We start from the raw sequence: 60948 nt of genomic DNA, 5'->3' as shown, positions 1-60948 counted from the left end.
CTAGGGTCTGGGCACTCAAACAGCTTCGTAATTCAGCGTTACGCCTATGTAAATGCATGAAAAGAACGCTATGAAAAAGCTCAAGATGCTTGAGTCACAGTCCATTCATCTTCCAAGAGCCGACTGTGATGTGCGCACACTCGTTGATGGTGCTGCGTATCTGGACAGCACGGAAAGACACAGTAGCGGTGTCTGCTGTGTCCAGGAGCCGTCAGTGAGCGGCGGCCGCAGTCTAGCGGGCTGCGTAGCGGACACCGTACGGCCGTGGCGTGGTCTGCTTGGGCCACGGGTCGTCGAGATGAGGCTGCTGGCAGCACACGCCGTCTCCCCTGCTGCCGTCCTGCAGCCGGTAGCAGCGAAGCAGCGCCACGGTCGGCTGCAGGGACCGGGCGGCCGGCTCTAGCCGCAGACCGCCGTGCACAAAGCCCGTGTACGGGTTGCACTCGGCCGGCGGCACGCACACGAGCGAGGCGGCGCACGAGCCGACGACGCCGCCCAGCGGGCCGGAGACGCCGCCGCCCGGGTTGTGGTTCACCTCCCGCACATGGTCGGGGTGCGGAGCCGGCGGCGCGGGTCGGCCGTACGCGCCGGCCGACGGCTGACGGGGGAGCAGGGCACACCGAGCGCCGGTCACCAGCAGGGCGAGGAGCAGCAGCTGCATGTCGTCCGATCTCAGATGCGTCCGCTTCAGTGTGCAGACCCAGCGGGCGTGATGTCTTTTAAGCGGCGGGACACGTGGTGAGCGCCCCATCCCCCGCGGCGGCGTGCCGCTTCCTGAGTCACGGCACGTGTGTGCTCCTCCGGTCTGCGGTCCCCGTACTAAAATGAAGCCCCCTCCCCCTCCCGCTCTGTCTCGGAGCCGAGCGTCGCTTGTCACGCGTGCCGCCTCTGAAATTGGCAGGTGTGTGTAGTCGTGCCGATGTCAGTTGCCACTGCAGGGAAATCCCGAAATACTTTCTCTTAACTCTCTAAACTCTTTCTTTGATCATAGCCGCAGAGCGTTCTTGACAAGGTGGAGGAACGAGGTTCTTGGTGACGATGGAAAGAGGTCGTCACAGTATGACACACAAAATAAAGTGGGTATGAAAACGCGATAAAATGTCCGTTTTCATTCGAGGTTTTATTTGGCATATGATCCGAGAACTGTCCGGATCATTCAGCGCGGTCACGGGAGTACCGCTTCGGAGACACATTTTTTGGGGGGAAGGCACCGGTCGGTCTGTCGTTACTTGTTGATGTTACCGCACGATGTTCTTGGTCTTTTTCCGAGGAGTGCTTGTTGCATGCTCCAAGAAGAACAAGCCTTGGAAAAATTGGTGCTTGCATATTAACGTCGCCACAATACAGTAAGGCAAGTCCCGTGCACGTTTTTGTCCATGTGAATGTCTATAGCTCGCACACGTTTGTATGTGTGAATGCAGTAACTCGTGCTTTGGAAGTAGTCATTCGTGCTGGGGATGCAGTAACTCGTGCTGTGGATGTAGTAGCTCGTGCTGTGGATGTTGTGGCTTGTATCAAGAGGAATGTTCCAATTTAAATATGTTGAAGCAAGCATAAGATGTGATGGAACAGGCTCACTTATAACTATCGGTATGCTTTTAATTTGAAAAGACTGCCCAAGACAATACAATGTCTTTGTTTAGTAAATATGATCCTCAATGCGTCTTTGTTTGATTGCGTTATCACATGCCTCGCACAGCATTGATTGGGAACCAATTGCCGGCCGTTATATCGGGAAATCGTGCTCCAGAATGCCAGCTATGAACGACTCGACAATCGTATTTGTCTTGGACTTGGTCGCCGCATTGCCAATGGAATGGTATCATTTAAATGAAGATATTATGGCGTCATTGATGTCTGGGTGACCTCGAAATAGCCTCCCCGAAATAGGCTGCACATCTTTGCGGGAGTGTAGCTCAGAACCTAGAGCGGTATTGGTATTATGATGGGCATGGCTGTAAACTGCGCCGAATTGTCCTTAAGATGGCTATTTCAGTTCAAAACGGCATACAGATGTGAAGCACTTCCTTAAATTACCATCGAATTATTGCGGGCTTAGTGAAAGCTGCTTTCTTTTTCTCGCCAGGCAATCTTGCAACTTATTTGGAAATTAATTCGTCAATCTTCCTGACCGATGGATCCCTGGTGGCGCTATCTCCATGGAAGAGCTGCAACTGCGAAACGCATGACTCAACTTCACCTGACGTAATCTTCACGTTTTAATGGATTTTACACCACCACTAACAATCCCAGTCATCTCGGTTAATAGCATCACCTGTTCTAGAGCAAATTTGACGTCCTTTCCAATATGTATTTGGTCTGGCCTCTTTTGATGACAATGTGCGAAACCGCAAGCGTTGCTGGAGCCCATGACATAACCATCTTCGCAGCCCCAGATAGGGATTGAAGGTCTCGCGCACGCACAGCTAGTGATACCTGGCGGAGCGCCATTTTTTAAACATCTTCACCGCGCACAAATTTTGAGTACCTGCGAGGTTACATGTAAGTAATCTAACCTGGTAGAAACAGCTCACTCGGGTCAGGTGTAAAAGGACTAAATAGTCTGTCATATTAAGTTTTAATGCTGACGAACGTGTCACAAAGGTCCAGTTCTGTTTTATTTCCACTTCATTTGGCCAAACACAAATAAATCGGATTTGCCCAAACCTTACGGGGATCATGGCCCCATCGACCCCAGTGGCGGTGGCGCCCGAGCGTGCTTCTGGAACTAATGCCGAAAGGTGCCGATTTTCGAGGCTCACTGTTTTCGGTCACGTATCTTTCAGAAAGTGATCATCGTCACTGAGCCAAATGGTGTTGATTAAGTCGTCATCAACCGTGCATTCGGTACAAAACAAGGTCGTAAAACGAGTCTTTCAGCTGTCAGTGTTTGATAGACCGATGCTCTGCATAGTATCAGTCCGAGACCTTTTTGGAGTATTCCCACAGCGTGCTGTAACTTAAATCGTCTTCGGCTACGATTTTCATAATTCGCTCCATGGGGGTTTTGAGGACGGTGGCCGCATGCTTCTAATGTCTGCTGACTAGGTGTTTTACAGTTTTCGCCCACCGCGCTTTCAGCCGAGGTTTTCAGCTTTGTACTCAGCCAACAGCTGTCTTTTGCTTCCGACATTTAGCGCACGGTCCTTAGAGTAGTTTTTGGGCGCACGGCCTTTCGTCTCATGAGATCGTTATTTCATGATTCCCTCTTTGCAATATTTCTCAACGCGATCATTTGCTTTACGATCTTTTGCCCTGCAATCGACCCGGAATGCATGCAACGGATTCTGTTACACTAAAAGTTCATGCATGGCGGTGTTCCACCCGTCCCTCGGGGCATGCAAAACAGTCTAGACACTGACGACAATGCTTCAGACGGAGTGGACATCTGAATAGATAGGCTATCGATCGCGATGTTTACTCTTGTCTGTCACGGTGAACGGTCTGATGGTCTGATTATTTCCCTAGCTCCCGCCGCTCCCCCCCCCCCCCCCCGCATAGCGCCGGTGCGGCGGGCGTGCGCAGGCGGGGGGTCGACCCCCCCCCCCCGCCCATCCTACAGCACCGTCGGCGTGCGGTCACATGGCCGAGCGGAGCCGGCCGTCGCCGTGTCGCAGTGCCGCCGGGCCTCGCGGGCGAGCGGCGCCTGTCAAGGGCGCGCCGTGCCCAGTCGGTCAGGGGGGCGCCGCTGGAGGCACCGCCGCGCTATTTAGAGCCGCCGACCGCGCCTGCGCCGCCGCCGCCGCCGCCGCCGCCGCCGGACGCCATCGATTCGTCCTCCAGCCGTCGGACCGGCCGTCCGACCCCCGCAGCTGAGCGCAATGCTGGGCCTGTCTGCACGTCTCGCCGGCCTGTGAGTAGCGCACCTGACTGTGCAAGCCGTCCCAGCTGTGCCCAGCGCACAGATCCCAGCTGCGCCCAGCGCCTGTCCGCACTCGGCGCTCCGCAACATTGCCGCAAGCGGCGCTGGTTACCGGCGCGCGCGCTTGTGTGTGGCCGTTGGACCGACCCGCTGAGTCAGCCACAGCTGTGGCGGCGGTCTGCACCGACACTCATGCCTGACAGCTGCCGCGGCTACGTGGGTTTGGGCGTTTCATGTTAGATGAAGTTTTATTGCGTTCTATCCTGCACCATGCGCCATGCCGAAGGGTCATAGGGAGCGTGTCTATAAGGTGCTATAGGTGTGGCTGGGAGTTGTGAGGTTTGCAGTTTTGTAACTGGAGCCTCCAAATAGAATGTACTGAACCGTTTTCATGACTCATGGGATGCATGGAATCTTAAGTGGCCCTGTCTCTATGACCAGGTCAGCACGAGCCGCTGGTTTTGGCGGTCAGTCCAGTCTGGGGATGGAAGACAGTACTGAGGCAGAAATCCGAGTGGCATCCACCCTGCATGTCGTGATGTTGAGCCGTTTCGCAGCGAACAGACGGCAACATATCGTCTTATTTACCTTACGTCTGACGCCCCCTGGATCACCGTTGGTCGTCTGCAGAAGCAACGGTGGCCTGCAGCCCTTGGCCGTCTGACCTTCAATGACCTTCGATCCGTTCGTCAGAGGCTTCCCCCGGCGCCGTTGTCGCGGGCGGGCAGGTCACATTGACGTGTCCCGGAGGGGGCGGGGCCGGTCATGGGATCGGTGTTTTGGCAGCGGCCGGGGTGGCAGACAGCGCGTGGCCAGGTGCCAGGCACTGCGTCCGAACAGAATGGAGCGACTTGCCCGGCGTGCTCCCGATCCTCCGCAAATATCAACACGGCACCTCTGCCCGAGGGCGATGGGCTCGGCTTCGGGAGGAAGGGCTGTCCTCTGTTCCCTTGGCGTGCTCGTCCACGTTCCTCCCACAGTCACCGACACACGGTGCAGTGTGTATTACACTACTCCTAACGCTGGTCTCAGTCACAGCTCACTTCCATTCATGCTAGTGGGAGTATGTAAAACACACCTTACTGAAGTTTTCAGCTTTAGAGGCGTAAGTTTCAAGTACCGGTCTACTTCATGGAAACTAGCCGTTCATATCTATGCATACACATACAGGTTGCGTTGCCATATGTGGAGCATTAACCAAAATTCGTTCGGCTAATTAATTCGGTATGAAATGAGGTCAGCAGTACCTCGGCTTCCATCTGGGGCAGTCGGCTGGTGTCAGTGTGCCGAACAAAATGTATGTTGGTACAATATGTCGGTGAAAAGTTCCCTCATGTCGTTTGCTATCCATGGCCTAGCATTGGAGCAGAGTTGTAGTGAAGACACGCCATATGTGGAGGGCTGATTATACCGTGTCATCCGCGGCAAGCTCGCAGTGATGCGCGACCGTCACGCGTGCGCCGTTGTAGATATGCTCCCAGCAGCAAAGACGACAACAACCCGTGCTCCCAGCAACAAAGACGAAGTTGATTTGGCGCTGAAGAATAAACGTTTATAGTTCAGATGGCTTGACAAAAATGCATAAATTTATTAGTTTCGAAAAAGGTAGATTCACATGAAGTGTAGCAAAGAAATATCATTCACCCGTTTCAAAACTGGAAATACTTATTGCTGAAATAAACGGGAGGTTATATTCCGCGACATACATTCCGCCTATAAGATGAGACGCTCATACCACTAGTACCGTTAACTATATTTATCTTCAGCAATAGTATGCTCACAGCAGGTCAAGTAGTGAATGATGGGTCAAGTATGGATTAGTTCATTGTTGTGACAACGAGTAATGCAAAATATGGCCAACCCTTGGATTATACAGGTGGCAGACGATCTTTCACTGATTTTAGCGTAAGACGAAAAGATGTGTGACGTCTTTACCATGTCATACCCTCTTGTACCTGGCTGAGATCTGACAGACTTGAGATCAGGATGAACAAGATTGTGCTTAATGCTTAGAAAATCACAATGGAAAACTTTGCACTAATTTTGCAAACAGCTTTATAACTGACGATGCGTGCTGTTTATTTTTTAGCATTCTGATATGGTCTGTTAATCTGTGCGGGGCATGTTGTGTTATCTCATGTGACTATTTTACTTTGAGTCATATGACTCGCTGACAGGAATGATCGGTTCACGATTCAAGTCAAGAAATTTACGAAGAATGTGATTCAGCTCATGGCTTAAATCGTCATTTTTCCTTGCGAGCCGGCTCAGCTCGTGACTCACCTCAAAACGCTTTGACTCACGCTTGACTCATGAGCTGATTTACGATTCAGCTAGAGTCAAACACAATGCTGAATGAGAGACGATTTGAGACGGCAGGTTTTGTCATTTGGACATCCGTTTGACGGAGGAAGTTACACCAGCGGCCAGGCCGGCTGCAGCCGGGTACCGACCGACCACCCCGGAAGGCTGACTGAGCGGCCAAAGTCCGGAGGTGCAAGCCGACACCGCTCTCGTCACCGTTCCGCGGCCGCCGTTGCACGCGATCGAACAAGCTGCAAATAAGTACATCCATCCTGGAGAGTCTTGAACCCTAAAGTACACCTAACTTCGTTACGAGATCAGTGTCAGGGATCTGGCGCCGGCCGGCGCGCGGTCTAGAGCACGTTCCGGATGGATTTCATCAGAAACTGAGCCGACAGCGACCTTGACTGCCTTCACTTTAACACGACGGCTGCACTGACAGTGTGGTCTCGGAAGTGAGCTTCCTCTGACCCCAGCACCGAGCAGTCTGGCGGGTCTGTTTGTGTCAGCACGGTAGCAAAGCTGTGACTCGCCAAGAAGAACCATTCGAGAGCTTACTCCTTGTGCTGGGATCCGAAGAACGAATCCCAGATCCCTTTCTGAGAAATGTTGGATGACGAAACCATACCGGCTGTCGGAGCCTGGTACGCTTTCAGGTATTTGAAGGTATCCACCACTCCTCGTCCTAAAAGTTTGACCCGATGGTGTTTCCGCCTGCCGGAGAATTTGCTTCTGCTGCGTTTGCCATCACACGTGCGCGGAGGGGAAGGCAACACCGTTGCTTCTCTTTATCCCGTGATACCGTGATTGTAAAACGGGACCCTGGAGCATCCCGAAGAGGAACAAAATGATGTACACTATGTCTTTCAATGAGTTGATAGTAGTACCAATTACATACTGCTGGCGGATATGTCAATAATAGTTTGTAGGCATTATAGGAGTGTAGTTTACTCATGAACTGATTTTCATGGAATATTATCATCATGCCTCATGAAGACCAAAGCGTACAATTGGTTCGATAATCTGATGATTAGCAGTGGATCGTGCATGTATTCATTTGCATATTGTTTTCTTAGCTTAGCTTTAGCTTAGCATTGCCTTGCCTTCTTCCACTATTTACAGCAGTAGACGGTCGCCACGCGTGCTTACTTTACCATTCTAACGTCACCATTTACGTCGTCATTCTACTATATTATACTGAATTGAACAATCGATGAGACAAACTATCGAACAAATCTGATGACACGAACAATCGACAAGAGACTTCTGGGCGACTTATTCGTAATTTTTCATCGCTCGCCACTCCATATCATTACCTAAATTTATTTCAAAGGTAGTTTGTCCCAAGCACAAGTAAAGAGCTGAACGGGCTCTCCAAGCCTTTCACAAGTCATTCCCTCCCAAGACAGCCCTGTTCGCGCAGTTCGGGGTTGCTTTTTAGCACAATACTATCTCTTAACAGCAAAATCTGGTCAGAATTTTCTATATGCCATTTTCTTAGGTTACGTCTGTTTGTCTGTTTGCTCCCTTTTGAGCAGCGCCGTCCACGGTCCGAACGGCAGATCGCTGAGCGCTGAACTTCGGACACGACGCGCAGGCGCACCAGGCGGTTTTCCACGGTTAGATCTCGAACCGCCCAGTCCGAGGTTCGAGCGTGGCTCGTGACGCCACGTTTTAGGCCCACTGGTTTTGCACGGGCGGCCTGAGAATATGACCGACGATAAAGCTGGAACCCGACGATCAGCCGTTCTAAACTGCGGCCACATCTCGGCAACCAGGGGTCGGAGCAATGGGATATGGACACCTTTTGGGTAGATAATTGAACGGGATTCACATGGGCTCAGGCGCGATGTCGCCCGTGCCACGTGTTACGTGCACAAAGGCGGCCAAGATGGATTGTCGCGTAATGTTTTTTCTATATTGTATCTTGACAGTCAGAAAGCGTGGGGGCGCGAATTCCATTTCAAAATGTCGAGCGACGTACCTTCGTCACCTCATGTGGCCAACACGAGTTTATGTGAAGCACGGTTGCGCCTATCTTCGTTGAGCAAAAGGGGAATGTCGGCATTTCGAGAAACGATGCCGAATACAGCACGTCGTCATAGAAACGGTAGCCAGAATCCTAGTAACATCACCGCGTGCACCGGCGCATTGCCTGTATTAACCAGCCATTCATTCGTTATCATGCGCACTGCTCCGTCCATCAATCAACTTAACCTAAAGTGCTGCAGTTCCACATTTTCGCGTCGCCAATATACTCCGCTTAGCCACTCAGTCGCTGGCAGCGAGCATTTCAAGTGACATGACGAAACTCGCCCGCGCCGTATGCTGCCGGCGTCCGGCAACTGTCATTCATTCATTCATTCATTCGATGCGGCGAGAAAGGTGAGTCATAGCGACGATCGAACGCATCACCCGAGCTTCTTGCTTTGGTTAACGGCAGTGAAACCACACATATCGAGTGAATGATATATTGCAACGGGTGCGATAAGATGACCCAGGAAGTACAGTAATGTTTCGGTGAAGGTAACTGCCACGGCAAATGGTATTCCATTGGCTTCGCGGGAGTGTTTTTTGAAGTTACCTTTAAGTTTGGCAACACACCAATATTGCACCAGCGTTGACAAGTTGCAGTGGTGAACTTTGGGAGACTCAGCATCTGCAATCGTAGCAAGCGCCGCTTTCTTGAACTTTTGGAAAGCGAAAACGCTCGAATCGCAGTGGAGATCTGAGGAGAAGCACTTGAAAGCTGGAAAATCGCTGGTTTCTGTTCTAATAGGCACATCCTGGGCTCATTTTACAAAAAAAAATTATCGAATGATTTTACCGGACCATTTAATTTTAATGCTTTGATGTGCCTCATCAGCTTCGACGCATCACTACGTGACGCAAAATCGGGAAGCGCCATGTCAACGCTTGTCTTAGATTTGAATTCATGCTATCCTCATCGGTTTACGATTGTTTGTTGAAGCAGGTAAATGTTTTTGAAGGCATTTGGAACAACCACATCCCAGCGCACAAATGCGCATGAAGAGGGCGAGGGAGGGATGGACTGTTACCCACCGATTTCCATTAACGTTGCAAACGATTTATTCCATGGTGCTGCAGGAAAAAAAAAACTCACTGACAGATTAAGTTTGTTTCATATTACCCACCTAGCTCTCTGACAGTCAACACATCACACCCAGTTCCGGTCAGGCATCCCGAAGCCACAGTTCAGGTCGGCCAGGGAATCTCGTCAACAGTGTTGAATGCACCCCGAAAAATGTTAAAACAAGTCTATGGGAGCTCTGTCGTTTAGCGAAGCCAGCCCACAAACGCTTGTAGATATTATGCATCACATCCGCTTGCGCTTGGACATGACAAAATTGAATGATCATTTCTTTAGTGTTAACAGTCCCAGTGTGGAAACCCAAGCCTGCAAAATCCAACACAGCTAAGTGTATCACTGATCATCCTGTACATGGACAGCAGTGACTTGGGTGTCTAGTGCCTGTTACTGATTTAGTGCAGGATTCTTTCTTCTAAATTGCTTACAAATCCCAACTTACAGCATTTATCCCAGACCAAGACTTTGTGGACAGGGATGGGCCAGCTGTTGTATCCGCGGTTCAAAAGTTAAATACATTCAGCCGATGATTTAATTGCTTTGAAGGATTTTTTATTTGTCTTGTGCGTATCTGCATTCATGAGCATTGTGCTAGAGAAGGTGCAGGGATGAGTGTGTGTGTGTGTGGGGGGGGGGGGGATCAGGCTGACAGGTGCGTAACAGTGGCAGGAGAGGGGAGAGTGGTGCTACCGCTGAGTTGATTTAGTCGACGCTGTGTGCGCACCTGTATGGGTTGCTTCGTGGTTTTCATGTTTTCCTTTTCCTCGTATGATTTCCTTGGTTAGGGTTCATGTCATCAGCAGCCACTAGGCTGCTTCTGCCTCAACCAGACTTTGTCTCTCAATATTTTATTGTTTCATTTCAAAAATGCATCAATTGCTCGGTGGGCCTCAGGTTTCTAAAATCAAATACGCCCATTTTTAAGCACTACTGTTGATGGCATTCCGAGTCCCGCAGGCCGGCTTTGCTTATACGCTCGCAGCGATATTGTTGCACGCGTTAGATTTCAGTTCTTTTTGCATATCATGCCATGTCGGTAGAAGGGACATGGAAACGTCATATCCGCCATATCCAACCCACCCCATTTTTGTTGTTATGTTGCATGTATGTTTATGTTACGTTCTATATGTATAATATGATATATAAGGTATACTATTGCATATTATATATTGCACAGTGCATTATTAACACTTCATAAGGGCAGTTTGTGTTGGCTTAGGGCACGCAACTTCCCGGGCTCGAGGGTATCATCAGTGACGCAGCAACGAAAGAAGGCAACATCTTGCACGAGTTGATCATAAGTTCAGGAATCACCATTTTATACAAGTGCTGTTAAATTGTACAAGGGTAGCGTGATTTTAAAAGGCATGAGCCGTCTACCCAGCGGTCGCCTAAACCAGAGTAATGTTTTGTTGCTGTCGCATGTGCAGTGGATATTTGCGTTAGTCCAAATAACAATCTTGCCACTTTCGCATCTGATCATTCGCTACTCGAATTGCAATTGGTATACAACGTTTTTTTGCGCATTTTTTATGGTTGCTTTAACCTCACGGCGAGGAGGCATTCATTCTGTGGTAGAAGACATTAGCTGGTGCGTGCTGGAACCTGAGCGTAAGGAAGTGAACTGGCTTCCATTGCCAGTCTTGCACTGAACACAACTTGGCTTCAGGTGAAGAAGCTCACGGTGGTGACCATCATAAGATACTGTTATTGTGCGCTGTTTCTTTCTCTCCATGTTCCGACTGTCAATGATCTCATTGTGTGACCGCTTTGGAGACAGATGATATTGTTCATCTGGCGGGCACTGAAAATGACAACCTCATCAGGGACTTGAACCCCTAATCTTTGGAAGCTATGTTCAAATACTTAGCCAACTGCTGTACTGAAGGCTCAACATTTCAGTGTCGTGCTGCGTTAGGACATGGCGACGAATCGACTATCAAATTCCCGAGTCTAGACCCGAGCCTCCATGGATGCTGTTTTTATCTGCAGACAGTTTACTCGACTTTAATTACAACGAAAGTTCTTTCTTCCGCGTGATCTATGAACGCAAAATGTGGCTTTCCACCTTGGGATCTTAACATTCTCAGAATGGCATCTCTGCTTCGTTGCTTGCTCGTCGCATCAAAACACGAAGGGGGTTTGACCGCTCCAAGACAGGTTGGTTTTTCCAGGGAACAGGCAGAAAATTATGCTTCCATTGAATTACTTCTTAACGCCAACCACTCCCCAACGCTGGAGGTGCCAGTTGCTACTATCAATATTCACGCTGCTTTAAGCCGTGAAGTATGGGCTAAAACGCTGCCATCTTGGAAAACAACACTATCACATATTCAGTTTTTGTCACCTCCAGGACCTGTGTTCAGGTCAAGACTTAGTGGATTATGACGTCGAAAAGAGTGCATATTTGAGAAGAAAAGAAAACTTGAAAGTAAATCCTGCAACATTATAAATGTCAAAATAAAGAGCTTTTCGGCAGGTCCGATTTATGTTGACAGCCCTACCTCAATCACTGTCTTGGTCTGGTTCCATCAGATCCGATCCGATCCCGCTATGTTCGGCCCATTTCGGTCCTCTCCCTTCAGATCCGGTCCACTTTATTCCAGTTTGGTCCGGTCTAGTCTGATCTAGCTTGGTCACTTTTGTCCCCAAACCAACCATGTCTTGCTCTATATTTCCTGGTCCTATCTGGCTCTGTCTGCTCGACCAAATCTTGCACGGTACGTCTAGTCTGGTCCGGTGTGGTTCGGTCCGGTCTGGCCCGGCCCCCTGTGGTCCGGTCCACTTCGTTCCGTCCGGTTCATTCTGTATAGTTTCACTCAAAACCATTTCGCTCCGGACCACCCGCTTCGGTCTTGACGCCTCCCGTTTTGTCAGTTGTAGTCCATTCGTGTTCTGAACAAACCTGGCAAGGCCAGTCCAATCTAGTTCTGTCCAGCCCTGTCCAGTCCTGTCCAGTCATTCCACTGCACTTTGTCTCGCTCCGCCCCGCTCCGGTCCAGTCTGGTTCCGGTCGATGACCTCGCCGCCGTCGCCCTCGGCCATCGCTGACCCCACGCGCCGCCCTCAGGCCGGCCGTCGGTGGCCGTGTGCTGGCCGGCGGTCTCTCTTGTCACGTGACGGACCGGCCCGGCCGTCGGCCCTACCATGAGGTCACCGGCGAAAATGTCTGCCCCAACATGGTGCGAGGCATTGACAACGTGCGCGAGCCGCGCCTCAACAAGGTGAGCTGGCACGATGCCAAGGACGATGTGTGCCGTGTCACAGATGGGTCGCGGTTATCACCACTCGGAAGGGAGGAGGCTGACGGCGAATTCCGTTTTTGCAACGCGTTGGTCCCTGTTTTGCGTGCGGTACTTGGTCACGTTCGATCAATCGTCAGTACGTTTGTCAGGGCCAACCATGGCTCAGTATTCGCCCCACGTCAAGTCCTGTGACAACAAAGTCACGTGGTTTGTAACGTCACGCGTCGGCTGAAGCTGGTGCCAGGATTTTTGTCAGCCCGTCAGCATGGAGGAAAAGCGCTACCAGAATAGACAAAGTGAGCGTGCATATCGACACATGAAGTACCACATTTAAATATGTCATGTTAAATTAGTGCGTCAGGCTCAGGTCAAGTTAGGAGGGAAAGGGGAAAAAGAAGGAAGAGTTGAATACTCTCCCCTTAGCCCTCACATTGAGCGCTCAGTCCGCACAGATGACGTCACACATTTCAGCTGACAATCGTGCTGACGACAGATCGAACAGGGCTCTTGTATATGATACGGTAACAGCCAACATTGCAAGGGTGGAGGACCGAAGTGAAGCGACGAATGACTAATCTTGACACTTAACAATTGATACAAATGACTGAGGATATTTTACTCGCTTATTTGTGGCTTTTTGCTCAATATCCATTGCCAAGGTATGCCCATGTTTCATATGTCTTATAATCAGTACAGGCATGTCCTAATATGCATCACATAAATCATTTTCGTCGTTAGGGCATGGAACATGGATATTCCCTCTACATCCATGTGTATAACCACGGGGGATGCACCATGCAAATTTGCCCTCGTATCACTTTGAACCGTTTTCTACTCAAAACGCCAATTTTAGGTCAAGCTGCCCCTTACATATTTCAGTTTGACCCACAACCCTGTTTTCTCCATCCAATCTCAGGTACGGGGTAGCACGCATGGATACATCTACTGTCATAAGTCATAATGATTTCCAGAAAAGCTTTGCCTCGATGTATGAAGCCTCTTTGTGCCATGCGAAACCCCTTGGTGTTAAATGAAACCCTCTGACGTCAAGTGAAGCTCTTTGGTGTCAAGTGAAACATTCTGGTATCAAGGGAAACCCCCTGGTGTCCAGTGAAAACCCCATGTTTCGAGTGAAGCCTTTGTGGTCAAGTGAAGCCCCTAAGTGCCAAGTGAAGCCATTGCTGATTGACCGCCCTCGGCTGTACCTAACCCCGTCGCCGCCGGTCCTCTCCGTGCAGGGAATGGCGTTCACGCTGGAGGAGCGACAGCGGCTCGGCATCCACGGCCTGCTGCCTCCCCGCTTCAAGACCCAGGACGAGCAGGTGGACCTCTGCATCAAGAACGTCTCCCGCTACCAGGAGGACCTCAACAAGTTCATCTACCTGATGGGGCTGCAGGTGAGTGTGCCGCCCGGCCCTGGTGTCAGACACCGGACGGGGCGAAGTAGTGATGACGTGCTGACGTCAGGGGATTATGGTGTTCCCCGATCGAGCGAACGTAAACTTTCAGCAAGAGTGACATGGGACAGCTCAGAGATTCGTGGGATAACGATGCGGCGCAAATCTGGGACATTTGAAGAAGCTTGGATTGTTTCCTTTGTCAATATTATTACTGTTTCTGAGTGCTTCACTTTCACGATGAGCGCTGAACAGGTTCCGCAGTCTGAAATTTCTGTAAATTTCATGAAACAATAACGTGGGCGCCTGAAAGGAAGGTATACCTTTGAGCAGCCAGCGAGACATTTTCTCGTCTGGTTGGCACCTTGTGAGCCTCCCTCCTTATCGTCAGCGTGTTTCCCATGGTGTTAGCGCGGTTCCGCCGCCTCAGCTCATTTCGCATGATCTCAGCATTTCACAACGCGGGGAACACTACATCAGCCTGCCGTCCATCGTCCCCGCCTGTCGTTCACGCCGTCTCCACCTGCTCATGACTTAACCCGCCCGCGCCTGCCGCCCGAAGGACCGGAACGAGCGCCTGTTCTACCGCGTGCTGTCGGAGAACGTGGAGCAGATGATGCCGCTGGTGTACACCCCGACCGTGGGCCTGGCCTGCCAAAAGTTCGGTCTCATCTACCGGCGACCGAGGGGCCTCTTCATCACCATCCACGACAAGGGTCACATCTATGACGTGCTCAAGAACTGGTCAGTGCAGTGGTGACAGCGGCGGGGGATGTTCCTGTCCGTGCGTCTGACGCCGGCTGCGTAGTCTAGATGAGACGTCCGTATCCTATCTGATGCGCCCGCTGATTGATGTGGGCGTGTACCCGCGTGGGTTAGCTGGGGTGATGCCGTTGGATATGTCCGTTCCGTGATGTACGTTTGTGTTCCACGGACTGGTCCGGATAAAATGACGGGTGTGACGGATATGACGGATATGTTAGCTTCGTGACGTGCCCGCGTGCTACGTGGGCCGTTTGGTCCAGAACCGATAGCTGATGCGTCTGCTCCATAAGGGCGTCGGGTTATTTTAAACTTCGCGATCGATGAGCAGGTTCAGACCTATGTGATCAGGTCTGCTATATGATACCCCCGCTGACCTATATGGCCAGATTGGACGGAGCTTTTGACCTTTGTTGACCGAGCAAGACTGGAGCGTTGACCCCTACTGACCCAGCAGGCTGGAGCATTGAGCTCTGTTGGCCGGACAGGCCGACGTGTTGGCCTCTCTGACCCGGACGTCCGAAGCATTGACCCCTGTTGACTCGGCAGGCCGGAGCGTTGACCTCTGCCGACCGGGCAGGCCGGAGCGTTGACCTCTGTTGACCCGGCAGGCCAGAGCACGACGTGCGGGCGATCGTGGTGACGGACGGCGAGCGGATCCTGGGCCTGGGCGACCTTGGCGCCCAGGGCATGGGCATCCCGGTGGGCAAGCTGTCGCTCTATACGGCCCTGGCCGGCATCAAGCCGCACCAGTGCCTGCCTATCGTGCTGGACGTCGGCACCAACAACAAGGTAAATGTGGCCGTGCAGGGGAGGTTGACGTTGGCCGAAGTAGCTGGAAGAGTGGGGTGATCACCGAAGCTGCTGTGATGGCCGAAGTTGTTTTTGGATTGTGGTTTGACAATGATGAATGAAGGCGCTTATGCTACGGAGAAATAGCGGCGTTTCAAAGAATCATGGCTAACGTCAGGGTGAGGACTTCTGTCATACGAGACAGTGCATCGGACCTGAGATTCGCCGAAGTGTGCGCGTAATACATGCGAGAAGTTCATGTGCATGCTAGTTCATTTGCACCAGAGGGCTTTACGGCTTGGGTAGACCCATGGCTACTCATACGAAACGGGTAACGGGTCGCGTTGGGTATAGAGTTCGGTGAAAAAATCGGCGGGTGCGGGTATGGGTAAAACATTTAGTAGATCCCGGGCGACTATGTCAAGAAATGTCACACAATGCTACTGGTTGCGTTTATTTTAGTTACAACAAGCTCCATTCACTCCACTTCTGCAATCATCAACGCCAAAAGGAAAGTTTGGGTGTAAACATTCCGAAAACAGGATGGGTAACGGGTGGGTACAACTGATTACCAACCGGTAGCGGGTGGGTATGGGCACAGCCCCATGGGTAGTGGATGGACAGGGGATAGGTTATGGTACCCATGAAAGCCTCTAATCCGCGCCCCAACGCTCCTAAGTGTCAAAGCAACAGTGAGCAAGCCATTAGCTAGGATCGCACCCGAGTCCTGTAGCTATTACCGAGAGCGAGCCAAATGTCCCGCCGCTGCGGCTGCCGCGCCGCCGCCCTGACCGGGGTGGCGCCGCCCGCCGCAGGAGCTGCGGCAGGACGAGTTCTACATCGGCCTGAAGCAGGAGCGGGTCAGCGGCGCCGAGTACGACGAGTTCATCGACGAGTTCATGCAGGCGGTGGTGCGCCGCTACGGCCAGAACACGCTGATTCAGGTCAGCCCGCCCGCCCACCGCGGCCGTGCTCTCGCCGATCGGCACCGCTGACCTGGGTCAGGCTGAGAGGGGCTGGTACAGGCCGTAAGCAGTGTTCTGTTTTCCTCCCATCTAACCGTGGTGGCGTCGTCCGAATGTTTGGACTAAAATGCTCAGTCCCTTTCCCGAAAACCCGACGATATTAAATAATACGAGTTACGTCGTAATCATAAAGTTTTTCATTTGCGGGCTGACATGCCAATGGGTCTTCAGGTTTTGCATAACGCCATATGGCTGTTGACAGTTTGTGTGTTGTGGCTGTCTTACAATACTGCTGCGACAGATCGTCACAGCTAGTATCACACCAACGTATGCCCATCAGTTCGAGGATTTCGGCAACCAGAACGCCTTCCGCTTCTTGGAGAAGTACCGCAACAAGTACTGCACGTTCAACGACGACATCCAGGGCACGGCGTCGGTGGCGGTGGCCGGCCTGCTGGCTGCCATGAAGAAGCTGCACTCGCGGCTCTCCGACCACACATTCCTTTTCCTCGGAGCTGGCGAGGTCAGTCCACTGCTCCGTCTCAGGTGATGCTATCCTAGCAGCTGATCGCTTAGGCGAACTGTACTTTGTGTGTGCCACTTTGTCCAGACTAGCATGTTAAAGTCACGCTGTCTAGGCTGCGTGCTCGTAACCACTCGTAAGATACCAGAGGGAGCATGAGGTATGTCTCCTTTTGGCGGCATGCTTATCATGGCAAATGTTTGCAGTAAGGTCATTTATCCAGCGAAAGATAAGGCCCGCAATATCCTGCAAGCATCGTGCTCGAAGGGGCTTAGGTGCACCCAAGATGGTGGTGTGCGGGCTCGTGTCACTCCCCTAGCCAGCGTGGAGCACGGGCATCGGGTAAAAATATATTAGAACTTCCGGATGGCCACCTGATTTCACCACAGCGCTGCTCACTATAGCACGTCATAGCTCAACATCAGCAGGCCCATCGGTGTCATCCTTTCAAATTGGTTAGGGGCTTAGCCGGTAGGATTGACCTAACCCTCCCCCCAAACCTGATCTCTCCTCTGATCTCGTTCAGTTATTTTGGTATTATTTATGTCAAGGATGAAACATGTTAGGTTTCGGCCTGCAACACGCTTGAACTGGTTTCCATTTGAAGAGTTGTGTCTCCCTCCCCTCTCCCCCCCCCCTCCGATCGTAAAATTATGTGTGCGCTCCAGTTAAATAAAGTATCAGGTACGCAAAGAAGTAGGAAAATGTAAAACAACCGCGTTGTCTATTTGTAAACCATCCATTTGTAGGTAACAAATTGTGCAAATGGGTGAATGCAACAGTACATATTTTACCTTGAAGCTGCCGCATATTGCAGCGTATTTTTTAGTACAACCCGGGGGTTACTGCGTGAAAAACCTGCCAAAACTTGCATTCTTACCCATTATATAAAGGAATGGAAATAGCAAAAAACATGTAAGGTGCCTAATGTCTTCAGGTAGGTACCTAATGTACCAGCATTTCAATTTTTCATTTAATTCGTTCGGTATTTCTTATTCACACATTGGCCGGGGGGAGACTCAGAAGAGCATTATTTGCCCGCCCTTCCCCTCTCGCTCGCATCTCTGTCTCCAGCGTTTCGAATAACTCTTCCAATCTCCGCCAGGCGTCCCTGGGTATCGCCAACCTGTGCGTGATGGCGATGGAGCAGGAGGGCCTGAGCTCGGCCGAAGCCCACGACAAGATCTTCCTGGTCGACTCGCGCGGCCTGATCGTCAACAACCGGCCCGAGGGAGGCGTGACCGGACACAAGGCGGAGTTCGCCAAGGACATGCCGCCCATGAAGAACCTTGGCGACGTGGTGAAGAAGCTGAAGCCGTCGGCGTTGATCGGTTAGTCTCGTGACGTTACCTGGGTGACGTGTCCAGGGTGAGATTATGTCTATCAGACGGTCAACTCCGAGCTTACGTGGGTGTGAGGAGCGCTCTAGCATGTTCAGCTTCTTCTTCACGACACGAGCCTAGGGGAACCGAACCCCAGGACATGATGGGAGCAATGTTGCGGCAGTGCCATCCCTCTCCTTCCTGCTAATCGCAATGCGAGAAGTTTATTCGGGCTTGTCAGACAAGGTTTAAACGGGAATTATGTGCCACTGAGCTTGCTATGGTGCATCGCCCAGTATTCTGAATCACCGTGCTTCCTTGAGGGTATAGGCAGAGCTTGGATATCAAGCGGGACCTAGCATCACATTCCTTCATGGGCACTCCGTAGGCACTCAAACAGCAAATGCAACTCAGCCGGTGCGCGTGCGAGTGCGTGATCATGCCCCACTGGTGTGATGTGTGTGCGATGCCGGCTGTATCGTGCTGTCACCTGGCACGCCGTGCGGCAGGAGCGGCCGCGCAGCCCCAGGCTTTCACCGCCGAGATTCTCAAGGACATGGGCGAGTTCAACAAGGAGCCCATCATCTTCGCGCTGAGCAACCCCACCAGCAAGGCGGAGTGTACGGCGCAGCAGGCCTACGAGGCCACGCAGGTCAGACGCTCGGCGGCGCGCCGAGCTCGATCCATAACCATACCAGCCGCAGCGCCAGGAGGGCCACGCGGCCTGCTGAGGGGCCGGCTGGCTCACTGGCCGCCTGCAGGCTCGTGTGTGCCCTGTGCTGCCGACACCGGTCCAGGCTGGGCTGGGCGGTGCCGTGTTGGCGTATTGTCGGTTTGTTTTGTGTAGGCCGTGAGACAAACGCGTTCCTGGCAAACGTCTTTCGTAGGCCCATTACACAGACGGGTAGTGGACGCCGCCTTTTTGTCCTACTCAAGATGGTTCCGTCTGTCCACGTTGGACGAGTCGTAACGAGTCTATCCCACGCTTGGTCATTTAGACCGAGGTCTTGAGTATGAGAACCGTTCGGTGAGTCTGTCAGTCAGGGTAACGCTGCACTCTCACAGTACGTCACCAGCGGGTTGGTCTGACCTTGTCGGTGCCGGGCAGGGTCGGGCGGTGTTCGCCTCGGGCTCTCCATTCGACCCGGTCACGATCGGCGGCAAGACGCTGTACCCGGGTCAGGGCAACAACGCCTACATCTTCCCGGGCGTGGCGCTAGGCGTCCTCTGCACCGGCATGCACCACATCGGCGAGGAGGTGTTCCTGCGCGCCGCCGAGGTGAGAGGCCACGGCTTCTGTGCGCCGCGGAAGTCACAGACGGCCCAGAGCTGGGAGCGCTAAGCACGGGAAGGGCTATCAATGTGGCGTTGTTGTCAAGCGCAGCATTGGGACGTGCAAAAGCTTGTTGTGGGGGTACCCGTTAAGTTATTTTGCTTCATGGCCTGGAGTACATTTAAAATGTTCTGGAGAATGACATATGTACGCACACGGATGATGAGCGTGCTTTCCGCACGCGCATCCGTGAACTGAAGATGTGCCCCATTTGACAATAACCGGCCTGGCTGAACATTGACGCAGTGTGCAGGACAATATAGCACATGATGCATGTATTCTTTTAACTTGAATCATTGTTATATTTTGTATTCGCAAGTATCCAGCTGATCACATGACCGCTGAATGCCGCACGTCTGGTCGGCGGCGCTGGCGCAGTGAACCGACGGCCACCGTCGCTGCCGCAGGCCCTCTCCAGGATGGTGTCGGACGCGGAGCTGGATGCCGGCCGGCTGTACCCGCCGCTGAACACCATCCGGGACGTCTCGCTGCAGATTGCCGTCCAGCTGGCCGAGCACGCCTACAGGACAGGTGAGTGCCAGCGACGCCGGTGGGGCTTGGACAGGCATCCAGTGAAGCGTCAGGCAGTGGGGGCTGGACGGGGGAGGAGGGCAGGATGATCTCTCGAAGCTGCCGCACAGCATCGATGAAGCGCGATATAGCTGTGCAAATCACCGCTTTTGAGCAAGCGGTTATCGATAATTTGATGGATGCCGACCTCGATGACCATCCAACAAAGGTAACGGCTTGGGGTTCGAAAGTGACGTGCTCAGCTTTGTAAAATGTCAACCGTATCGGAATGAAGGCTGAAGCCTGTTAGCCGCAGCCTGTTTTCGTACACAGTCCGGTCATAGACGCTTCTTGGGACACGCTGCTTTGCTCTGGCTTTGGGCACATTCACAGTTGAACGCTTCTGCGCGACGCCGCCACTCCGGTGCCGACGTATGCAAATGACAACTGGGCTTGGCTTGGAGCGCCTGCGGACCGCGCGCTCAGTTTGCGCCGCCGACGCACGATGGCGCAGCGTCTCCGTCCGTGTTGCAGGCAAAGCGTCCACTTATCCCCAGCCGGACGACCTCGAGACGTTTATCCGCTCCCAGTTGTATGACTACCACTACGGTGTGTCGGTACAGCCCGTCCACCCGTGGCCGGCGCTGCAGTAAGGTCGGTGTGGTGACCGTTGTGTGGTGGCAGCCTTTCCCTCTACGTGCTCGCGCGCCGCACAACAGCGCGTGGAGCTCCGTCCTTGTGCCAAAGACTGAGGGTGCGTGGGTGTCTGAGTTTGAAGTAACCTCTTCGTGGCAGTGCTGCGTGGTGCGAAGGATGTTTAACTTATTATGTGTTTCGTGGGATGTGAGATTACCAGTGTGAATTTTTTTTCCATTTCCCGTTCATCGCTGTGCTTTGATGCTATCCTGACGATATTTTTCAACACGCTGATGCGCTCCATCGCTGTCGAACGCATGGGAATAAACCCGCCGCGTTTCAATTAAAGCGGTTATGCCTGGCACGGATGTCAGTAGTACCGTCCTGCTGCCTGAACAGCCCAACCACTGGCACGCCGGTCGCACCAGATACCGCAGGCTTGCCAGTGGCGCATGCCAGCTTGTTGGCGTTCCAACGTTCCGTATGTGTTTCTCGCCTTCCAGTTCCAAGTCTTCTGCCACCCAAGCGGGCCGTAAGTTGAGGCCCCCGTTGGTATTCCGAGGATGCAGGGAAGCCCGCGTGGAGACGGGTCGAAGAACACCCTGAGACGGGTCCCCCGAAGCATGCCTCTAGTGCACGCCTGTATTTTCAACCACGCGCCGACTCTTTCTGTCGCATCGTCCCGTGACCTGACCGTGAGAGCCTCTGCGATGCACGCCAGAGCGCGGCTCCTCGACACTGGCGTCTCACGTCCGCCCAGCCTCCGACGTGACGGGCGGAGCCCATGCTGACCTGCTGACCCCTGACCCCTGCGACCCTGCAGGTGAAGCGTCCGCGTACCCCGAGCCGACGGACAAGGAGGCCTTCGTCCGGAGCCAGCGGTACGACGTCGGCTACTCCAGCCCTCTGAACAACACCTGGCGCTGGCCGGCCGACGCCTGAGCGCCCGGCCACTGTAGCACTGCCATCACACGCCGGGGGCGACGCCTCCGCCGTCCGCAGCTGTAGTGACCCCGGCCGGCTGCGAGACGCGCGGAGGCGGTCGCGCTCCGGGGGTGGCGAGGGCGGGGGGTGCCGCAGGCGGGCCTGTGCTTGGCCCGGGACGGCCGCCGGCTTGTGTGTTGTGTTGTTTTCGTTCATGTGCTGAGTGCGCCGGACCGCCGTTGGCGCCAGATGTCGCCCTGGTCAGGGGCGTGCAATTCCCGTGATTTGGTAGTCGAGCAGCTGTGCGCTGCGCGGGGGACGGGAGGGAGCACTGGTTACCATGCGTGGCCCTATATCAGTTCAGGGTGTACACGCGTAGAGGCGACACCCAGGATCGGGCACATCAGTCCGGGGCTAGCATGAATGTTCGCAGACGTTATGAATACAGTCACAGGAACGGAGAAAATGCTTTCGACAGTGAGGCGCCGAAGAAAGCTACCGAGAAAGAGCATTTTCACGTGGCGTCATGGTCAAGAGGCTGTGTTTATGCTTGTTATGAGGCCATGCAAAACTAAGGCTGTTGCAGAGATCACGTCCACTAAGCCGCATAGTCAGTGCCGGCAGTAGTCAGCACATAATTTACAACACAGGCAATGTATATGCATCAACGGTTACATGGTCCGTCGTCTGGATGGCGAATGCCGGGTCCAGTCGTTCCCCCGTGGCAGATTGCTGCTGCACTCAGTTGTACACTTTTATTACAAAAGTTCTCACATCAGCTAGCGAGTTCTTGTTCTTCTTCTTGTCTATGGATCAGGTTGCCAAAATGTGAGGTGAAAAAGTGGCATTATCATGGAACTGATATCAGTGAAGTTTGCCGGCCACACCACGGTCCCTCTAAATGCTGAGCACATCATTATCTGAACAGCATTAGAAATTCAACAAGCTGCATGGGCAATCATCCATCAATGATAAAACACCATCAATGACCCGTGTAACCAAGGGTTTACGCGATCGCAAACCACTCTGGCGAAGAATGGGCATCAGTCGGCACGCTGAGAACCCGACACAAATGACAATGATCGGGGACATGGGCACCCACAAACAGTGCCGAGAACACAACGGCGTGCACCTGAAGCGAGGACCAGCGCTACCACGAGTGTCAGATCTTCATCGATCCTGACAGCGGCGGCCGTCACTGTCTAATACTGGCAGACACAGCTCCCAGAACTGGACGCAATTCCACGTCTGTGCCAATACATCAGAGGACAGCGATGTGACGGCGATGTCTACGATGATCCTGAGGACGTTTGAGTGTGGCTCGTCTCGAGCGCTGCCGCAGGAGGCGCAGCCGCTGGTCACTGGACCCAGCCATCGGGCGGTCACGTCTTGACCCGCTTGGCGCCCCGCGCGAAGTCCTCCTCGGTCAGCTCGTACCCCCAGTGCAGCAGCGTCTGCCGCACCACCGGCGAGACGGCCCTGCTGTCGAACTTGCTGCCGCTGCGCACCACCTGTCGATCAGACGAGGGCCCGTGTAAAATACAGTAGGCTGAAGAGGGAGGGTAGGCGTGCACCGAATTCGACCTCACCCCAAGACACAGGTTTTAGTAGGTTTTGGCGAGTTCTTGAAGACTTGTCACATGTTGGGGGCGGGGGGGGGGGGGGTTGCCCTCATTGCCCAATGTATCATTTTCCTCCCTTCCCAGCAGGGAGCCGGGTACAATATCTTCAACAAAAAAATATACACAAATATCATATCCGTGATAGTAGATACGATGCAGCTCCGGCCGTTGACCACATACTGACACTGTACCGCGACAACATCTGGTCTAGGCTATCATATACCGTCATCGCCCGCCACATACCACCATCACATGCGGCCCGCGACATAAACGCTGCTCGCCACAACCTCCCATGCAACGAAACCACCAGTAGCAGGCAAGTGTGAGCCTCCAGCACCGTAGAAACGTGCACACTTCCGCAAGAAGTACGGATAGCGTATACGAACAGCCAAAGCACGGCGGCAACATGGGTAAGACTCACCTCCGTCCCCAGTCACTGGCATCCCTGCCCGCATGGCCGGACCACAAGCCACTGCGTGACAGGTTCGGACGACGCGCCAGGTTTGAGCGCTCAGAAGCACCGAGCGTTATCCTGAACCCGCTTACCTTGGTGATCAGGTTGTTTTTCCAGCGACCTTTCTCGCCGGTGCAGCGGTCCCACCTGCCGATCTGTCTCTCGTCATCAGCTGTCCTCCGGCCCTGGTAGAATCTGCGGAGCGCCCGTCCACCCGGGTTAATGGCACACCCTCAGTTACAGGACACCTCTGCACCGGCGCGTGTCTGCCCTGGCCAACTGGGAGAAGGCGGACCACCCACGGGCCACATGCAACTCGAAATGCAATTTCATGAAGTGATGAATGCGAAACCGAAAGGGACTCAGGATCCTTTCGGATCCATTCATCCTCAGGGCACTATCAGAGAAGCATCGATGGGGGTTGGCCAATGTCATGGCCTGGTGAGTGGCCAGAGCAACACTGGGAGGCATGAACATTTGCTGACAGATGGCGCCACGATCAGCACCATTCATGTCAGGTTCGCACGCGCATACCGGAGTCTGGAATCCAGCCATAAAGGCGAGCAGCTGAGCCGTCTGTTTAGTCCGGCGTAGCTACGCCGGGCATGCATGCGTACCGCGCTTTTGGAGCGGCATGCAATCTGCCGTCCAATGGCAAAAAGGCATGAGTGCTATGTCAACTAATGGCTCTTAGGCCTTTTTGCTTTCGGACGGCAGCAATGTACGAGCTTGAGTCTCAACTGCTAATACATTGAAACATCGCGCACAGCAAGTCATGTTGGTGTCACGCAATGCGTGCACATCTAAACAGGAAATGCATCATGAGAAATGTAAAGGTCGACGAACGCCGAAAAGAGTCGCCTTAACTGAGCACAAGCAATGCCTGCACACCACTGCGACCGCAGCTGCCCTCCGAGCACCGACCTGCAGTACCACTGGAACCAGCCATACGGGTCCTGGGCCACGATCCAGCCCGACTCCTCCCACATCTCCAGGCTTCCGCCGCACTTCTTGCCGTAGCGGTTAACATTCTCGTCGTAGATGCTGGACGCCACCTGCCGCTTAATACTGAGTCCCTCCAGCCAGTCCTCTGGCAGTTCCTTCCACACGTCCTTGTATGACTCGCCTGCGGAATATGCGCACGCACGTGAGTGGTAAAGACAGATGCTATATTTTCTGCATCATAGCGGAAAAGTGTCAGGAAGAAGGCTTGGATCAACTTTAATGACCCAACATTGCCTGAACTGCCATAAAGGGCAGCATGGATGTTAACTTAGTAAAACATATCTTACTATACACCCTAACCTTGCATGCTTGCGTTGACAAGTGCACACAATACTTTGCAGGCATTCACAGCTGGCAGCCCAGTATCACAAAGGCAAGAAATGTTAACTGATTCAATTGAGCTTATTTCACTCATGTTATATCACCTGTAATGCTGGATTTTATTGGCCGGAAGTAAGTTCCACCAAAACTTCCAGCCTGGAGTACTTCTTTTGGAGTTCGGTTTGGTCGGAATCGTGGGTAATCACTGAATTCAAGAGTCCCATCTTTTCTTCTTGGCACGGTAGCCACTGCACTAGCAGATTTCTTACTACTTTTTGAAGCTGGCACACTGTCTGATTCAGCCTTTGATTTTCTCTTGGTGGTTTGTTTTTTGCTTACATCATCTTTGGCCATCTTACCTACAGAGCAAGGTTTGCAGTTGAGAACAAAATGCCATTAAATGACAAATCATGCAGAAATCCTGAAAATTTCCATTTCTGTTGAGGGAGGGGACAAGAAGGGACAAGAAGGGACAAGGGTAAAGGGAAAGAAGAACAAAAAGGAATGCTGGGTCATTAGGACAAGAAAGGTCCATGCTGGCCAATCAACAGTGCATCAAAATCTCAGTACATCAACAGACAGTTCATAAAAAACATGATGAAAAGCAATCACTGGTTGAGCAATCTGGATGGCCTTGATACATCAGTATCCTGCTTTTGGTGTGAGAGACCAACATTTCCCACATTTAAAGTACTTATATTTTGAAGGTAACATGACAACATGTCATTTAAATATTCCTGTTTTATGATTACTTATGGCATCTGATGTCTTCAAAATATCCACTGGTGAGAAATTAAATACTGGATGCCAAGGTACCAATGTAAACAGTGACCAGACATCTAGGTACTTCAGCACTTTGTGAACAGCTATAAACATTGCATCTTGTATATAGCTTGCTGGCTTGGTATCATGCACAATCAGAATTATGACTGCCAGGAGTCAGACCGGGCAAAATCAACCTCCTTGGATCTGAGTTTGAACCAGCATGCCAAGCCAGCATCAAACACATTTCATTCAGCATATTTTAGGCATCTTCGAGAGCATGCTTCTGGTAACATGAACAGGGTTAACTCAAAACAGCATATTTGCATAAACGTACATAAATATATATGAATCGCCTCTGACTGCTAGAAATACCCGTCTTCTGGGCGGCCAACTGTCTGTGACACTTTTTACTTTGGTTCCACTACTACGCTGATTCCCTCCGTCGACCGTACAAGTACCGAAGTAAAAAAGCCCCGTCTGTAACAGAATGGCCCCTCATAATAACAGGCAGAGCTGGCTGTCTACTTATTTAACTTTACCCTTACCGAACCAACTGCTGAGGCAATCCCTGGAACGTACAGAGCCTCGTAAACCGGGCACGTCTCGAAATACCACACTTTTTACCAATGAAATACCGCGAGACATGCACGCCTACCGCATATTATGTAACGAATGCTACCGCGGGAACGGTATTATGTTCTAGGCCATCCAACGCTTATGCTAAGTGTTGACTCCTTCGCGTCATAAATGTCTACATATCCAGAGAGGTGGATAAAGTCTGTTTTAATTTAAGCAAAGCTTCTTTTAGGACAATTCAAATTTTCCGATGAGTTAGCAGCTACTATTGCATCATTTTGAGAACGTATTAATTTAATTTCTGTTTATCTGCTCGAGAAATCTTGCCTTTTCGGCCTCGCGTCTTGAGAAAGCCTTTAGGCCAGTACCTAGTATCCAGCACTATATATGCTACCTTTATTGTTTTTATAGCGGCGCACCAGTGACTTGAAATGCAATTTTGCGTAGGGCAATATTACGCACACCCGCGCGTGATGTGTATGGGCGGGGAGGTGGGTTCACTGCTGATCCATTTGGGCCAGCGCGGTCAAATTATCCATGCTGCAAATGGAGACAAGCAGTTATATGTGATCTTGTCTGAAGACCAACATAAAGCATCAATCATCTGTTGAGGTATCTGACAGGAAAGAAAGTACTGCTCTTGACATTTAGTCAAAACGTGGGCTGGGCTTGGACTAAATTAGGGTTAACCGCATCGGTGGTTGAAATGTGCAGTTAATAGTGGAAAACACTACTGGCTGTCTATGAACTCTCGGTCCAGGGCTTATGTCTGCTGTGCATGTAACATGTGCTACATTGTCAAATTTCCTTGAGCTGTTGTGTGGGGATGGCAACAATAATGTCTGTATAGGCTTCACTTAATAAATGGGCTTTGTCAGCTAAGCCTAGCAAGCAAACCATACAATATTGCTATGAAGGTTTTATGTACAGTCATAAATGTCTGGTACATTTACTGATAGCAATATGGTCTATTACTGTGTCACTGCTAGCAATGTGGTTTGCTTGCTTTGCTTAACTGATACAGATTGCTTTACTGAGTATGAGGCTCACACCAGCAGTACATGCAGTCACTGCATTTATAGGGAAATATTCCATTGTTATGTATACAGACATGGTGTGCATCATCAGAGTCAACAAGGCCCCATTGTTGGTGATGTTCTTTATATGAACAATGTCTCATTATGATACATCTGGTCATTAGTCTTGGTGCTTCTTGAGAGATAAATTCTGTGAATTTAACATGATTTTAAAGGTGGATTTAATTTTCTGTCTTTATTCCTGTGACTTAAAGCCTCCATACTCTTGAACAACATGCTGCAGCCAAGCTGTCCTCAGTATGAACTACATTGGCAGCTGGTCAATAGTTTGGTGCCACTTGGGAGGTAAATTCATTGAACTTTATACTATTTTCCAGGTGGATTTAATTTCCTGTTTCTTTATTGCCATGATTTTAAACCTCCATATTCTTGCACAATATGCTGTTGCAATGCTGTTCTCAGTGTGAACCATGTTGGCACTTGGTAATGTGGTTAGTGTGAAAGCATGGGGCAACAAAATATGATTGAGGTTAGGAAATTATATTAGAAACCTGCCTATTTTTTATGATAATAGAGCACATTTTGTCATCTGAGGTTTATGTTTATGCAATGACAAAGTGGTCTACAACAGGATCTTGCACCATCCCTTATTTTTGTTTTTTATAAAATTTTGAACATGATTAGGTATCAATGCAATAGATTTGGCTTGATATGGAAGATTTTCAACATCAGGGCTGGATAACAGTACCTTATTTTTCTGTATTGGTAAGTGTTAAGCTTATCATTACACTACATTGTCTTTTTATTATTTTTTGTCATGTCATGTTCACAAAGTTGTTTGGTAGGGCTCAAAACAGCTTATTGCTGGGTAATGTAATACAAGATTGTGTTTGTAAGATTTTTTGTTTAGTGGTTTATACTGAAAGGTATGGAAAACTATGGCTGATATTTTAATGCTCAATACATGCTGTGTGTACCAATAACATGTCAGGATGAGAGTTGCTGACAAATAGATTTGGGTCTTGCTCCTTTGATGCTTTCATCCATTGCCTTGACATATGTTATCTGCAAGGAAAGGTTATATCCTGTATCCATAATACCGTAGGGTTAAGTCCTTTAAGAGAGAAAATATTCTGAAATGAAAACTAATTGCATTTTTGTGTCTCATTTCATACTGAGACACAAAGTTCTAGGCTACCTTGCCATGGTGTGAACATGTCTCAAAGACAAAATGTGTTTTTTGGCAGATTTTCATTAGTTCAATGCCAGATCCAGAATATTGTACTCTATGCATGTTACTTATTGTCCTTGTGTATGGTACAGAGAGGGAACCCAAAGGTAGCCCAATAAAGAATGTGCTGTCCATGATATCCCAGGCTCAGTGACCATAACGGAGAGGAAATTTGGTGAATGATTCTCACCAAAATCTGGCACTGGCCTCTCAGTCATTGAATGCCCTAATGTAAGACATTAATTCAGTCCTCTATGACAGGCTACAGACAGTCTAGGAAGAGGAGTTTAAACTCAATGTTTATAGAGCAGCTGCTATGGGCATATTATTGGAGAATCAAGGACAGTGCTGTAATGTGCATATTAGTGGTAATTTGATAAGTGAATAGGCAAGTTCTAGCTGTAATGAACAATTCCATGTTAATCTGTATCCACTTTTTTGGTAAAGGTGCACATCTTGAGAACAACTAAAGCACACTGATTTGTAATGAACCTAAGTGGTGGTGCTGTTCCATAAGACATGCTTAGTGGAGTACACAAACGTAGTCAAGTCACTCACTATAGAAAAGTGTTACACCTCCCTTCGCACTCTCTAGCATCCGCCCAGGTCTTCTTTGCGGAAGACTGTGGATAACTCACTGTTCTGGATGTACACAGTAGGTTACAGTTACTGACAGTATCAAATGGCCTTTGCTGTCGGGAGAGGCCGTGCAGTGTGCGGTCGGAGGCAGCGGCTTCGGAATCCATACGATGTGCACGAGTACTATGCGCGAGACCGTGCGGTTAAAACCAGCCCGGTCCGCGTTGCAGTTTTTCAGGGCACCGCCCGGAAGGCCGCGTGCCATCAAAGTCACTGCTGGGAAACCTGTGCAGTGCAGGCGGACCACCAGCCAGGCATGACCGATGTTGGTGCTCTGCCACCAGTGTGCCGGCCAGCGGCCCCCCGCCCGCTCGGCCGCGCGCCCGACCGGAGGACGGCCGGCGGTGGAGGACGCCTGAGGACGGCCGGCCCGAGCACGCTCGACCTGAGGAAGAGCCCGAGCCCCGCCTGCCAGCCATCGCCGCAGCCGCGGGACCAGTGCCGTGCACCGGACGTAGGTGAGCAACACAGACAGTGGCCGGCAGCTGCGACGTAACGTCCCGTGTGCCAGTCGTCATACTGAGATTAACTAACATTTAAGATGCCAATGAATGCTGGCTATAGGAAGACATGAACGATTGCTAGGGTATTTTATGAAAATACTCGACACTTTTCGGCAGCGGACATGTGCGCGACGCTCACTATCTCACGTGCCTTGCAGTATGGAAGTTTCTCATGTCCTAATGATTGCTGACATGTTCGTTTAACTAGTACCTCTTGGTATGTTGAAGTTCGTTAATTCCCGACATGAGAACCCAATAATGTCATAAAGCGGGGTGTTTCAGGCCCTTTTTGCCTATATGACGCGTGGAAGCCATGCAACGTGTCCAAGATGTGCTCTGTCTCTGTCATCTGCCCTGTTCATGACGAGCATTGTTCTGAGCCAATGCCAGTGATTGACGAGCCAGAAAGGGTACCTTGAATAACTGCTTCCGAGACCAACTCCGATTTTGATCCTGCTGTATACTGTAGCCTGTAAGAGGCCACAGTGTCAGTTTTCGTGGGATGTCATGTTTTATGCCTGCCCTGCTGTCTGTTTCACTGCCTTGTTTTGTTTGTGTACACCGAGGCTGAGCTTGGGTCAGAGCGGTTTCCAAGAGCCCCGTGTATGACTGACCGGTCGGAAATGAACCAGCGACCATCGCATTGTGTGTGGCGTGGCGTCCGTCGAGCCAGTGCTAATCGACCCCGCGTCAGCAGAACTTCCCCGGAACTGGCACAGCTTCGTGATATCAAATGTCGCAAGCGAGACAGCGGTGCGGACTTGTCACATTCTGCCTGTATCGACCTGTAGGCATCTGACAGTGTTGAGCAGCGCCCTTGTCGCGGAGTGGCCGGGCCTGAAGCCATACTCGTGCTCTGTGGCAATGTGCCAACGTGGTGAAACTCTGACTCCTCATCAGATCAGTTACTTATTCAAAACGCCTGCGCGAGGCTTCTGAGTCATCGACTAGAGCGAGGCATGTGCCCAGAGCATTTCACTTCGACGTGCTTCCCAGTTTACATCTTATCCTCAGACCAGCTAAACTACACACCTTTAGGAGCGTGCCTCTCACGATCACCAGATAGGATGAAATAAGCTCATGTGAACTATTCATTTTCATTTAATTGTTCTAAACACCAATATTTCGCGGTTACGTAAACATGTTCCATAGCGCATAATCGTTTGATTGCGTCATGAAACATCTGTATGACGTCAAGAGTCGCTATCAGACGTGCCGTGTCAGAATTGCCACCGTAGCTAACAGACTGACTACCTTGTACTTCTTCAACTTTCCGAGAAGTGGGAGGGTCTATGTCCTGTATTATGTAGCACAAGCCGTGATTGGTGTACGAAACTTGCGCTCAACGCATTAATCTGGTTGAAAGCCAACTATTGTCCATTGCTACTACAAACCGTGCTGACGTACGCCAGACACGAATAGCTCGATGATCATGTTTTTCTTGACCTGGGGCGCCACATGGCCATTGAGGTGGCGGTGTCCGCGTGGCGTTGCCATGACATCACGCATGCCTGGTTGACCTTCAGATAGGCTGCGCGAAATGGTCTGCACGGCGTTTGACTGCGCAAAGCTCAGAAAGAAGACGGTTTAATGTCTTAAGAAGGGCATGGCATTTGATCGCATTCACTGACCCTCCGAATGGCTATCTCAGTTCAAGACCCTGTACAGATGTAGAACACTGACAATATGCACTATGCGAAGCTCGATGTCAAGGGAAGGTGAGACGCAACACCCGCATAGTGATCTGCCGCACGCTCGCGGAGGCTATGTTGGCTGCAGATCACGTGAGAGCTCCGCCAGCATCGCGGATGCCCCGCGAAGAGTCCCGCTGGCGACCCGGCCTTCGTGCGTCCGGTGGATTTTAATCGCAAGCTACACGCGGAAATGAACTCCGGCCGCCACGGTCGCGCCGAGCGGGGTGAGGTTCTCGGCGGGCCGCTTTCCCTCCCCTCCCCCTCCCACCTCACGCCCTCTTCAGCAGGCATTGTGAGGCGTGTCGCACCACTTCGTGATCTCTTTGTGGAGCGGCCTGTGTCTTGCCGCGTCGTTTGCCTGTAATGACAACGTGAGGGCGGGCAGACGGACGGCCGGGCGCGCAGCCGGCGGTACTCTTCACTACGTTCGTGGCGACTCGGAGGGCGCCCCCGCTTGTCGTCTCGTGCTCTCGTTCGGCACGTGACGCACCGCTCCACCCCACCGCACCCTGGGCTTCTCTCCTCCTCTCAACATCTTTAGGTCGAAGCCAGGTCCCCCAGCTCAGTGTCGTCTGTGTCCAGGTCTGCACTGCCAGCGTGTGGCGAGCGATGATGTTGATCTATGTCGAAACCAGCCCGCCCGCCTCGTCAGCTTCTGCGTCCTACGTGGGTGGCCTGTGCGCCATCAGCAGATCTGCTGGGGGAGTGTCCCGGCTCAGAGGCTGCCGGGATCGCAGGCACCTCAGCGGTGACCAGGTCGTGATCGCCGGCTGTGCGCGGGGTCACACGCGGGGTCACGTGCGTGGTCGTGCTACCGGTGACCTGGCGTTTCCCGGAGTTGAAACGAGATCCGGAGTCGGATGTTTCAGCTTGCTAAGACATATCTTCTCTATTTCAGTTGAATGACAGCAGTATTCCTACAATACTCCAAATCAAAAATGGCGAAATCTCGGTCTGCAAAAAACTTCCAAAGCTATTTGGAGTTGGATGACAACATAGGCAATGGGGTAAGCCCTCTCATGCTACTGCTACAGCTGAGTGTAGTGAAGTGTGTTGTGCTTCAATGAGTAAGGCAGGTCATCGCCCTCATGATTTATGAATACATCATCCCAATGTTGTCCTTTTATTTTTATTGTCAGCATTATAAGTTTCCACAGGTGGGCACCTTTTGTAATGACAGCTCGAATGTCAAGTAGTTGTAACTCTACACGTCACGTGATATGATGTAATCGATTAGAAAGGCTTATGTACTCCGCAGTGTTCGATTTGGATCGGAAACATGATTCTGACAGACTGTGCTCTGTGGTTTGGTATGATGTTAGTCGTGTCTTAATGCTTTTGAGTGCATTGCAGATGCATGTAATTAATCTTGGGGAGCAAGTGTCAGAAATTTGTAAAGGTGAGGTGACTAGCCATTTAGGCACTGTGCGAGGAATTCCAGCCAGTGTTCGTTGATGTGGGGTGTGGTCAGTATGACAGCATGCCTCACTGCCTGCACTTTTTCACGGTCTGGTTTACATTTTAGTTGAGCCCTCAAAAAGGCTCATGTCAAGTGCAACACTCACGATATGTCGCATATTGCATATTTTTCTAGACAGAGATGAACGGCTTGGTCAGAGTTTACCAAATGGAACATCATTTATAGTCTCATATGTGGTGGATGGGCCCTTGCACCCCATTGGGAGTGCCCCCCCCCCCCCCCCCCCCCCCTGAAGGGGTTGGCGAAGTTAGTTCAATGTCGAGTTAATTATGAAGGTAATCCGTTACCTGGGAAGGTTTATTGAGCAAAAGTTATTCTGTGAAATCGCTAAAGGCGACAATGAAGGTTAAAGTCAATTGAGTTACAGAACTAACTCAATTGACTTTAATTTTAATTTTGAAATTTGTTTCCAGTGCCTCTTTCATTTCATAAACTTGTGTATGTAAGTGTATGGTCTGTTGTCTATTCATCGTTCTGCACTTCGCATGCTGATCGATGAGTGCGTGCATTGCACAATTCAAGGCTACTGTCCTTGAAAATGGCACAGACGCTGATGCCGTCTTTTCCTGGCCAGCGTTCCCCATCGTATTGACTCCTGCTGACCCTCTGGCTCCTCTTGAATGCCAGAGGGCCTGTGGAAAAGAATGAACGGTCTTGGACAATGCCTGTATTTCACGTGCGAATTCCACACTGGTGTCGGTGTGAGAGATTCAAAACTGATCCGTGGACAGATGCAGCATAGATTTCTTCGATTAGTGGAAAGCCTCCTATATGTAGGGAAGGCCTATTATTGGAGTGAAAAGTGGCCGTTAAGTCCCAAGAAAAAGCCAGGTATGACTACCTTCGACATAAACTTGATGATAAAGCAGAGCGACGCTGATAGCGAGGACTAAAGCTGAATACAATAGATAACAATACAAACTCGGGAATGTTCAGCCGTAATCCATCTCCAGGCATGTGTCTGTGTGTCTTTGGGGGAGGGGGAGGCCTGACACAGCACCCGTCTGTGTCAGCAGTCGGTGCCGCCGGCTGACCAGTGTTCGTCTGTGACAGCAGTCGGCGTCGCCGGCTGACCACTGTTCGTCTGTGTCAGCAGTCGGCGCTGCCGGCTGACCGGTGTTCGTCTGTGTCAGCAGTCGGCGCCGCCGGCTGACCGGTGTTCGTCTGTGTCGGCAGTCGGCGTCGGCGGAGCAGGTGTCGCTCGAGCCGCAGCTGCTGCTGGGCGAGACGATGGTGGCGGCGGCCGACAGCGTGCTGCTCTACCTGCCCATGTCGGAGCAGCGTCAGGGCCTCTCCGGCCGGCTGCACGTCACCAACTTCAAGCTGTCGTTCGTCACACTGCACAGCCTCGGCGGAGGGCCGGTAAGGGCGCCGGTCGCCGGCCGGACCGCCGCCGACTGCAGGGTCGCCGGCCGGACCGCCGCCGACCGCAGGGCTGCCGCTCGTCGGCCAGATGCGGCTGACGGCGTGGTCCTGTACTGGGTAGAGCGGTGAACGCTGCATGTCCTTTCAAGGTGGCCTAATCGGGGATTGTTGTGATGGGAGGAAATTTGGCGTGCCTAGTAAGCTTGGAATTTTGTGATGGATACGAGCTTTGCTGACGGCTTGGGGGGCTATGAGATCGAGGATATGTCAGCTGTGAAGCAAAGCTAATGGGGTGCAAGCTGGACCCATCAGCCAAACAATGTCGCTCATGTGCAGTGAATATCCTTCCGTGTTTCTTTTATTAGGTAATTTTGGTAGCCTATTTTAGGTAGCCGTATCTAGCCCAAATTAGCTTATTTCTTTTAGCAGAGCATGTTGGAGGAATAGTTGCGTGTTGGAGAATTGCCACCATGTCATTGCCACTGTCACCATGGCCCCTCATGACACATTCACTGTGTTACCAGTTGCCAGTTGAACATTCCATACCAATGGGACCAGACAGTGCTCGTCGTTGAGCACTGTCGCTGCATCATTGATCCAGCATCTTCCTCTCGGGTATGGCGGCTGTCTGTCGTCAGTCAGGACAGTGGCTGCTGGTTAGCACCTCGCCAGCCACCCGCAGACGCTGCGAACCGGCGTTTGGAAATGTCACATCTTCGTTGTTACTGACCAAGTCGCTGTCTGATGCCGGCGTGAGCGTGAGCGGGGCGCTGCTTCGGCGGGTCGATTTGTCGCCAGCGACGGCAACGTCTCTGTCCCGCCGGCAGACGGAGGAGCCGCGACGAAACAAGCTGCTCGGCAAGCACGACGTCTGCCTGATGAACGTCGACTGCATCTACCAGCTGTCGTCGAACGGCAAGAGGAAGCTGCTGGCGCCGCGCTCCAACGTGGCCGGCCGGATCAAGGCGCTGCAGATCCGCTGCAAGGTCAGGGTCAGGGCACCTGCGGGGGTCGGGGTGGCCGGTGCCGCGTCGCTGATGTCCGTGCTGCACGCCCCGGTCCTGTGGTCAGGGCACCTGCGGGGTTTTGGGTGGCCGAGGCCGCGCCGCTGATGTCCGTGCTGCACGCCCCGGTCCTGTGGGTCAGGGCACCTGCGGGGTTCTGGGTGGCCGAGGCCGCGCCGCTGATGTCCGTGCTGCACGCCCCGGTCACGTGGGTCAGGGCCTGCGGGGGTCGGAGTGACCGGTGCCGCGCCGCTGATGTCCGTGCTGCACGCCCCGGTCCCGTGGGTCAGGGCACCCGCAGGGGTCGGGGTGGCCGGCGCCGCGCCGCTGATGTCCGTGCTGCACGCCCCGGTCCCGTGGGTCAGGGCACCCGCAGGGGTCGGGGTGGCCGGCGCCGCGCCGCTGATGTCCGTGCTGCGCGCCCCGGCCCGCGTGGGTCAGGCTACCTGCGGGGTATGGGATGGCCGGTGCCGCGCCCGCTGATATCCGTGCTGCACGCCCCGGCCACGTGGGTTTCAATGCCGGCATCGTCTCCTCCGTTGGCAGGATTTCCGGGTGGTGACCTTCAGCTTCAAGTGCTCGCGGCTAGACGAGGACCGAGCGATCACCAACGCCCTGCTGCTCTACTGCTACCCGCTCCAGCCGCACCTCATCTTCGCCTTTGACTATAAGTAGGCACAATGATGCGTAGACGTCTGACATGCCGCCGCAGATCACAGGCACACGCTTTGCTTGATACTGTGTGAATCGTCTCAACAGGATATCGTGACCGGCATAGATATAAGATATAATATAGAGATATAAGATAGATAGATATAAGGTACCTGGCCTGTATTTGTTTGGCACAAGGGAGTCAGCCACCATCCAAATTAGCATTCATTTTGCATGCTAATTAAGAAATGACTGAACGTTTAGTACGTTGTGGAACAATCAGCACTTGCCACTGTCTCCGCGTGGACGTTGTGGTCGTGTCGTGGTGCGGCAGGGACATGGTTCTGGAAAGTGCCGCATGTCTGCACTTACAGGTCCCCGTCACGTGCCTGCTCTGGTTTGACGTTCCTAAAACTTGTATACCGCTTTCGGCAGGAACATCGCCATTTGGATCCCGTGTACCGGCAGGGTCGAGACACCGATCACGTGACCCTGTGTGCCGCCAGGCTCGAGACACTGATCACGTAATCCTGTGTACCCCCAGGCACTGCTCACGTGACCCCGTGTACCGCCAGGGTCGAGACACTGATCACTTGACCCGTGTGCCGCCAGGCACTGCTCACGTGACCCCGTGTACCGCCAGGGCCGAGACACCGCTCACGTGACCCCGTGTACCGCCAGGGTCGAGACACCACTCACGTGATCCTGTGTACCGCCAGGGCCGAGACACCGCTCACGTGACCCCGTGTACCGCCAGGGTCGAGACACCACTCACGTGACCCTGTGTACCGCCAGGGCCGAGGCGCCGTTCGAGGACGTGGACGCGGACGTGGAGTCGGAGTGCGGCTCGGCAGCCGGCTGGGCGGCCGCCCTGAACCGAACCGGCACCGTCGGCTGGCGCATCTCGCACGCCAACGACGGCTTCCAGATGTGCTCCAGGTGGGTGGAAAGTGCTCCAGATGTGCACCAGGTGGGTGGATGGTGCTGGCGGCCGGTGCCCGTATGGGTTAGGACGTTTTGTTGGGACCGACGATCCCCGGATTCCAATCCTCCCGCAGGAAACTCTCGCTGGCCAGGTTTTCATTAGGGTGTGGGGACGTAGAAGGGTATTTTCTGGGGCTGCGTGTGTCGGGTATACACTATTGTGCCATCCCCCAGCAATGACTATTGTGTGACGTGAGACGAGAATCTGTGCGTTTTTGCGCGTCAGATCTTCCCTCGCAATGCAGCGATACGAATACGTACTATCAGGCTGAGTTGTGCCCACAGTCTTTGCAAATTTTGTCAGGATCAGGTGCGCGCCAAGGTGAATGTTGAATTTGGCGTCAAGGCTACCGACGAGACCTTTGTATCATAAAACACAATTATTCATATGCGTTAGTGGTGTCGTATAGCCAAATCCAAATGAATGTGATATGGGACTGGGTATTGGGATTGGCTCCAAAGGATGTCTTTTGGTGATAGTATTGTCTCGGATAATATTAATTTCTGACTATACCAAAACGCAGTATGACCTACAGAACGCTACAGCATGTGTAAAGCAATCTAGGTTTAATGTGATGGATGTTCATGACTTTACCCCAGATTACTTATCATTGTCCAAGAGAGGTAAATCCCGGCATGTTAACTCGAAACAGGTGTTTTTGCGGACATACAAATGCTGCACAGAGACGGCAGAGATCTTTGTGTTGTTTCACCCGATTGGATAAATCGACAATAAGAGACAATGAAACAGCAGGCCACGTGGTGGATAACGTACTTGCGTAGCAAGTTCAATTAGCGTTACACACTACACCGCGTCACCGTCTTATTTTCTATTGTTCCGTCGGAAGAAATGGCCTCCAATGCCGATGGCGGCCAATTCACCGGAGCCGCCGACGGTGAACACGGACTGACCCGGACTGCCGCTGAAGTTAGGGGCTCTGTGAACAGCGTAGCGAGCAGCGGCCTGCAGCGGGTGCCGGGATCTGGATGTGGCCCTGACGCGTCTGGTGTGCCTGGCCGACAGTCTGCCGGAGGTGCTGGTGGTCCCCAACGGCGTGCTGGACACCGAGCTGAGGGCGGCCAGCGGCCACTATGTGGACTCGCGGCCGCCGGTGTGGTGCTGGGGCCACCCGGACGGCTCGGCGATCGCTCGGGCGGCCTACACACAGCCGGCCGGCCGGCACAGGTGAGCGCAGCCGAGACCCGGGCCGCCTGCACCTCTGGTCTCTCTCTCCTCTCTCTTCTCTCTCTCTCTCTCTCTCCTTCTCTCTCTCCTATCCTCTCTCTCTTCTTCTCTCGCTCCTCTCTCCTCCTCGCTCTGTCTCGTTCTCTCTCTCTCTCTACTCTCTCCTCTTGTCACTTTCTCTATCTCTCATCGTCCAGACAGGCCTTTTTCTCTCTCCTTCTTCTCTATCTCTCTCTTCTCCTCTCTCTCTCTCTCTCTCTCTCTCTTCTCTCTCTCTCTTATTCTCTCTCTTCTCTTCTTCTCTCTCCTCTTCTCTCTTCTCTCTCTTTTTTCTCCTCTTCCTCTCTTTCCATTCGTCTTTCTTCTCTCTTCTCTCTCTTCTCTCTTCTCTTTTCTCTTCTTGTTCTCTTCTTCGCTTTTCTGTTTCCTTCTCTTCTTCTGTCTTTTCTGTTTCTTCTTTTTGTTCTTCTTCTCTCTTTTTCTTCTGTTCTTTCTTTCTTCCTCTTTTTTGTTTTATTTTTCTTCTTTTCTTCTTCTCCTTTCTTTTTCCTTCTTTCTTTTCTGTCTTCCTTTCGTTATTTCTTTTTCCCTTTTCTTTCTTTCTCTTTCTCTCTCTTCCTCACTTCCTCTCTCCCTCTTTATCTCTCTCTGTGTTTCTCTCTTTCTCACTCTCTCTATCTCTCAGCCGTTTACGTTTACGCTTCTGTCTCCGTCTCTGTCTTTGTCGCTCTCGCTCACTCTCGCAGACACCCTTCGTGACGGAAGCTGTCATGTGTTGGCCCATGTGCTGGCAGCACCATACTACAGCAAGTAATCTGCTTGTTTTCCTGCCGAGGGCGGCGTTCTTTGACAATGTCAGTACCTGAATGGCTGTGCACCTAACCGTGTTGCAGCCAGGAGGAGCAGATGCTTCTGGACACGATCCGGTCGTCCCACCCGTTCTCCAAGGAGCCGGTGAAACAGGACGTGGGCGTCACCTGCCCGTCCGTGGAGGAGGTGCAGGAGAGCTACGTCAAACTGCGCGAGATCTGCTCGCCAGGTGAGCTGGCCTGGGCCGGTCCCTGCGGCATGCCGTATCAGCCGGTGGACGATATCTAGGCCAGTAATTAAATCGTGGGTTAGTAGTCCTAGGTCTTCATGAAGTGTACTCTGTGTGTGGGGGGGAGGGGGGGGGGGGGGCGTTGTCTGTTGTGGTATGCCGCCGGCGGACCTCGGTAAGTTAACACCAGGCCCAGAGTATTCCAACTTGCAGCGGCTTTGTCGGTGACTCACGACTCCAGCTATGTGGAGGGTAGCAATTAGCCCACAATTCTCGCAGTCTTACGGTTTTTAGCGTAATAATGGGGTTTGTCTCTCCAAAGCGTGCAGTTGATTGGGTGCACTTGTGATGCATTGATTAACAGGAATGGTACATGTTAACTTTGACAATTTTCACACAATTTTTCGATTTACTTTAAGGACTGTATTGTGTAGCTAAAACTTCCGGGACCTTCATAAGACTGTGGGAAGCATGAAGCCATGGTGTGTGCCATAACTAACAGCAGGTGAAAAGCGACGTAGATATGTATATTTTTTTCTGCGCCGTCTCCTTGGGGACGGCCCCTAACGTGCGTGTGGTTCATGGCGACTGTGGGGAGTTGTCGTGTTCGAGAGAGTGTGTGCTGTACCACGGTCCGTCTTTCAGAGAGCGTGCGGTCGTTTGTGGAGACGGACGGCCGGTTTCTGGGCCTGCTGGGCGCGAGCCGGTGGCCGTCGGCCGTGTCGCGCTGCCTGTCGGCCGCCGCCGACTGCGTGCGCACGCTCGCCGAGCACCGCACGGTGGTCATCCTCACTGGTGTGTGGGACGCGCCGTCTGGGCCGCGGCAGTGCCGGCGGGCGGGCCCGCTGCGAGCCGGGGCTGCCGGGTGGGGGTCCGCTGGAGACCTTCGTGTGGCCTCAGCACGGCGAGCGTCATGTTTTGCGCGTGGGACGAGCCTGTGTTGGGATCCTGATGGTGTGCGGCGCGGTTGGAAAGCTACTGAAACATGGACGCAATTTGACCTCGGACGTCGGTGCGCCATAAAGCTTCAATCGTCATCAGAAATCAGCCATGCGACCGTTCTCCTAATATGCTGTATCGCCCCCGGCAGAGAATATCTTTAGCTGTGTATGATTCCAGTCCACATCAAGCAATATACTCGAACTATTCTCGATTCATTTCCGCATTCAGTACGGCGACTGCCTGACCATCTCAGGCTGTCTGATCGTCTGATTCCCAGCCACCACACTTTCCGGGACATTGTGTCCCGATTGCGCATCTAGCCAGTGAACCGCTCTGTACTGAGGCAATACGAATGAGAGGCGTCGGGTGCGTGGCTGGTGCCCGGCGTTGGCCCGTCACCAGCGGCCGCGGAGAGCGGGCGTGACCGTCTGACCGGCCGCGCCGCCTGCCGACAGAGCCGAGCGGGCGCGACCTGACGGCCGTCGTGTCGTGCCTGGCCCAGCTGATGGTCGACCCGCACTGCCGCTCTCTGGCCGGCTTCCAGCGGCTGCTGCACCGCGAATGGGTCGCCCTCGGCCACCCCTTTCAGGAGCGGCTCGGCCTGGTGTACCGCGAGGGTGGCACCAAGGTGAGTCGGGGACTAGCCCTGGCCAGGCCTGTAACCGGCACAGGGGCTGGCGGCAGCTAAACGAGTTAACAGTGGGCGGGCATGATGATTTTTTGTTGTGTTTTGACAATATGACGTTATTGCGGCTGGTGATGTGCTGGTAGGACGCCGGTAACTTTATTTCGAACACCAGTAAGCTTCAGCTTGTTTTGTTACGCATTTGGTCACAGTCCCACCGGTCGCGCCCCTGACCTGCCACTGAGCAGCTAATGGCTTGGCCGGCCGTCCCGCCGCTGCCGGTCCCGTCCCGCGGCCGCTGGTGCCGTCCCGCCACCGCTGGTGTCGCCGACGCCGCTGGTGCTGTCCCGCCGCTGGTGCCGCCCGCTGCTGGTGCCGTCCCGCCGGCGCTGGTGCCGTCCCGCCGGCGCTGGTGCCGTCCCGCCCGGCCCCCGCCGCTGCCGTCCCCGCCGGCGCTGGTGCCGTCCCGCCGCTGGTGCCGCCGTCGCCGCTGGTGCCGCCGTCGCCGGTGCCGTCCCGCCGCCGCTGGTGCCACCGTCCGCCGCTCGTGCCGTCCCGCCACCGCTGGTGCCGTCCAGCCACTGGTGCCGTTCCGCCGACACTGGTGCCGTCCCGCCGGCGCTGGTGCCGTCCCGCCGCCGCTGGTGCCGTCCCGCCGCTGGTGCCGCCCCGCCGCCGGTGCCGTCCCACCGCTGGTGCCATCCCACTGCCGGTGCGAGCCTAACACCGCGGCCCACTGCCGACAGAGCCCGGTGTTCCTGCTGCTGCTGGACTGCGTTCACCAGCTGCTGGAGCAGTTTCCGGCGCGGTTCGAGTTCACGGAAACGTACCTGATCAGCCTGTGGGACTCGCTGCACGTGTCCGTGTTCGACACCTTTCTTTTCAATTCGGAGAAGGAGCGGCTGGAGGCTGTCTCGGCCAAGGTGCGCCTAGGGTGTGACTGGGCGGGCAGACTTAGTGGTCTCCTTTCATGGTGCCTGCGGTGTCCGAGTGTCGATACACGGCTCTTCCCACCTCGTCACAAGGCCGTGATCAGGGATTCGTAATTCCGTGTTTTCATCATAAAGTGATACCCATGGCTGGATTAGGCACATGAAAGCCACGCAGCGAGATTTCATTTGTAGTTACAGCTTGTGCTCTCAGGTGACCATCAGTGGCCGATCCAGAGCCAGCCCGAATTGGCACTCACAAAAACGCAAAGCTTCGCTAGGAGGCACATGGGTCCGGGTGAATGGGTGGTCCGGAGGCATCGGGAGAAGTGTGGCGTGCGAGCGCCAGACGATGTTTAGCTTAACGTTGCTTACTGCATCACACGAAAACGTAATATCAGGGGCCTTAAGAAACGATGGCGAAGACATGAGGGTCTAAAGCTGCTGTCTTACGGGGCACCATGGGGCCCGCTGTCGGACATGTCTAGTGATCCGACCCTTAATAATAGAAAGTTCCCTGTGCACGACTGGTCACGGTATTGGAATGAGGCAATGAATCATCAATTTTGCGAGCGTGTTGGTAGAATGCATGTGTAGAAATCTGCGAAAGAGTTAAAAACTTCGTTGGAGCGGAAGGCCGCTTTGCAAAAGCATTTTGAGCTGCGAGAAAACGTCGAACGGACCATGCCTTCATTCATTTTTACGTGTTACTGAAACTAGAACATGAAAACGTGTGTTTAAACATTATACACGCTTTTGACGCCGTGAAATATCATATATTCTTGACGTAGCTATTCAGATATGGTTTTGAAAGAAGTGCTTAGAACTGATTGGGATCAAATGTAAACTGATTCCAAAAACCCAGACTAAATGATACCTCGCCTGATCCGAGCAGGTTCATTGTGACAACCCAAGAGGTCTGCGCACAGCCCGCTTTTTCATCATTTACATAACTGACCTAATGGTATATTATGAAATTTAAAAGCACGCTCATCGTAATTAGAGGAAGATATATTTTCCACCCTAAAGAAAGGTTGGGAATATATATGAACAGTCACATACATGCATCATGCTGTCTATGCATGAAAATGGTAAAATGTTTGTTGCGAGCTTCACCAAGGCTTCTGTCTCCTCCATTTTCAGTGGAAAGAATAATTTCAAGGAATGCAACTGGTAGCATGTCTGTGCGTTCCCGTGTCATAATATGGGGCACATTTTGCGGGCGGCCCAGCGCGTAAGTCCTCCCCTGCATGTATATGTGTATACATGTGGGGAGGCCTGCATTCGTATACTTAATGGCGGATCGGGGCCCAACTTGGTTTGAAGCAGTATAGTTACCCAATATGAAATGGGTAAATCGCTGCAACAGAAAGGTATGGAAATAAGATAAACCATTGAAATGATGGGCAGATCTGGCTCTCGATTCATCACATAGTGGGTTGACTACGGAGAATGCACACTGATTGTACCCCATATCGTCCACATGGACCCGGCTCGGTGTGGTGTCAGACTTCACCGACGAGCTTGTAAAGAGTATGTAACAACTGTATATGCTGAAAGGAACGTATCGTAGACTTCACATCACAAAATCGTTAGTTTTTTTTCCTCCATGTAACCGCTTATGTTTCATTTTTAACTTTATCTTTACATATGTGCTAGTTGTGTAAGTTGCAAACTCCACTGCGTTTCTGGCATGCAATTTGGTTGCTAAACATGGCCACAATAACCTTACAAAATTTTTCCAAATTTCGGAGTGAGATGTCCTTCTGACGTCATGGTTGGAAAGTGCCCATTCTATCATGGTCTAGAAATGTAGATTCTGTTGCAAAAATGAAACGATGTCTGTTCAATCCAATTAAGGCAAGCGATTATCGAGTTCTCTGGTGAGTGAGGGTCAGAATGGGTTCTGTTGCGCGGGCTAACATCAGTCTCAGCTCCCGGGGAATGACTGTAATGCGGGGGTTTTGTATCGCGGGAATAGTGGGAGGGGCACCCTGGCTGCATTTTAATGTTGTCGGTCAGAAAATAAAGGCTGTGTCGCAGGGTGGGGAAGCGTTCCCTCACGTCAGCTGTAAGCAGTCCGGTTTTCGGTTGCAGGAGCACGACTACCCGCTGTGCCGCCGGCCGGTCTGGCACTGGTCGGCCCAGTTGGATGCGGACCAGCGGCGGCTGTTCAAAAATCCGATGTACCAGCCGACAGCGGGCCCTGCGCGCGCCCGGCCCGCCGCCGCCGCCGCCGCCGGCTACGGTCTGCTGGCGCAGCTGGCGCGGCCTGCCGAAGCCAGCCGGCCGCCGCTGCCGCCGCCGCGCCGCTGCCGCCGCCTGTCCGACCTGCTGCTGCCCGTCGCCTCGGTGGCGGCGCTGCGGCTCTGGACGCGCTGCTTCTGCCGCTGGGTGCCCAACCTGGACGTGGTTCGCGGCGGCCGGGCGGCTGACGAGGAGTGCGAGCGCCGGCTGCGCCGCCAGCTCGACACGCTGGAGGCGCAGCTCGAGTCGAAGCGTGCCGGCGTCGGCGTGCGGCGCTCGGCGCGCGCCTCGGCCGTCGAGCAGCCGCTGCCCAACGCCTTCTTCCCGTTCGTCGAGTGCCGCGCGCCCACGCCGCTGCTCAGCGTCACACCCGGACTAGTGAACGTGCTCGTTCGGAACAGTATCGTGGCGTGCGACGAGGACGGCCTGGCGGCGCAGCGCGGCCGTCAGTACGGGCTGTAGCGCGGCCGGCCGGAGCCGGCCGGCTGCCGCAGGAACGGCCTGAGCCAGCGCGCTGAGACAGGGAAGCGCCGCCAGCAGACCGTGACAGGAAAGCGCCGCCAGCAGACCGTGACAGGGAAGCGCTGCCAACAGACCGCGGCAGGGAAGCGCCGCCAGCGGACCGTGACAGGGAAGCGCCGCCAGCAGACCGTGACAGGGAAGCGCTGCCAACAGACCGCGGCAGGGAAGCGCCGCCAGCGGACCGTGACAGGGAAGCGCTGCCAGCGGACCGTGACAGGGAAGCGCTGCCAACAGACCGCGGCAGGGAAGCGCCGCCAGCGGACCGTAGCAGGGGCGGTCATGCGACGGGCCATGACGTAAGCGTAGCCAGCTGGCGGCTCTGCGCAACGTTACCGGGTGCTACAGCAGTGCCGGTGTTGGGGCGTGCACCAGACAATGTGGTCCTGTTTCGTTCGTTATTGACCTTTTTACGACTTTTGGTCGTTAATTCTCAAGCGTTTTATGCAAGTATTTTCCGCTCAGTGGTGTGTTATCATATCCAGCGTTTACGCAAGACAGTTTATGTCTTATCCTAATTGTTGGATGAATCACCATTAGACATGACTCTCGTCTGGTTGTCTGGCAGGGTGTTTCTCCGCCCTCTTGGGCTCTAGGTTTGCTTTCTCCGCTCTCTGGGGATCCCACACGGCGGGTCCCGGCTGGGCAGCACGTGCCGTCTGTCGGCAGAGTTCCGCGGTGCTGCAGGTGCGCCGTCGCTTCAGCCCGAATGCGGTCGCGGTGACCGGTGTCCGCGCGGCATGAGATGCGTGTTTTACTAGTCTGTCGGCGTGCATAATGGTGCGGAGGCACGCCTCGGGTTTTTAGCCGACTTTTGCTACCGCTGACGAACTGTGGCAGTGTTCGCCTGCGACGCTTTGTGATATTGTTATCAAGGCTGGTGGTGTCAGAGCCTGACGCCTCGTTGGCTGGCTGTTGACACTGTACATGGTCATGTACTCGAACCGCTGCGTATTTATATTACTTTGATCTGGATAAGCAAATAGATGTTCTGCACTGGCACCATTTTTGAAAATCGAATAGAGGTCGCATGCTCGATGTAGTAAGCGACGCACGAATGGTAGACCTTTGGTCCTCAAATCAGAACGGACGTCACCCACGTTTCGTTCCGTACTTTTGTCGCCATGACGACCAGAGCAGGTCGAGGAGGGTGCGTATCACGATATGAACAGGCAGGGCGGCGTCGCCCATCTAAGACGGGTGCAGATCACGATATCAACGGGCAGGGCGGCGTCGCCCATCTAAGACGGGTGCGGATCCCGATATGAACGGTCAGGGCGGCGTCGCCCATCTAAGCAACCGTGCTATTCTAACAATAGCGAAACGCCAGCTTACTTTTACCCATGCAGTGTGGCAAGCAAAATTATCACGGTCACTAATTACTACCTTTAGAAGAGATATAGGTGTGGTAGTTCAAGCCGATTTCGTAAAGACGGGAATTCGCCACGGCTTTTGTAGATTTGCGTTGGTGGACGAGTATATACCAATCCCTGCTATCTTTATACCCAAGTTACGGGCGTAACCAAGGGGGGGGGGCGGGGGACGTGTCCTCCAATTTTCTCAAAATAACATTCTATCCCGTCCCATTTCGCCCCAGCACTTTAAGTGTCCATACCTCCTCATTCAAAATGAAATCTTAAGGTTAAGTTGTTTACTCCAGAGTGCAGTTATCCAATGGATAAGCGAAAACAACGATAATCACTGCTAGATAGCCCATTACGTTTACGACGGAATTAACATGTTAAGCGTTTGCTTTTGTGATCGAGGTCATATCTCGCCATCTGTTGTGGTTTCCAGCCAGGGTGTAGCGTTGGTAAGGGGGTTGGGGGCAGGGAGAGGGCATAAGCCCCATTCAGAACCAAAATTGAGATCAAGGGGCACCCATAACTGACCTGGTGAGTAATAAATCGTACTTAAAAGACGCTTTTCTATACCAAGAGGCCCGTTTGCTACACCATGAGGCCACCTTTGTGGATAAGGCAACCCATGTTCTGGATGAGTAAGCCCAATGCTATGTTAACGGGACCCCTTTGCTGGCTCTGGAGACCCCCGTTACGAGCTAGGAAGCCTCTGTTCTAGGTTAGGAGGCACCTTCTATGTAGAGAAGGTCACTTTCATGCATCAGATGGTCGCGGTTGAGGGTCAGAATGTCCTGTTTCGGCATAACGAGGCCCGTTTGCTAATCTGAAGGCCCCTTGTGAATTAGAACGACACGTGCCCTCGATGCCCCTCGCTAGAGCCTGGAGGACACATGTCCTCGATGTCCCTCCCTCTTGAATATGGCACTGTCCAGGACGGCCCCTGTGAGGCCTCATTTTTTCCAGGAGGCCCTCTGGAATATCCCGCCCCGAACGAAAAGTCCGTCGGTGCTTACCCTGGGTGAAAGCCCTTTCTCTAAAAAAACCGACTTGGCGCACTTAATTTCGATGAGCCACGACATCGTTTTATTTTCTCTTACTTTTTTAAGTGAAACAGGACCGAGAAGCTACCGAATCATGCAATGCTGTTCACATTTTGATGTCAATACACGGAGAAGGTGGGCGCTTAATGTCCGCACAGATTGAACCGCAGTCCCTGTTCATTTTACAGTGGTTACGTGGAATTTATCGAAACCGACGGAACTAAGGGGCTTTACAATAATTTGTGTTGGGTACTACTGAGATATCGAGGGGTCCGTAAAGATTGACTGTAGATCGAAATGTGGTCAACAATTTGTATGGCCATAGGCAGCCTACGCTCGTCTGGGAATGTTTAGCTTCCATTCGGAACCGAAAAGGAAAGGAAATCTGTACCATAGCTGAGAGTGTGCGCGCTCGCAACTCTTCGAAACACAGACCTAGATGCCCGGCGTTTCAGTCTCCATAGATCGCGCGGCGTCGACCCTTGTAGGCGGCAGCCAATAGGCGTACAAAAATGATGACGCATTTGACGCAAATGAGATACAGATATTTTTAATATCTGCATCGCGCGGGGCGCCTTTCCTAAGCAGGCACGGGGCCGGCGCTCGCAAATTGCATTGTTCGGGGTCCCTGCAAAAATGGGGGCCCTTGAGGGTCAGGGACGCACAGTGTCTTACAGGGGCCACGCGTCGGCAAGGCTGGCTGAATCGGCCAGGAGAATGTCTGCTGAACAGGGACAGGAACAGCATCTCGAATGCCTGAGGGCCACTTGCGTTGGTTGGGGCCATCTGTTAAGCAGTTTATGTTCATCAGCAGTTTATGATGAGAGCCAAAAATGAGACAGTAGAAGGGTCCTGTGCTAGCCAGGGCCTTCAGTACATAAGGAGCCCGCTACCCCATTTTAGCCAAGGGCTCGTTAAGCCGAACTGTAGTATCTGTGCCAGTTATTGAGCTACCTGCAGTGATAAGAGATCTCGCATCAATGAGGGCTCCTCCGTCTATGTGGGGCCAATTGCCCGAGTCAGAGGGCCTCCCGTGTCAGGGAGGGGACCAACGTATGATGAATCTCTTTGAGGATCCCCTGATCGACCAGGGTACCCAGCATCCCCGCCCCCGTCTTGCTGGAATGGCAGCCGGTTGGCACCCCGCGCTGGGACGGAACGGCGCTTCAGCCCTTGCCCGGAAACTACAATGTACCCTTTAATGTTCTACCCTCGGGCGCCTAGTCCGGAAAAGGCAAGAGAGTTTACTAGTTTTTATAGAGGGGATTGCAACGAGACGAAAGATTAGAGGACCAGGCCCTGTTTTCCTGAGAACGTCCGTCATTTTGCGAATTAACTCACGAAAAATTACACAAAAAAGTTTCGACGATGCGCGCTCGCAATCCTAGGACCAGTGGCAGCCATGGCCGATGTCACAGTCTCCCTAAAACCGAACGGAGTAGGCCACTGCAGATGACACCGGGCGGCGGGCGCCGAGCGCGAGAATGACCGTCATAACATAATAATGCGAGTGTCGTTCAAAATCAGTTCGTTGTATTAAAACACGCATTAGTGCGCTCATCTCACCTGCATAATTTTGAGGTTGTCCTATGGAGAGATTAAGATGTTCGCAATACGAGACATCGAGGTCCTACCTCTACTCTTCCACTTCCACCATCACATTCCAGCACCAGGTTGCATTGCTGTAAATGCTAATTCATTTCTATTATAAATGTGCACATCGCGCTGGTACCTCCGTCGGGGTGGCTGTTCAAAGTTCTGAACTGATGTCCTAAGCGACCGACGCCACAGGCCAATGGAAATTGCAATGCTGGGCTTCGGGGGTTTACCTATAGCATACGTTTACGGACCATTTATAGCTCTGTGCAGACCAACGAAAAATCCTGCCAAAGCCTCTGGGCTCCATCGGCTTAGAACGAATTCAAGGGACCATCTTAGCGCGCAGGCGGATTATTCTTTTTCATGCAGTCATTATTCAATTTCAAGTTCCTTCAGTTTTTGTACTGCAAAATACAAACAGAATTGCCTATTCCGGTAGCTTCTGGTTTCTGCCCCAGTTAAAGAAGGTGAGAATAAGAGCAAAACGACGCCAATCATGCCTCTCAGATTTAAGGAGCTCAAATCGGTGTTTTGGGAGGGGCTTTGGGGACCTTTGGCAACCCCCCCCCCCCCCGCCCCAATTTTCAAGGCTCTGGCTGCGCACCCGTTGCGTAGCCAGATGGTCGCACGTATCGCGTTCTGCGAGCTGGTAAAGAAGTGAAACGGCAACGGAAGCAGTCTCGAGACGTGAGTGTTATTGAATTTGCAGTCACCATTTCATTTTCTAAAAAAGCACGCGAGATGGCAGAGAGTATCACAGTTACACACAAGAAGATCACCTCAGAAAAAATCGGAAGCGATCACGGAATAAACATACCACACTCACTCAAATTTTCGTTTAAGATACCCCCCCCCCCCCCCACACACACACTTCTTCTTTGCTCTGCTATCATCTTGATTCCACCGGCGTGCAAGAAAGTCAGAAGTATCTTTGTTATACCGGCACTAGTCAATCTGCCTCAGGTAAGCATTGCACCCTCCCATTTTTGGGAACATTCTCAAGCCCCGAAGTAATCCAGGAACGACTTGACCCATCGCAAGCTTGCCATTCTCCTGTGGTCTATGGTGCCGCCGCGGGAAATGGTCAGGTGACACCAACAACCGGGGATCAATCAACAACAGTCAATGTCTCTTCTTTTCATGCAATACGGCTGAGCTGGTGGTAATTCCTCAGTTGGGGGGGGGGGGGGGGGAGGGCGTCGAGAAGCTGCCAACGAGTGTCGATTTGTATTACTTAGGTCCTTTCCCCCCCCCCCAATGTTGGTTTGCTCACCCCAAAAAATTGGGTAGGAATATTATAAAAATGTAGGTAAGAGTTGAACAATACACAAACACGATCCTCTTTATTTTATGTCCTCAACTGAGCGGTCACAGCTTTGAGAGGTAAACCAAATCGGGCGACAATCTTTTGTTTTGGCTCGGCATCGATAGTGGTCTAGTTCAGTTACAAGATCGTAAACCATACAGAAAACGATTCCATGCTGAGCATAGTTTATCGCTAGTACTCTTAACCCACCTTTCCATTGTTGTAATACATCTTCAGCAGATCTATTTTTCCTCGGTCCCTTATCCAAATGCACAAAAGGGCCTTTGTCGTGTCATGCGACTACACGACCGGCGACTGTTCTTTAACCAGGCTGACACTGTTAGGCCAACAACTAAATGGACACCTGTTCCGGAGGGCGAACCTACCACTACGCGTTTCGCTACATCGCGGACGTGGTCAGTACAGTCTCAGCACTCTACCGAAGTTTCGTTTCCGTCTATTTTGTGAGCATTTTATCCACTGCAGCCACCGGGCCTGTAGGAAGGGGATGTCTATACATTGCCTCTTCATTAACTTTGTTGTCAAAAGGTGTCATCTGTGACAAAAACGCGTCCACGCTTAGTTAAACTCGAATAATATCGAGCACCATCGATTGGAAAAAGTATTGTTTTTGATAGCCTTACGCTTTTGGAACAATATGACAAGAGATTTCGAGCTTCATCTGGTATCGTGTGGTTAACATGTTTTAAAACAGGTATGCAACTGCGGTCTTCTGCCATTGTAGATAATTTACCAAGTTTGGGATTAAATCCGAACTTTAGGTTGCAAAGTTTTTGAGTGCATTGCTCTGTGCAGCAGATAATGATATCATTGTATTATGCGTCTTCTTACGCATTCAAATACAACTTATTTCGTAGGTTGACCGTTTATCACTTTGTCATGCTTATGAAGAAGTAACCCACGTGAAATTAAAATGGCTTTCATAATATACCATATATCCATTCAACGGAAATATGGGCACTCCTCAAGGAGCGCAACAACAATTTAATGATAGGCATGTATGTGGCGGTGCTATCAACAACGCATGCATTTTCCTCACCACTGACACAACTGGTATAACAAACTCATCCCCACCGCTGTCTTAACCGCGCTTTTTTAAGTGTCCAATTAAAGCAGTTTACTTCTAGCCTCAATCCGACAAAGCTATTGGTTAAGGTGACTTGCCCAATATGAGTTGTCGAACAAATTTGGTACTGTTGAGTATCGTTGATTAGGATATGTTGTAGATTACAATTGTCGATACCGTGACATAGATTAAAAGGTTTGGTACAATGCCAACTTCAGACCAAAATTTTCGTGCACCCCTCGCGATCCACGCAAAAATCGTAACTTTCAAAAGAGCAGCATTTTGCATAGGAGCCGCCTCGACCTCAATCCATGGACAAAAGTAAACGCGGAGTAGATCGTGTAATTTGGTCATATGGTTTGGCCCCCAAGCCCCGTAACTGTATCAGTAATGTAGAAACAAAGCAGATATGTTCGCCGTATAAAAAACCAACACTACACTACAACACCCACTACCCTCGTAATATAAAGCCGTGTTCGTTCTCACCGCCAGATGGCGCGCAACAGCAGAGCTGATAACCGATGTAATAAACTTTACAGAGCTAGGACCACAAGACACAAAAAGACCTGATAGGTTAAGCTGGAAAGCTCTAGAGTGCGGAAATGACCAAAGTCCATCTTGACTAGCCCTGGTCACTGCCCCCCCCCCCCCCCCACGACCAAAAATACGTGCCGCCGCCCATGACCTCGGTAAACTGTCCCTTGGGTGCTCTGAGGCAGCCTCCGGAGAGCCGTATTTAGCTTCAGATCAGAAAGAGCACTTTCCTTTAGCCCTCCCACCGGATCCGTCATTGCAAGACTGCTATGCTGATTGAAGTAAAGATCATTTTTGAAATGACACAAAAGTTTACAATATGAATTGCCTTTCGCCGAAACAATGTGGGCTAGGTCCGTTGAAAAAATGGGGGAGGGTTAGATCGTCAGCCGTTGGCTCGCCCCACTCCCAAATTATTTACAAAAAAATTGACATCCCTGGGGCTGTCCCTCTGTGCCCCCACCTCCCCGCGCCAGAGCTGACATCCCCAGGGCTGCCCTTCTGAGCCCCCGCCTCCCTGCACCAGAGGTGGTGTGGAAGTCCCTTCCGTCGAGCGCTCGGCAGCCTCCGCCGAGTCATCTCTGCTGTTGGCTCCGCCCCCGGTCCCGCCCTCCACGGACGGCGGACCAATGATGTGCCAGGGAAGGGAGGGGCGATCACGACCGGCAGCACAGCAGCTCAGGCGGCGACGCTGTCGCTCGGGTTCGAGGAGCCGCCGCAGTGTTGGTTGGGCGGTGGCTGGCTGGCGGTGGTGGCCGAGCTAGCCTGGCTGCGAGCACCCTGCTGTCCGGATCTGTTGGCCGCGCTGGTTCTGGCGAGGAGGTCCTCAGTGGTGGCGCACCGGACGAACGCGTCCAATGCCGCGTCCTCAGTCGGACCCGGGACGGGAGGAGAAGCCACCCTTCTCCTACATATCGCTCACAGCCATGGCCATCTGGTCCAGCGCCGACCGGATGCTGCCCCTCTGCGAGATATACCGCTTCATCACCGACCGCTTCCCCTACTACAGAGGCAACTGCAAGAAGTGGCAGAACTCTCTGCGCCACAACCTCTCCTTCAACGACTGTTTTGTGAAGGTACCGCGCCGACCGGGCCGGCCGGGCAAGGGGGCGCTCTGGACGCTGCACCCGAGGGCGCTCAGGATGTTCGAGGACGGGTCTCTGCTTCGCCGCCGACGCCGCTTCCGCCTGGACGGGGACGAGAAGACCAAGCTGACCACGGCGCTGAGAAACGTCACCGACGTCGCGCTGCCGCGCTCTCTGGACGGAGACGGGAAGAGTCAGCTGCCTACGGCGCCGCGAAACGCCGCCGGGTCTCTGCAGTTGTGCCGGCCGGGTCTGCAGGCCTACCTTCCCGGCCTGGCGCCACGCCGGCCTGGACCGGAGCCACATCGGCCTGTACTTGAGTCTCATTGTCTCAATCTGGAGCCGTGCCGTCCCGGACTGAACTCGTCCTGTTTTGGCCTGGAGCCATACTGGTCCGTGCCGGAGTCATACCGTTCCGGACTGGAGTCACTCTCGCCGGGATGGATGGCACCTTGCCGACCCAAGCTTGGGTCATACCATGCCGAGCTGCAGTCGTGTCGTTCCGTACTGCAGCCGTGCTGGCCCGCGTGGCCGTGCTGCTCCGGCCTGGGGTCATACTGCGCCAGGCTCGAGCCACATCTGTCCAGACTGGAGTCACATCAGCCCGCGGTGGAGCCGTGCTGTCCCGGACTGAGGGTACGCTGTCTTGGGCAGGAGACGCGCTGTTTGACGATGGAGTCATGCAGTGCCGAACTGAAACCAAGCCCCGCTGAACTGGAGCCTCGCCTCGCTGAACTGAAGCCATGCAATGCTGAACTGGAGCCGAGCCCCGCTGAAATGAAGCCATGCAGTGCCGAACTGAAACCAAGCCCCGCTGAACTGGAGCCGAGCCTTGCTGAACTGAAGCCATGCAATGCTGAACTGGAGCCGAGCCCCGCCGAACTGAAGCCATGCAGTGCTGGACTGCAGCCAAACCCTGCTGGACTGCAGTTATGCAGTGCTGGTCTGGAGCCCATTCCAGCTGGACAGCAGTCCTGCTGTGCCGTGCATGGCTGGGGGCTGGACGGAGCGGGTGACCTCGGCGTGCGTCGCTCTCAGTGCAGCGGCTGGTATGGCCGCCGGTGCTTCGGGTTGCCAGAGTCACTTGGCATTGAGCGGGAGTCGCTGGACGTGAGCGGCTGGCCGACGGCGGCGGCCGGGACGCCGGTGGGACGGCGGGCCGCCCCCGGCCGCCGCGCGGCCCTCCACGCAGCCGGTCCGGCGGCCGGTGCCGAGGCGCAGCGCCGCCGCCGCCGCCGAACCGGCCCGCGCCCGCTCCTTCAGCATCGACAGCATCCTGGCGGCGGGTGACGGCGGGCTGCCGCGGCCGGGCCGGCCCTGCTCGCCGCCGGCCGCCTGCTGCGACCCTCTCTGAGCCGCGGCGTCGGACGGGGCCCGCCGCCGGCCCGCCGCCCGCCGTCCACCGGCCCACCGCCCGCCGCCGCCGCCCGCCTCCGCCCGCCGCCCGCCGTCCGTCGTCCGCCGCCCGCCACCCGCCGCCAGCCGCCCGCCGCCCGCCGCCCACCACCAGCGGATCACCGACGGCCTCAGCACCGTCAGCGGCGCCTGTCACATCGAGCTGAGCCGAACCGCTGGGCCTGGGATGGGGTGGCGGCTCCCAGGCAGACCTGACCCGCCGTGTCTGGGTGAGGCGGCGGTTCCTGGACATACCTGACCCCGGTCCGCCTCTTCGAGAGGTAGGGGTCGGGCGGAGTGGGGCGGACGAGGTGGTGGCGAGGTCCACAGATTCGAACAGCGGTACGGGTATCTTCCCATCTACAATGGTATGAGCGTGTTGTACAAAACGTCCATCCTTTTCTGTGAGAATAAATATCGAAAACACAGAGTGAGGTATTGCGCTCTCGCAGCACGGTCTCAATTCAGCGGTACGACAGGCTCGCGTAGAAGTTGCAAAAAGGGCAAAACAAACAGACTATATCTATGTGAAGCTCCCTTTTACAGACGACAAACCGTGCAAACAAGTCAGCGCAGCCCTACGATGAAGTGGCATGTGTAGCCCTAGGATAGCTTGGTCTAGTGGTCCCAGTTAAAGTCCCTATACTGGTGCGACCAATACTATGGGCCCTAATGTGTCCAGCCGAGGTTAGGATTTGTCAAACATGCGCTGATTGGCTGAAATGGAAATGTGCGCGGAAGATCGTAGCAAGAAAGAAATCTTGTAGCCTTTGCTCATAGATATTTTGTGGAGGAGAAACAAAGTATAGAAATCGTTATCGGGTTAATGAACACTTTGGAGACGCATGTTTACGGAGAGAGCGCTCGCCGTTAGGACGCATGGTAGATCGCCACGAAGGAATGTAGCATAGCGCAACAAATATCAGCTTTAGAAAATAACTATAAACACTAGGGGTGTGATTCGCCCGCTAGCGTAGCGCGATTGGCAAGGTCTTATCTGAGGCTTGCCTGGTAATTGGTACCATGGGTTATCTGATGCGCAGAATCCACTTGGCACAATATCGGGTCCCCTGACTTAAGCCATCAGATATGTCCCGCGGAGTTTTGTAATTGGAGTTTACATTGGTATGTTCTTAGCGCCACAACACCTATCATGATGCACGCAATATCACAGACATATGTATCTTCAAAATCACAGTGTTTACATAAGAACAAAAACAGAAGAGAATATACTTATGTCAATAGGGGAAAGTGACCTCGTGACCCGGGATAAAAGTCATTGTTTCGGATTCACACAATGTCCGTTCTAAACTCGTTACGAAGCCTTGACTTTTGACGTCTTTCCTATGCTGTGTCACAAAACAGAAATAGTGGTTACGAGTGTCTAACCAGCCTTCTCAGGGCTCAAAACATCACGCCTGTTATTCATTTCGGCGTTCGGACGTTGCCGAAATGGGACGTTTGGATTCCAGCTGTCACGTGGCTCTAATGCATTGATAATCCATCCATCTTTTTTTAAATTTTGCACCAGCGGCTATCTGATGCATTCTTTCCGAAACCCAAGTATAAGCTGTCTGACTGCGGGTCACAATATACAAATATATCCCGTGCCGATTCGTAAGGCTTGATGTAATGTCGACATGTGCTGAGCCTTATAAGAATAAAAAGTAATGTGAATGTTGCAAAATAAACTCCAATTGATCATGGAGTGCAACATTGCAACCCCGACAACGAGCCTCGGCCGCTGGTTACGCGCGACCCTCGTTGTTACTGTCATGGCGTACCGTGTGTCCAGTGTCAGACCTTCGTGGGACGCGCAGGTACCGGCTTCAGTGGGCCTCAGGGCAGCCTGTGTACAGTCAGATGGCGTTGGAGCAGTTGACTGGTAGGCTGGAAGAATATGCTTCTCGTGTGGGGAGATGCAAAGCAGGGAGATTGACCACAATGCCAGTCCTGCTTTGCCTGGCTAACGGGTTGCAAAGTATGAATTATTGATTAATAAGTATGCAAAGCAGAACTGAATTTGTTCTGAATGCTGGTATAGCACCAAGAAGCCATGCAAGGTATCATTCCCATACCTCAGCAAAGCCAAGGGGCGTCCACGGACCGCTGCACACTTTGTGGATGTGGTTGAACGTGTCACCGGTTTTGTAGCGACGTTGAATAGAATCATCGATAACTCACTTGACATCAGCATATTCCTGAGAAACAACTCGGTGGTTTAAGGAAGCAAAGGCGTTTATCGTACCTGATGAGATCGTGGCTATCAGTGATGTTACCGGAAATCATTCCTGTATTCTGCAGGATGCCACCCAAGGGTAGTATTGAAATTAATCCCAGTGCACGGTTCACCCATTCAGAGCCTTCTGGCTAGGTGAGGATGGAATGGCGCAACACCAAAGTTTTTGCGCGATATTGGATTGTGCCGAGCGCAATGCAGTAAATGCGCTCATGGTTATACAATATTTAGTTAGAGACTTGCAGATTATTCTCCTTGATGCGAAAAAGTGAGTTTTTATCTGGTGGCTACGCGTTACAAGATAAAAACAACTTCATTAACGCGCGCCCGGGTGGCCGATGGAATGTGAGGCGTTCGGATGGTTAGGTCAGTTTGACCCCTTGAGATCTCAAATTAAGAAGGCTAGAGAAACCACCCTCAACGGAAAGATATCCAGCTCTATGTGAGTTCATTTGTACCATGCTTTGATATCCCTAGGTCGTGACTATCGGGTCAGTTAAGGTCAAATTCCAGATCAGTGTCCGAAGTGCTCTCAGACACGTTTACACAGACAACTTTAACTTTGCTTATAAGTAAAATATCAGAGGTGGTCATATGAGGTCAGCGATTTTATTTGACCTGCTAAAAGGAAAAAGAAGCAAAAACCATCGAAATGACTTGATTAATAAGACTTGTCGCTGATTTTACATTCAAAGAGCAATGTCTCACCCCACGTGGCACATCACTCAAAGAAAAAGGCCGATATAGATCATTCTGGATCGGTAACCCCGCTGACTTTCATGAACACAAAATAAGTAATCTTTGGGCGTACTTGTAACCCAGAAATTTGAATTCAGCTTTCAAAACTCTCTATGAAACAAATTGTCCAGTAATACAGCGGTTTAGTTTGACCTTAATCTGATCTTCATATCCGACCCAGGGTTAATGAGATTGCTTGCAATCGTAATCCAAACCATCTAAGTCTATGAAGCCATCTCAAGATTCTATCACTTCGTCTAACACTTCCTTGTTGAATCATATGGAACGATTCCGTCGCGATGGCCTGGATTTAACCTGTTTTAGTTCAGCGACCCTCCGAGGTATGTCCATGTTTTGTATATAAATGTCGGCCATTATTTTGTTGACAGATAAACAGAATTTGGCACGGCGTTGCCGTACCTTTCCGAACTTCTTCTGGAAAAAAATTCGAGTGGGTGAGAGATGAGAGAAATTGGCCGTCAGCCGAGCGCGTGTTCAACATAGATTTTGAGACGTTTGCTGAGCAGAATTTCTCGGTATATCGTCATGACAAAATAACATATGACGGTATGGCCCCAGAGAGCCTGACCCATGCTGGTACGGGTCATATCTTCCGAACCAGGGACATGTAAGAACTTTACATACCAAAAAAATGGTCACCAATATCTGATTCTTTTAAGAAACAGAAGAGGTAAGACTATTGCTCATTTTCATGAATATGCATCGGATGTCCAAAGACCTTGGGTAACACCAAGCGTGTTATTCATAGGTACTTTTTGCCGTTTGTCAATCTATGCAGGCAGTATGATGGCCTCCCTGTATTTAGTGCACTTTTGTTAGCACCGAGATGATCAACGCATACCAATGTTACGTTTCGTATTCTCAGATTTTATTTTCGTGTTAGAAAGACAGCATTTAATGGGTGTTATTGCAGATCAAAATGTTACGACCGCTCATTATGTGATGCTGAAGTGATGACGTTGAAACTAGGTCACAAAGCACCCTTTTCCCGAACTGACTAATTTACATTTTTCTTTAGCTGTATCGTAAGAACTTTTGCGATCTTGAAAATATATACGTTGATGCTATTTCGTGTATTACGATGGATGCTAAAGCGCCAAGAACATACGCATGTCAACTTCATTTATAAACATGCCACGGGACATGTCTCGTAACCAATAAGTCAAAGAAAATGAGCGTTGCGCTGGAATGAGCGTTGTGCTAGGATATATGCCAAAATACGGCCTAGTCACAAGCTGGTCAAAATTTTAAACGTGAATCAATGGCTTGTAGTGCGTTAGAATTTTTACGTGCTTAGGTTTCGTCGTTTGGTTTTTAAGAGACAATATTTAGCGTATCCTTTCAGGCAGAAACAAATTCGGAAGGTTTAAACACTAACTGCCAAAAACATTGTGACAAAAACCATAAAATCCGAGATTCTCCTGTGAAAAATCAGGTTGCAGAATGAAGGCCACTCTGTCGTATATTCCTTGTCTGAGCTCCGCTGCCGTCCGCCGTCGGCCGCCACTGCCCTGGCCTGGCTGTCTCCCGCATGACTGAGTGCTTACTGATCGTATGACTGTTTTGCTGCAATTTTTATAGATCAGCTTTACTACCTATTGGTATGTAAAATATTACCTTGGGCACGTGCTACACGATCTGTTTTCGAATTATCTTCCCTTGCACCACACTGCAGCAGAAAACAGGCTTTCATGAAGCTGCCTGGCTTTGACATGAATTGGTTCACCGGACATTCATTTGCCCCTCGTTCTACGTAGCCTACCTGATCTGCTTTTGTACGTAGGTAGGGCCGTAGCCAGAGCCTTGCCAGGGGCAGCGCAGGGTTGACAAAGTCACCCTGATGGTGAATTCGCCCCCCCTCCCTCCAAAAAAAACGTCGGATATAGCTCACTTTTTAATGAACCTTAGGGTCCTTCAGATATATTGAGGACCCCTGAAAGAGGATTGTAGATCGAAATAGGGTCCAAAGTTGTTATTGACATGGCTAACGCTCTTGGCTTTGAAACGCTCAATGTTCAGTCAGAATCGATTACTAAATATATATATATATATATATATATATATATATATATATAGCCTGATTTTGAGCACGCGCGCTCGCAAATTTTAGCAACAATCTCGACTCCTGACGTTGCAGCTTCAACTCAGCAAACGGAAAAATGACGCATCTGAAAGAAGAAGCTTTGAACGCTTTCGAATATCAATTTGTACGTATGAAAAGAAGCCCGGCTGTTTCCACCTGTGCGATTTTTTGATCGATAATAAGGACTGATAAACTTTTACAGCACCGCGGAGTCGTGCTAGAATCTCCAGTGGAACTAGAAGATTAAGGGTAGAATCTTTATTTGTATTAGGCCCTTAGGTAGATACATCGTGCCATCTTTAACTCCACGAATATATGCCGCGGGAATTGTAAGCAGCCATGCAGAAGAACCGAAGCAATATGCAAACACAAAACGGAGCCTTCGACACTAGAGGCTCCTGGGGTTTGCTCCTGAACATCTCCGTCCGCCATACAGGACAGGAGTAGGTGATGCCATTTACCACATGAAGCAATTGTGTCCAGTGCATTTTGAGGAATGCGAATAGCAAACTTGGTATAGCGACATGCACGTTTCTGATGGTACAAACGTAAGCTAAACGCAGATTAAATCTAAAAAGTGCGGGAGGGGGTCCAGTTAACACGGCTTGTTCCCTCCTTTCGGCATGCAGCAGGCCCTCCAAGTTGGGGGGCGCCCCCCACCTTTCAAGAGGGGCGGGGGCGTCCCCATTGCCCCCACTACCTCCCTTCCCCTGGTTCCCTCATCCTGGTCTCAAAATCATGTCAAAAGGAACAGCCGGGCTCTCGGAAGTAATATAGACAAAGGAGTGGTGTTGTACGAGTTTAATAGATGGGTTTTCGACAGGGGGCAACAGGGTTTCCCAAGTTGAGGCGCCTGCATCTATCTTTGGTCATTTATTTTCAGTCAACGCCCATAGGATCACTGATAAATTTTAGAAACTTGAAGGATCTACTAGCCTTAAAATTACAGAATCTACCATGATCTACAGAAAATGAATGAGCTCCATACATGTTCATACCCGCCATGCCTAATGTTCTAGGGCCGCGCACAGGAAGGTGATTCCCGAATAAAAAGCTACACTAATTAGAACCTTAGCACTTAATAGCCGAGATCCGATGATTTTTTTAGAGAGGACCCAAACCCCGGGGGCCTACAATGTCACGTGCCATACCACCTGGCGAAATCTTGGATCTGCCACGGGCGGTGTTGAACAGCTTGCTGAATCAGGTCCCTGAAGTGATCATGAGCTGCTTTCAGAATATTATACCATTGGCGGCTTGTTGGCAATCAAACCAACCGCACAACGTATCTTTCTGTCTGTTTCCCACAGGCTTCAATCTCCCTATATAACACGGCATTACAACAGGCAAACACCGAGACAGATATCCTCACTAAGGCTAACACATTATTCATGCAGCGCCCTCAGGCGTAAGCGGTATGGTTTTGTTACGACGTAAATTGAGCAACAATGACGTGCACACGCTGCGTTGCGGCTGAATTTAGAGAAAATTGTCGGCATGTGTCATCCAGCCCCCCGCATTAGCGAACACCGGACGTGAGCTGCCTGAACACCTCACGTGAGGAAAACCATCCGCCCACTTCCTGGCCAACTACAAATGAGGCAATTTGCTAAACGTGTGTGTGTGGAAGATATTTCGCTTCGAAGCCTGCAATTACCTAATTTTCTTCGGGCGTATGGCGTTCCTCAAACCCGTAATTATTGGCAGCCGACAGACCTGATGGTGAGATCGAGTTCCTAGAGATGGGAGGAGGCTCGGACGTCGTCGCCACGACGGGTGTCTACGGCTGAGTATGTGACTTGTGCGCCCAGAATGAAGCGGCGGTACTATCATCATTGTTTTGTATGTTTACTTCCAACACCGATGTTGCCACTAGGTAACATTGCGATCTCGCCTTGCACCGCTTACGAAATGAGTTGAAAACATCTTTCAGATAGCGCTCACACTATTACAGCGCT

At 52.2% G+C, this 60948-nt stretch overlaps 4 protein-coding genes across 9 annotated transcripts; 3 read left to right on the top strand and 1 right to left on the bottom strand.

The window, feature by feature from the left end:
* The first annotated feature begins 3783 nt into the window (after positions 1–3783).
* Positions 3784–22141, top strand: LOC119100920 (NADP-dependent malic enzyme). 3 transcript variants are annotated; one of them, XM_037224121.1, is made up of 13 exons: positions 3784–3853; positions 12346–12499; positions 13759–13917; positions 14480–14661; positions 15291–15471; positions 16287–16415; positions 16777–16959; positions 18065–18290; positions 18791–18933; positions 19390–19560; positions 20022–20145; positions 20659–20773; positions 21584–21715. In XM_037224121.1, exons 1-13 carry the CDS (start codon positions 3822–3824, stop codon positions 21585–21587), a joined length of 1803 nt encoding a protein of 600 aa, XP_037080016.1. In that variant the 5' UTR covers positions 3784–3821; the 3' UTR covers positions 21588–21715. The 3 variants fall into 3 exon arrangements, with proteins under 3 accessions (XP_037080016.1, XP_037080015.1, XP_037080017.1); XM_037224120.1 differs by having other exon boundaries at positions 20659–20778; positions 21584–21713; XM_037224122.1 differs by lacking the exon at positions 20659–20773 and having other exon boundaries at positions 21584–22141.
* A 283-nt stretch (positions 22142–22424) lies between these two features.
* LOC119100954 (uncharacterized) lies at positions 22425–26548 on the bottom strand. Of its 4 annotated transcripts, none has more exons than XM_037224172.1 (5): positions 26397–26542; positions 25191–25445; positions 24685–24886; positions 23853–23955; positions 22425–23195 (listed from the first exon to the last, which is right to left on the bottom strand). In XM_037224172.1, the coding sequence occupies exons 1-5, from the start codon at positions 26494–26496 to the stop codon at positions 23067–23069; spliced, it is 789 nt and encodes a 262-aa protein (XP_037080067.1). In that variant the 5' UTR covers positions 26497–26542; the 3' UTR covers positions 22425–23066. The 4 variants fall into 4 exon arrangements, with proteins under 4 accessions (XP_037080067.1, XP_037080068.1, XP_037080069.1 ...); XM_037224173.1 differs by having other exon boundaries at positions 26507–26526; XM_037224174.1 differs by having other exon boundaries at positions 26476–26498.
* Positions 26549–26882: 334 nt separating this feature from the next.
* Positions 26883–45496, top strand: LOC119100474 (myotubularin-related protein 10). The gene is made up of 14 exons (XM_037223565.1): positions 26883–27039; positions 29619–29792; positions 32430–32538; positions 34188–34373; positions 35204–35362; positions 35927–36051; positions 36827–36970; positions 38040–38201; positions 39095–39240; positions 39886–40035; positions 40638–40810; positions 41554–41730; positions 43834–43935; positions 44086–45496. Exons 3-14 carry the CDS (start codon positions 32434–32436, stop codon positions 44443–44445), a joined length of 1989 nt encoding a protein of 662 aa, XP_037079460.1. The 5' UTR covers positions 26883–27039; positions 29619–29792; positions 32430–32433; the 3' UTR covers positions 44446–45496.
* A 6790-nt stretch (positions 45497–52286) lies between these two features.
* On the top strand, positions 52287–53227 carry LOC119100472 (fork head domain-containing protein FD4-like). The gene is made up of 2 exons (XM_037223564.1): positions 52287–52707; positions 53169–53227. Exons 1-2 carry the CDS (start codon positions 52287–52289, stop codon positions 53225–53227), a joined length of 480 nt encoding a protein of 159 aa, XP_037079459.1.
* Positions 53228–60948: the final 7721 nt, after the last annotated feature.

Source organism: Pollicipes pollicipes, unplaced genomic scaffold (genome assembly GCF_011947565.3).
Source record: "Pollicipes pollicipes isolate AB1234 unplaced genomic scaffold, Ppol_2.1 Scaffold_4881;HRSCAF=5763_pilon_pilon_pilon, whole genome shotgun sequence".
In the NCBI taxonomy this organism is placed as follows: Eukaryota; Metazoa; Arthropoda; class Thecostraca; order Pollicipedomorpha; family Pollicipedidae; genus Pollicipes; species Pollicipes pollicipes.
Note: the sequence above shows the minus strand (reverse complement) of the source record. Positions and strands in the feature narration are given on the sequence as shown.

Bases quoted from the DNA above. Each gene is read 5' to 3' on its own strand.
- LOC119100920 (XM_037224122.1), top strand. From the start codon at position 3,822: ATGCTGGGCCTGTCTGCACGTCTCGCCGGCCT. The intron at 15,472-16,286 runs GTAAATGTGGCC...CGCCCGCCGCAG, and splicing joins ACGTCGGCACCAACAACAAG to GAGCTGCGGCAGGACGAGTT. The intron at 19,561-20,021 runs GTGAGAGGCCAC...TCGCTGCCGCAG, and splicing joins TGTTCCTGCGCGCCGCCGAG to GCCCTCTCCAGGATGGTGTC.
- LOC119100954 (XM_037224172.1), bottom strand. From the start codon at position 26,496: ATGTCTCGCGGTATTTCATTGGTAAAAAGTGTGGTATTTCGAGACGTG. The intron at 25,446-26,396 runs GTAAGGGTAAAG...CTTGCTCTGTAG, and splicing joins TTGCCTCAGCAGTTGGTTCG to GTAAGATGGCCAAAGATGAT. The intron at 23,956-24,684 runs GTCGGTGCTCGG...GGCGCTCCGCAG, and splicing joins TGGTTCCAGTGGTACTGCAG to ATTCTACCAGGGCCGGAGGA.
- LOC119100474 (XM_037223565.1), top strand. From the start codon at position 32,434: ATGACAGCAGTATTCCTACAATACTCCAAATCAAAAATGGCGAAATCT. The intron at 36,971-38,039 runs GTGGGTGGAAAG...CCTGGCCGACAG, and splicing joins GGCTTCCAGATGTGCTCCAG to TCTGCCGGAGGTGCTGGTGG. The intron at 40,036-40,637 runs GTGTGTGGGACG...GCCTGCCGACAG, and splicing joins CACGGTGGTCATCCTCACTG to AGCCGAGCGGGCGCGACCTG.
- LOC119100472 (XM_037223564.1), top strand. From the start codon at position 52,287: ATGCCGCGTCCTCAGTCGGACCCGGGACGGGAGGAGAAGCCACCCTTC. The intron at 52,708-53,168 runs GTCAGCTGCCTA...TGTCTTGGGCAG, and splicing joins TCTGGACGGAGACGGGAAGA to GAGACGCGCTGTTTGACGAT.